This window comes from Lathyrus oleraceus, chromosome 1 (genome assembly GCF_024323335.1).
Source record: "Lathyrus oleraceus cultivar Zhongwan6 chromosome 1, CAAS_Psat_ZW6_1.0, whole genome shotgun sequence".
NCBI classification, from domain to species: Eukaryota; Viridiplantae; Streptophyta; class Magnoliopsida; order Fabales; family Fabaceae; genus Lathyrus; species Lathyrus oleraceus.
The window spans coordinates 72,905,181-72,977,269 of NC_066579.1; the positions used below are offsets into that span (position 1 = coordinate 72,905,181).

The following is a 72,089-nucleotide window of genomic DNA, read 5'->3' on the forward strand; positions in this document are numbered from 1 at the left end:
CAAATCCCTAATTTTTGCCTAGATTGCCCCAGAGTGAGGTACTCAATCTAGCGGGATGCAAATATTATTTTTTTTCAGTCTCTAATTTTTGCCTGGATTACCCTTGCGGGTTCTCCACCGAGACGCTCATTTTTGCCTAAGCCGCCCTTTCGGGTTTTCAACTTAGCGAGCTATTCTGTTTTTTTTCATTTGCATATACTTTTTTCTAGGCAAAGTATCTCTTGACTGCATCTGAATTCACAGGACGAGTGAAATCCTCCCCATCCATTGTTGTAAGCATTAAAGCACCGCCTGAAAAGGCTCTCTTAACAACATATGGACCCTCGTAGTTTGGAGTCCACTTGCCCCTGGAATCGGGCGCGAAAGACAAAACTTTCTTGAGCACAAGGTCACCTTCTCGGAATACACGAGGCTTGACCTTCTTGTCGAATGCTTTCTTCATTCTCTGTTGATATAACTGACCATGACACATGGCAGTTAATTGCTTTTCTTCGATCCAATTCAGTTGGTCGTAACGACTCTGAATCCATTCAGCATCAGTCAACTAGGGACTTGAGGGTATAATTTTTTTCTTTTTCCTTTTGGAAAATTCTTGAAAATTTTTTTTGATTTTTTTGATTTTTTCATCTTTTTTCACCCTCTTCTCTCTTTTTTTTGATTGATTTTTTTTGATTTTTTTTTTTTTTTTTTAATGTCCCAGTTTGACTGTTTTGCTGATTCTCATGATACAGCTGAATGAGCTTCTTTAGGTGTTCAAGAAGGCGGGTAATCTCGTCAGGAATCCCCTTCAACATCATCTTCCTCTGCCTCAGATACAAGGACTTCAAGATTGGGAGATGGCGTTAGATCATTATGTTCAATGGGTTTAGAAATCCCTGCATAATGATTCTGGATAATGAAAAGCTTTTGAATTCAAACAAGCAAATCATTTATGCAGATGAAAAGATGTTTTCTTGTTTTTCAGGGTTTTTTGTGATCACTGATTTCATGCAAAAAAGCAAAAAGTGAAAACAAATGGAAAAACAAATGTTTAACAATGCATTAATTGAATGAAAACATCATTGCATTAAAATGCTGCCAACAATGTCATCACTTCTCCTTTTGGCATGGGAGAAGGGTTTCAACAAAGTGAACAAATCACGCTGACTTATGAATGACCGTAGGAACATCCACAGCGACCCAATTGTGGCAGACACCACCAGGTATGATGAAATTGTTCAAATCTTCTGCGTCCTCTTCTAAGATAGCAGCAGCTTCTTCTTCAGGTTGATCAGCATGGATGAATCCTCCACTCGTGAACAAACCTTTCTCATTAAGTGCCCCAGAACAGTAGCCAATGCCAGCCCGGGATCGAATAACCAGGAATAAATCCATCAACAGTACGTAGTCAGGCAAATTCCTCCTTCCGAATTCACAATCCTCTTGCTCAGGATGATCCATCAATCTGGCAGAGTTGGTTCTGGTATAATACCGGCAAAATGCGTCTTCAAAATAAATGAAGATCGCAGGGTCAGACCATAGGACGGGAGACCGGAGCAAAACACCTGTTTATGCAAATGATGCATGAAGTGTTTATGCATATGCTTGTTTTTATTTCAAAGAAACCCGAGGGTTTTATTTGCAACCTTTGAAATCTTAAGCATTTTGATTATACATGAGAATATCTCATCAGATACATCAGGTGAAAGAAAAAAAAATCCGGGTTTTTTCATGTTTTGAAATTTTTTGCAAATAAACTCCTTTGAGTTCCTTGAAAATTTCCTTTTTTCTTCTGATGACATGGATGTAGATGAATGCGTGAATGCATGAATGCAACAATCACACTCAAGGATCAAGCAAAGCACGCCAAACAAAGGTCGTGGGAAAGCTCATTGTATCCCTAATATCAATCATCCATTTTGGTGGACTTAGGTTTTCACCTTATCAACACCCAAGTTCCATTGATATTAACGGTACATGAACCGGCTCTAACATTCTTAATATCAACCAGCCGCTTTGGTGGATTTAGGTTTTACCCCTGATCCGGGATCCATTGATATTAACAATGTTTGAACGACTCAACCACGAATCATGGGTTTGTTGAGAGTCACGAGCATGGAGTCTCAGTTAAGAACTGTAACACCCCAATTAAACTAAGCTAATTATTTAATTTAAATTAATATTTTATTTATTAATTTAATTGAATAATTTGAAGTTTGGATTATTATTATTTTATTATTATTTTGGAGTAATAATTATTGGGATAATTATTTATTGGAATAATATATAAGTTGGAATTTAGAAAAATCCCATTTTTGGTAAAAAGGTTAATTTCACGTGAAAAGGGAAAAGAGGCAGAAAGGGCAAAAAGCCAGAGAACGAAGGTTGAAGGAAGGAGAAGCTTGGAGCTCGGAAGCTGCCGGATTAACTCAGGTAAGGGGGGTTTATCATCGATTAACGGGTATTATGGGATGATATGTACTGGGTAGTAATAGACCATTGTTTTACCTCTGATTGGATGATATATGTTGAATTGTGAACTTTGGAGATGAACGAAAATTTGGATTATAATTGACGAAATTCGTAGGAATTAGAGGTAGAAAGGTTAGAAATTTGTGAAATCGAAAGTGTATGATTCGTGTTAGATGATATGAATGAATTGTGTGTGAAATTTGGACTGTAGAAGGTTGAATTGGATAGGTCTCGTAGCAGAGAAAGCCATTGCAGATCTGAGAGCTCTGGTCTCTGGTCATACGCGTATGGCACTAGGCAATACGCGTATGAGATGTTGGTACGCGTATGGGGGGAAGCCTTACGCGTATGGGTGGAAAAGATGGCATTTTGAACGTGAATTGGTCTCTGTTGGTACGCGTAATGGGAAGTTGTTACGCGTAGCGTACGCGTATGGGATAGGAGGTACGCGTATGAGTTGGGCGAGGAAATGCGCAATACGCGTAAGAGAGTAGGCATTACGCGTATGGAGTTGGCCAGGTTTGGGCAATACGCGTATGGCATGGACAGTACGCGTATGGGCAGAGTTGGGATTTTTCCTGAACTGTTGTTGTGCAGTTTTTGGTTGTTTAGGCTGAGTGATGTACTTAGCTGAGATATGATGTTGTAGGGGTCAATTCCCGTTGTTTGAGTGGTATAGGTATTAGTAGAGTGTGCTAATACTGTGTTTGATTATGTGGCATGATATGATATGCTTTTGTGATTAATTATGTTGATAATGTGTGATGGTATACATGATGATGTGAATGTATACATGTGTGAATAGACTGTATTATGGCTTAGAGTGTGAGCATGTGTCTATTCTTGATTATTGTTGATGTTGCATTGCTAGGTGATTAGCATGCATGTTGTGGCCCATTTGGGGTGGTAGCTAATTCCCATGGTGAGGAATTAGTGAGTAAATCATTTTGATTGTTGTTGTTGATGTTTGCATGCTAGGTGATTAGCGTGCATTTCATGGCCCATTTGGGGTGGTAGCTAATTCCCATGGTGAGGAATTAGTGAGTGAGTCACTATGTCTCAAATGAGTGGGACTAGTGAGCTTGGTAGCCGTGCCTGGATTTGGACGGTGAGGTTGAACTATATGTTCACAAATAGTCGGTACCGCATGCATAGAGTCTCATTGCATAATGAATGTATGGCATATGATATGAATGGATGTATTCCAGTATCATATGTGTGTTGTGTGTTGTGTTGTTAATGATTGAATATGATGGAGATTTGTACTGTTGAGTATGATGTTTGAATGGATATTACTGTTGCGGAATGCGTAGTCTAATTAGGGTGAATTAATGTGTTAATTACTTGGCATTACTTGTTGTTCTATAATGCTTATTATATTGATTGAGGAACTCACCCTTACGCCTATTTTTCAGGTAACGAGAAATGAGTTGAGTAGAAGCTAATGCTTGGAGTCTAGAGTAGTTCTTATGGGTCATGCTCTGATAGATGTAACATCGGGAGGGGATGTCTTAATTGATTTAATATTGGTTGTTGATGATTTACATGTATTGTGTTACATGTTTTACATTGAGTTGAATTTTATTCCGCTGCGAATTATGCAAAAGAATCTTATTTTGATTAAATAAATGAGCATGACAGGACATTTTGATAATTTTGTGAAATGATTGTGTGACACCCTTCGGGGCATAATTACTCTGATGAATATATTGTTATTTTAATTATAATAATTTGGGGTATTTAGAAGGGTGTTACATTAGTGGTATCAGAGCATCGTCGGTCGAGTCGAGTCGTAATTATTCTGTTCCCTGTACGGGATAGGTGTTGTGTAACCCTATCAGTACTTATTGTTTAGCTTGTTGGGTTTTCAGAATAGAGATGGCTGGAAGAGGTAGAGATGATGCTGCAATTGCTGAGGCTCTGGGTATGCTAGCTGGAGTACTTGGAGGAAATCCGAATGTTGTGGGAATGGGAGCTGCTCGTCAGCTGAGTGAGTTCCAGAAGAACAACCCTCCAATGTTCAAGGGAGCATACGATCCAGATGGTGCTCAGAAGTGGTTGAAGGAGATTGAGAGGATCTTCAGAGTAACTGAGTGTGCTGATAACCAGAAGGTCAGGTTCGGTACACATATGCTGTCAGAGGAAGCTGATGATTGGTGGGTTGCTACCCGCACTGAGTTGGAAACTGCTGGAGATGCTGAGATTTCTTGGGCTGTGTTCAGAGAGAGATTTCTGAGGAAGTATTTTCCCGAGGATGTCAGAGGAAAGAAGGAGATAGAGTTCTTGGAATTGAAGCAGGGTAACAGGTCCGTTACGGAGTATGCTGCTAAGTTCACAGAGCTGTCGAAGTATTATACTCCCTATGCTGAGGCTTCTGGGGAGTTTTCCAAATGTGTGAAGTTTGAGAACGGGTTGCGTCCCGAGATCAAGCAGGCGATTGGGTATCAAAGGATTAGAGTGTTTTCTGATTTGGTTGACTGTTGCAGGATTTTCGAACAGGATTCCAAGGCTAGAGCAGAGAGCTATCAGCAAAGGGTTGATAGGAAAGGCAAGAATCAGATTGATCGTGGAAAACCGTATGCAGCTGGCAAAGGTTTTCAGAGACAGAGTGGGATGAAGAGGCCTAGTGGGGGAGATTCTAGTGCTCCTGTTAAGTGTTACAGATGTGGTCAGGCTGGACATCGTATCCATGAGTGTACCAGTAATGAGAAGAAGTGTTTCAAGTGTGGAAAAGGTGGTCATTTAGCTGCAGATTGCCGGTTGAAGACTGTGACTTGTTTCAACTGTGGAGAGTTGGGTCATATCAGTCCACAGTGTCCTAAGCCGAAGAAAGAGAATCAGTCAGGAGGCAAGGTTTTTGCCTTATCGGGTTCTGAGACTTCTGCAGATGATCGTTTGATCCGAGGTACGTGTTATATTAATGGCTTTCCTCTTGTAGCTATTATTGACACCGGTGCTACTCATTCTTTTATATCTTTGGATTGTGCTGTGAAGCTTAAGTTAGAAATATCTGAGATGCATGGAAGTATGGTGATTGATACTCCTGCGAAGGGTTCAGTGACTACTACTTCAGTCTGCTTGAGTTGTCCTTTGAGTATTTTTGGTAGGGACTTTGGGATAGACCTTGTGTGTCTTCCGCTAGTGCAGATTGATGTTATTCTGGGTATGAACTGGTTGGTGTTTAACCGAGTCTATATCAACTGTTTTGATAAGACTGTGATATTCCCTGAGATTGAGGAAGGAAAGAGTTTGTTTCTCTCAGCGAGGCAGGTGAATGAGGAAGTAGCAGATGGAGCGGAGTTGTTTATGCTGTTAGCGACTTTGGAAGCTAGAGATAAACTGGTGATTGGCGATCTAGCTGTGGTGTGTGATTTCCCTGATGTGTTTCCGGAAGAAGTGAATGAATTACCGCCAGAGCGTGAAGTTGAGTTCTCGATTGATTTGGTACCTGGTACTAGACCGATATCGATGGCTCCTTATCGTATGTCTGCTGTTGAGCTAGCTGAATTGAAGAGTCAGTTGGAAGATTTGTTGGATAAGAAATTCATTCGTCCGAGTGTGTCACCGTGGGGTGCACCAGTGTTGTTGGTTAAGAAGAAAGAAGGTACTATGAGGTTGTGTGTGGACTACAGGCAACTGAATAAAGTGACGATCAAGAATCGGTATCCTTTACCGAGGATTGATGATTTGATGGATCAATTGGTTGGTGCTAGTGTGTTCAGCAAAATAGACTTGAGATCTGGGTATCATCAGATACGTGTGAAAACTGAGGATATTCAGAAGACTGCTTTCAGAACAAGGTATGGACATTATGAGTATTCTGTGATGCCTTTTGGTGTGACTAATGCGCCTGGTGTATTTATGGAGTATATGAATAGGATTTTCCATCCGTACCTAGATCAGTTTGTTGTGGTATTTATTGATGACATTTTGGTGTATTCGAAATCTGAAGAAGAGCATGTTGAGCATTTGAGAGTGGTTTTGGGAGTTCTACGAGAAAAGAAGCTATTTGCTAAACTATCCAAGTGTGAATTTTGGTTAGAAGAAGTTAGTTTTCTTGGTCATGTGATTTCAAGAGGTGGTGTGGCTGTTGATCCTTCTAAGATAGAAGCGGTATCTAGGTGGGAAGCTCCGAAGTCAGTTTCTGAGATAAAGAGTTTCCTTGGTTTGGCTGGTTATTATAGGAAGTTCATTGAGGGATTTTCTAAGTTGGCATTACCGCTGACGATGTTGACAAGAAAGGGGCAAGCGTTTGTTTGGGATTCGAAATGTGAAGAAGGTTTCCAAGAGTTAAAGAGAAGGTTGACTACTGCTCCTATCCTGATATTACCGAGTTCGTCGGAACTATTCGAGGTTTATTGTGATGCTTCATTGTTGGGTTTAGGTGGTGTGTTGATGCAGAATAAGCAGGTTATAGCTTATGCTTCGAGACAGCTAAGGGTTCATGAGAGGAACTATCCGACACATGATTTAGAGTTGGCAGCTGTGGTATTTGTTCTGAAGTTGTGGAGGCATTACTTGTACGGGTCAAGATTTGAAGTTTTCAGTGACCATAAGAGTTTAAAGTATTTGTTTGATCAGAAAGAGCTGAATATGAGACAGAGGAGATGGTTAGAGTTTCTGAAGGATTATGACTTTGGTTTGAATTACCATCCGGGTAAAGCAAATGTAGTAGCTGATGCATTGAGTCGGAAATCATTGCATATGTCTATGTTAATGGTTAAGGAATTGGATTTAATTGAGCAGTTTAGAGACTTGAGTTTGGTGTGTGAGAGTACTCACAATAGTGTTAAATTGGGAATGCTGAAGTTAACAAGTGGTATTCTGGATGAGATCAGAGAGGGTCAGAAATCCGATATGCTTTTGGTTGATAAGTTGACTTTAGTGAATCAAGGTCAAGGTGGTGAATTCAGAGTTGATGAGAATGGTGTTTTGAAATTTGGTAGTCGGGTGTGTATTCCGGATGTTACTGAGCTTAAGAAGAGTATTCTGGAGGAAGGACATCGTAGTGGCTTGAGTATTCATCCTGGGGCTACGAAGATGTATCATGATTTGAAAAAGTTATTTTGGTGGCCGGGAATGAAAAGAGAAATTGCGAGTTTTGTTTATTCCTGTTTGACTTGTCAGAAGTCAAAGATTGAGCATCAGAAGCCGTCTGGGCTAATGCAACCGTTGACTATTCCAGAGTGGAAGTGGGATAGTATCAGTATGGATTTTGTTTCTGGGTTACCGAGGACGAGTAAGAATTTTGAAGCCATTTGGGTGATTGTTGACAGATTGACGAAGTCGGCTCATTTCATTCCGATCAGAATGGATTATCCGTTAGAGAGATTAGCCGAGTTGTATATTGAGAAGATTGTAAGTTTGCATGGTATTCCGTCTAGTATTGTTTCGGACAGAGATCCTAGATTTACATCGAAGTTCTGGGAAGGTTTGCAGAGGGCTTTGGGAACTAAGCTGAGATTGAGTTCTGCATATCATCCGCAGACTGATGGTCAGACTGAGAGGACGATTCAGTCATTAGAGGATCTTTTGAGAGCTTGTGTTTTGGAAAAAAGAGGTGCTTGGGATTGTTATTTGCCTTTGATTGAGTTTACCTACAACAATAGTTTTCATTCGAGCATTGGTATGGCACCGTTTGAAGCTTTGTATGGTAGGAGATGTCGGACACCATTATGTTGGTATGAGTCCGGTGAGAGTGCTGTGGTTGGACCGGAGATTGTTCAACAAACTACAGAAAAGATTAAGATGATTCAGGAGAAGATGAGAATTGCTCAGAGTCGTCAGAAGAGTTATCATGATAAGAGGAGGAAGTCCCTTGAGTTCCAAGAGGGGGACCATGTGTTTCTTCGTGTTACTCCGATAACCGGTGTTGGTCGAGCTTTGAAGTCGAAGAAGTTGACACCTCGATTTATTGGTCCTTATCAGATTTTGGAGAAGATAGGAGAGGTAGCCTATCGCATCGCTTTACCGCCGTCGCTTGCGAATTTGCATGATGTTTTTCATGTGTCTCAGTTGAGGAGGTACATTCATGATCCGTCACATGTAGTCCAAGTAGATGATGTACAGGTGAGAGATAACCTGACTGTTGAAACATCACATATGAGGGTCGAGGATCGAGAGTTGAAGCAGTTGCGGGGTAAAGAGATTGCCTTGGTGAAGGTAGCTTGGGGAGGACCAGCAGGTGGCAATGTGACTTGGGAACTGGAGAGCCAGATGAAGGAGGCTTATCCGGAGTTGTTCGATTGAGGTATGTTTTCGAGGACGAAAACTCTTTTAGTGGGGGAGAGTTGTAACACCCCAATTAAACTAAGCTAATTATTTAATTTAAATTAATATTTTATTTATTAATTTAATTGAATAATTTGAAGTTTGGATTATTATTATTTTATTATTATTTTGGAGTAATAATTATTGGGATAATTATTTATTGGAATAATATATAAGTTGGAATTTAGAAAAATCCCATTTTTGGTAAAAAGGTTAATTTCACGTGAAAAGGGAAAAGAGGCAGAAAGGGCAAAAAGCCAGAGAACGAAGGTTGAAGGAAGGAGAAGCTTGGAGCTCGGAAGCTGCCGGATTAACTCAGGTAAGGGGGGTTTATCATCGATTAACGGGTATTATGGGATGATATGTACTGGGTAGTAATAGACCATTGTTTTACCTCTGATTGGATGATATATGTTGAATTGTGAACTTTGGAGATGAACAAAAATTTGGATTATAATTGACGAAATTTGTAGGAATTAGAGGTAGAAAGGTTAGAAATTTGTGAAATCGAAAGTGTATGATTCGTGTTAGATGATATGAATGAATTGTGTGTGAAATTTGGACTGTAGAAGGTTGAATTGGATAGGTCTCGTAGCAGAGAAAGCCATTGCAGATCTGAGAGCTCTGGTCTCTGGTCATACGCGTATGGCACTAGGCAATACGCGTATGAGATGTTGGTACGCGTATGGGGGGAAGCCTTACGCGTATGGGTGGAAAAGATGGCATTTTGAACGTGAATTGGTCTCTGTTGGTACGCGTAATGGGAAGTTGTTACGCGTAGCGTACGCGTATGGGATAGGAGGTACGCGTATGAGTTGGGCGAGGAAATGCGCAATACGCGTAAGAGAGTAGGCATTACGCGTATGGAGTTGGCCAGGTTTGGGCAATACGCGTATGGCATGGACAGTACGCGTATGGGCAGAGTTGGGATTTTTCCTGAACTGTTGTTGTGCAGTTTTTGGTTGTTTAGGCTGAGTGATGTACTTAGCTGAGATATGATGTTGTAGGGGTCAATTCCCGTTGTTTGAGTGGTATAGGTATTAGTAGAGTGTGCTAATACTGTGTTTGATTATGTGGCATGATATGATATGCTTTTGTGATTAATTATGTTGATAATGTGTGATGGTATACATGATGATGTGAATGTATACATGTGTGAATAGACTGTATTATGGCTTAGAGTGTGAGCATGTGTCTATTCTTGATTATTGTTGATGTTGCATTGCTAGGTGATTAGCATGCATGTTGTGGCCCATTTGGGGTGGTAGCTAATTCCCATGGTGAGGAATTAGTGAGTAAATCATTTTGATTGTTGTTGTTGATGTTTGCATGCTAGGTGATTAGCGTGCATTTCATGGCCCATTTGGGGTGGTAGCTAATTCCCATGGTGAGGAATTAGTGAGTGAGTCACTATGTCTCAAATGAGTGGGACTAGTGAGCTTGGTAGCCGTGCCTGGATTTGGACGGTGAGGTTGAACTATATGTTCACAAATAGTCGGTACCGCATGCATAGAGTCTCATTGCATAATGAATGTATGGCATATGATATGAATGGATGTATTCCAGTATCATATGTGTGTTGTGTGTTGTGTTGTTAATGATTGAATATGATGGAGATTTGTACTGTTGAGTATGATGTTTGAATGGATATTACTGTTGCGGAATGCGTAGTCTAATTAGGGTGAATTAATGTGTTAATTACTTGGCATTACTTGTTGTTCTATAATGCTTATTATATTGATTGAGGAACTCACCCTTACGCCTATTTTTCAGGTAACGAGAAATGAGTTGAGTAGAAGCTAATGCTTGGAGTCTAGAGTAGTTCTTATGGGTCATGCTCTGATAGATGTAACATCGGGAGGGGATGTCTTAATTGATTTAATATTGGTTGTTGATGATTTACATGTATTGTGTTACATGTTTTACATTGAGTTGAATTTTATTCCGCTGCGAATTATGCAAAAGAATCTTATTTTGATTAAATAAATGAGCATGACAGGACATTTTGATAATTTTGTGAAATGATTGTGTGACACCCTTCGGGGCATAATTACTCTGATGAATATATTGTTATTTTAATTATAATAATTTGGGGTATTTAGAAGGGTGTTACAAGAACCACCCAAAGGGAGTGTACTAGGGTTTAAACCTGCCAGACATGTTCTATCAGAGGTTCCCATAATCATCGTTCCATCTTTCGAATATTATCGGAGGAACGAATACTCGTATTCCAAGAATATTCTCAAGAGAAACTCTTATGAGTGTAGTATCGCGTAACAATCGTATCAGAACTGACATCTGAACGACCTCCGCACTACGGTCCTAAAAATAGGCCAAGATGGGTTTGGTAAACTAAGGTCCTTGGCTTCTGCGGAACATGATTGAAAGAATAATGCCTAACCACAAATAACTTGTGTGACATTATTAGTTCAACATGACCTCCACCAAGTGAATGGGCTCGCAAGTCAACTGGCTAAGGAATACTCCACACCAGTCAACAAGACTATGCCATTCTCCTATCCTAGAGTGCACTCGAGTTCGGGTACAGAACTCATCCCACAGATCACCAAAGCAAACAGCAATGTATATCAAGCAATTCACACATTACAATCCATACAGTTATCCCAAATTGTACAAAAATATGTCATATAACAGATAACAATATATCATACAACAATGGTGAAAAGTAGGCAATACCACCAAGGATTCTGGTGAGAGATGTTCCCCAGCAGAGTCGCCACTTTTCTGTAGCGGTGTATTCGTCGCTATATGATCTATCGATTAAATCATAAGCAAGAGATACATTGAAATTTCGAGTCGCCACCGCACTTTTATTTATCCAAAGGACTGGCTAAAAAGCGAACAAAAGCCTAAGAAGTTTTACACGTAGAAAACTAATAAAAAGATCAGAGAGTCTGGATAAGGGGTAAATTACGCAATGGGAAGGTGTTAGGCACCCATCACGTCCTAGGTACTCCTAGGGAGCCCTTTTCACACTTGTTGTAAAAGATTGTTATTTGTTATGACATATTTATTGTGCAAACATGATTGGGATGATGAGAAAAGAATATACATTTTTTATTGGGTTATTGGTTTTTGTGTTCGAACGGATGAACCCGCTGCCTACGTACCTTCCATCAAAGGTAAGGATCAAAACGCCGTAGTTCGGCTAAAAGATTTCCAAAAGTTGGTGGATTCAATTTTAAACACAAGCACTGAGGCTTTTCATTATCAATGGGAGAACACTCGACCAAAAACAACATCCACCATGCGAGGATAGCTTCGACGTACTAGAGGGGTTAGCCCTATTTTCAGTACGGAAGTCTTACTGTCGACTCACTAAGGATAGGCAAGATTTACATCAACCACAATGATAATTGAAACCTATGGCTAATGCATGAAAAGATTAATGGACAAAGCCAAAACAAGTGAATGAGTGAAGTTAATTGATTGTGATTATGAAAGTGAAGTCAGAGTATAATTAAGATCAATTCAAATAAGTATTATGAAATGAAGTTTGAAAAAAAGGTCAAGGACTTGAGTCCAGGTTTTTAATTTGAAAACATGAAGATGTTTGCACAACACTTATGTCAAATTTGAAAGATAAAGTGTGAAAAAGTCTAGGACATAATGAATGATGAATGGATGAGGATGGGATTGTAAAACTTCTTAGAAGGTTCACTTCTTGAAATCATATAACAGATGATTCAAGTGTGTCCTTTGGAATAGCAATGGATAATAATAAACAACAAAGCAAAGAAAGGCGGATACCGGATGCCAATCAATGGTCTTATACCAATCTCCTAAAACAAAACGGGATATCAGAGGCCACTCTATGGACTTACACTAATCTCCACAGGCAAAGAAATAAAAAGCGGATACCGGATACCAATAGATGGGCTTACACCAGTCTCCTAAAACAGAATAGGATATCAGAAGCCACTCAATGGTCTTATACTAATCTCCTCAGAAGAAAACAAAAATGAAACATGGAAATCAACTGCCAATCTATCTGGACTTAGGTTAACTCCACAGTATGGTCCTAGGAAATCCAATGCCACATTACAGGGACTTACAATGGATCCTCACATACAAGAACAAAAGCAACAATATGATCACAGGAATGCAAATGCCAACTTGCTGGGACTTACAGTTGCAACCTCACATAAACAGAGAAAGTAAAAACATGGATGTCAGATGCCAATCTGTCTGGGCTTACTCTAACATACACAGTATGATCCTAGGAAAACAAATGCCAACTTGCAGGGACTTACAGTTGTATCCTCACATACAAGTAAACAAAGGAACATGTGATCATAGGAAAGCAAATGCCAACTTGCAGGGACTTACAGTTGCTTCCTCACATACAATCAAATAAATGCATTAGGCAAAGATAAGATGAGTGGCCAAGGTGATGGTCTTATACTCACTTCCATATCATAGGAGCAATGGCCAATGGATGGTCTTACAATTGTCCTCAATGGGTAAACAACAAATGACAATATCACAAAGACAAATGAGATGATTGTGCATTAATGAGCAATTAATGATGATGAGTGCACAAAGCATGAAAGCAAACATGTGTATATGAAGCAATCAGTCAATCAATGAATATCAAAACAGCACACTCTATAGCCAAAACAAGGGGGCTCACACAAGAGGGTTTGACTATGAAAGTCCACTGTAATAGGTAAATGTCGCTCTTAACCTTGCCATTGAGAGGCTAAGGTGAAGCAGATGAAAAGGAGATGAGGGGTGTGCCTCATTGCTTCTATCCCTGATCAGGGAGAGCATATAAGAAAGTGTGGGAGCTCAGAAAGATGGAGCTCTTTCCACATTATTGACTCGATTGATCTTGGGTTTTTATCTCGATGCTTCAACCATGTAATGGGAGCAAGGAGAGGACTCACTGAATAGTAGGGGATAGGTTGCTTATCCCTTTGATCTACCAATTGCCTTACTTGAAGGACTTTTCCTGCTTGGGACAAATTTAAACACACACAGGCATTGCCTCTTAAGGAGGACTTCAGACAGTTTGCCCGGTCAAATAACAGACCGGGTCTCCAGACTACATGAAGAAGAAAGGTTTATACCTCAAAAGCAATTGCTAAATAGCAAAGCAAGCAACTAAAGCAACTAAAGTGTACCTGAAAAAGTCAAACTTATTAGTAAACAGTTCAACAGTTTAAAACAAAAGGAATGGATAAACAACAGTCAACCACAGAGGGACCAATGTGCAAAGCACAAGACTCAACTATATGAGTCACACCTACAAAACAAGGGTTAGCACATGATATATATAATCCAACTCAATCAAATTTGGATGATCATTGAGGCATTGGTGCTTAACCTGAAACATTAACTCAATTGTAAGCTCAAAAGACCACTAGGACTAGCCTAGGGTCAAAGATGAAAGAAAAGGTCAAAACAGCAAAGAAAAGTCAACCCAATTCATGTTAAAACATTTAAGAAGCTAGCACAATTGGTTTCACAATCAAATCATGCATCATTATCATTTCATAGGCCAAAGAAGTCAAACATGGCAAAATGAAGCATACAAAAGGTCAACAGCAAGACCAAGCTTAAAAGCAGTCATAACCAATTCTAAAAATTATGAAATAAATCATACTCAATCACAATCCATAACATAGCATGCATATTAAATTTCAGTTCAATTGGATCATGGGAAGATAGTCAAATAAAATCAAGAAGTCAACACAATTTCAATTGTGCACCAAGAAGGTCAACAAACATGTATCAACTTCAAAAATTCATAACAAATTGAAAACATATGAGAAATGGATGGGATTAACACCAATGCAAAGCTCAAGATGTCTAGCATGCACATATGAAATTTCATGATCATTCAATAAGATATGAGAATTTCACAAAGGATTTGGCAAGATGTGTCACACAAAGTCAACATTTGACTAGGCATGGAAGAAAATTCACAAACAAATTGGAAACAGCATGGTTAAATCCAAGAAAATTCATACACAAACTAGACATGTAAGAGATCATTCATGCAAAATTTGGGGTCATTTGGATGTCATGAAGCATATGAACAAAAATCATGAAAATGCACAACATTGGTGTGACACAAATTGTCACACCCTACTTCAGAAATTCATATCTAGCAAACCACAAATGATAAATGCACAATCTTTACATGGAAACAAAGATAAATGAGTCTAGTTTCACCACAAAAAATTTCAGGGGCAATGGATACATTCTCATCATTTCACAAAAGGAATGGCCAGAGGTATCAATTAGCATACATGTTGAGAAACTTAATACCATAAAAAATCCAGCCACACAAAAAATTATTAAAAATCATAATAAAATACTAGACATTCTTGTGAAAATGATGGAAAAAATCTCATGATTTTTGGAGTTAAAATGAAGGAGAAATGGATTTTACAAGTTGATGAACAAATTGTAGCAACATGAACAAAATGACATGGAATAGTGAGTCAAAGTGTGGTCAGCGTGGCAATTTTGTAATTCAGCGTGTCACTTATCAAAACTCTGTGTTTCAGGCCACGAAACGGAATGTTTTCATTGGTTGATGGCCAATGGAACAGTGCAGAGGGCCAATCGGGTTTTCACGTTTTCTGGGTTCAAAAACCCTTAGGGTTTATACAACAGCAGCTCATTTGTTCATCTTCATCAATCATCATGGCAAAACGAAACTCAAACAAAATCATGCAAACCACATGGTAACACAACCGTAATATTCATGCAACATAGAACAACAGCAGCCAACAAGAAAATCTGGGAAATGGCTCTAGGGTTTCAACAGCAACATGTATGTTCATCTTCATGTAATCATCCAAAATAAAATTCGACAGCATCAAGCATACAGCATGGCAATTGGCAGTTATGCAACATCAAACAACAGTAAGCCAAACATATATCATGTGAATTTCTGGAGAATCAATTAGGGTTCATCATAACAGCAGAGCATCATCATTACCATTCAATCATAAAAAATCAAAATGCTCAGAAATCCATGGCAGGCATATCAATAGCATCATCAAACATCAGGTAGCATAAATCCATCAAGCATTAGCACTAAATCGAGTTAACCAACCAGAAATCATGCAAAACAAAAATGTCCAACAAGCTTTAGACTCAGATTTCTCCTAGCATGGTTAATCATTTTCAATGATTTAAGGTTCAAAACAAACAGCACATCAAGGTCTACAGTAAGCATAGCATAGTTTAAGAAACGGAGTAAGTCGAAATCTTACCAAAACTGAAGCAAGGTGATGAAATGGCTGTTGTTCGACTATGAGATAATGAAACAGATGAAGTTTGTAGCTCCAAATGCTGAATGCTCGAGGACTTTGAGCTTAACCATGTCGATTCCAACTCAAAAACACATCTGCCATTGTTGGAGCTTGGAAATAACAGAGCTCGAAATGATGGTTACAGCTAGTACTCTTTCCTTGCAAAGGCCTCCAAATGCTTTGTATGTGAAGGAACAAACCAAAGATGCAAGGGTTCTTTTGAGTTTTTTAACAGAAAAATGCAAGTATGCAAAAATGGAAAAAATGAGAGAGTGAGGATTTCTGGTCGGCTGCTGTCATTCTCTAGGGTTCAAATGAGCAGAAAATCACTTTAAATATGACTGTTTAAGGTCTGTAATCCATGTGCTAAACTGGTTTTGTTTTAATGAAATGATTTGCATTTTTGCTAAGTTTTGCACAAGTGAATATGGAGGTGTAACTCTTGCACGAATTGGGCTTGATACAGGCTGTGAACAGACCTTCCAATTTGCTGTTTTTGGTCTGCTCAAGGATTGCTAACATTGCCTTGTTTTAATGAAGCCATTTGCAAAAATTTCAAGTTATGCACCTTATGCCAAAATGGTGATATGATGGTATCATGAGCATGAATTTGGACTTGGATCATGTTGCAAATACCATATGAAACAAATCCCAATTGGCCAAAGTGAGAAAAAACAATAAATCAAAAAGTCAACTATTGGTCAAACTTGATTTTTAAATGAAATAGGTCAAAAAATGCCATTTTGATTGGCAGGGTTTTGGAGGATGAAATTTATATTTTTGGAAAGAGGAGGAAAAATGTGGTTTGTAGGAAAAAACCCCACCAAATTTGGCCTTATGGTTCATGAGATATGGCTTGTTGAAGTTCACAAATTTTTGAAATTGAATTGATCATATCTTGACAACCACACATGGGATTTGGGTGTTCTTGGACTTTTTGAAAATGGGAGAACAAGATCTTCAACTTTCATGTTGGGCAAAAATTCATTTGAAGCTTGTATCATGATGTAAGTTGAGGATCAAGAAGTTTCCATTTTTGGCAGTTGAAATTACAGGTCCACTTTCTATTTTGGGAAATTTCTGATTTTACTTCAAATTCTTCCATGATGAGGTTTGGCATGATATATGAGGCTTATATGAGCATGAATGAACTTCTTCAAATCAATTCTATCCATCAAATCACTGATTAAATCCACAGTTGACCAAGTTTGACTTTTCTAGGGTTTTGGATGACTGAAGCATTTCTGATGAATTCCAAACCCTAATTCCTTGAGAACTTGATTCCAAATGATGTCCCAAGTTGCATGAACTCTTGATTATTGATCATGGTGCCCAAATTCTGCAAGAATGGCCACCATCCACTGCTTTGACTGACTTTTGACTGTCTTTGACCTAATTGCTGATGATTGCTTCAACTGCAAGCAACAAGGTTAGACTGACAATATTTTTGTACTTTTTGGTTAGTAAACATATGAAAGGCAAAGATATACAAATGCAAAGCATGCTTGGTGATCAAGAAACAACTCACAAGGCAACCTACCCACTAGGAGGGAAACCAGAGCATGCAGTGATCCTTGAGGCCATGATATGATATGATATGGGCCATGAGGGATCTTAGGGCCAAAATTGGGGTCTTACACATCTGCAAAATATGAAAGGAAACAACACACACCAAACAAACAGATTAGACAGCAAAGTCATTTTTCAAAAGACTGTCAGGCTCGCTGCTGCTTCGCCTAGCGAAGTGGCAGCGAACGCTCGCCCCAGGTTCGCCTAGCGAGTGCTAGCGAACCTTACGGGTTTTTGGGGTTTTCAGCATGTTCAAAGAATATTTCCCAAAACCTATACTCTAATGGTTCCAACATCAGAACCTAATGATTTATCAATTAAATAACTGTTCTATGCTATTTGGGATTACATATTTACATTCAAAACCTAAAATCCCCAATTCCAAAACCTAAAATCCCAATTTGCAAAACCGAAAATCCCACATGCAAACCCAAGGTTTCCCATACCACAACTCATCCTAATTGACATTCAAATTGGAAATATAAAGTTCAAACAAAAAGAAAATGTAGTAGGGCAAACCTTAGTTACAGTGATTTGATTGAAATGAAGTGAGCAGGGTTTGCAATGGACCGAATAGAGATGGAGTGTTAGTGAGAGTGATGCAAATGAGAGAGTGTGGAGAGCTCTGTAAAAAAATTTCTCAGCAGGGTTGCAAAACAGCAAAGTTGTGTTAGGGCAAAAATGAGTTCCCTGCTGAGATTTAAATAAGTGCTGTCATGCAGCGCTCGCTGCTGCCTCGCCTAGCGAGCAGCTAGCGAGTCTGCTCGCTACTGCCTCGCCTAGAGAGCAGCTAGCGAGTCTGACAGCAAATGCCTTTTCAAAGGCAGCAATTCATGTTCAGACAGCATGGTTAGCACTAGGAAACCCAACACAACACAACACAAAAAACAGTAAATACTTACAATGTTGGGGTGCCTCCCAACTAGCGCTTGTTTAACGTCGGCTAAGCTCGACGGTGCGATGCTCGCAGAGGAGCATCAAGCGGAATTGTGTAGCTTCCGCGCTCTACTTTGTTGTTTGAGCTCCCGGGATCCCTTTTGTTGAGCAACCTCCTCAAGGGCCTTGTCGTCTTCAAGAGGTTCTTGATGAACCTTTGATAAAATCTAATACCACCCTTTTTCGGAACTATTTGCACAACGCTCACCCATTCACCGTCGGCGATAGAACAATTCATCCCGGCCTCTACCAGTTTGACAACCTCTTTCTTCCTCAGCACCCGCATCAATTGATTCTCTTCGTTTGCGGACAAATTATTGCTAATGATCACGGGTTTAGCACAGTTATCATCAAGGTACACATATTTCAAATGTGGCTCCAGTTTTGGGTCCTCCACTATATTGGTCATATCCACACCTTCCCTTGTCTCTTTATGATAGACAAGTTCTCCGTAAGCCTCTAATTCATTCAACCATGCTTCCATCTTTTTTTCTTTAGTTTTGGTCGAAAGTTGGTAGACTCCGATAAGAGGTCTTTCGGAAGGATTAGAAATATGGACCTGGTTTGCCACCTCCACTAGCTTCTCCTCTGTGGCATCGATTCGGAAAGAATCATGTTTATCATTGAGATGCTTTTTGGCTTCAAACAGATGGAAGGCTACCTCTTCATTTTGGACCCTTACCTTCATCAAACTGTTATCTACGTCTATCATCATGCGCGCGGTTTTCATGAATGGTCGGCCCAAGATAAGCGGAGCATCATCATCTTCTTCCATATCAATAATAATAAAATCAACCGGGAAGAAGAATTTATCAACTTTTACTAACATGTCTTGAGCCACTCCATAAGGTGCAGTGGTAGATTTATCAGCAAGTTGCAAAGTCATCTTCGCAGGTTTGATATCAACATTTCCCAATCTTTTGATAATGGACAGTGGAATTAAATTGATGCTAGATCCCAAATCAATCAAGCCATTACCCATGTAGGTGTCTCCGATGGTTACAGGTAGAGCGACTCGTCCCGGATCGGATTCCTTCCTTGGGAGGGTTTTTTGAATGATGGCACTACATCGTGCATCAAGCAAGATTGTCTCAGGTTCCGTGTGCCTCCGTTTTTTTGTAAGTATGTCCTTCATGAATTTGGCATACTTGGGCATTTGCTCCAAGGCTTCGGCAAACGGAATGTTGATTTGCAATTGTTTAAAGATACCCATGAACCGGGCGTAATGTCGTTCATTCTCCCGTTTGGACGGGGCATGAGGATAAGGAAGGTTTTAGATTGGAGTAGCGCTCACTACCTCCTTTCCTTTAGCAATTCTAGAACTCCTCCATCTAGGTTTTTTTACTGGCTCCACCACTACTTCATCACTTGTATTTTTCTCAATCTCCACACTTTTTTTCTTTTCAACTTCACCATTCTTTTCGTTATTTTCAACTTCTTCCTCCTTACTCCACTCCCCCACTTCGCCATCAATATTTTCCTCAACTATTTCCTCCTCATTTTCTCTCTCAACTCTTTTTTTATTCTCACTCATCAATTCCCTCCCACTTCTCGTTGTGATCGCCTTACAATACTCCTTAGGATTTGTTTGCATGGTTGCCGAAAAGGAAGGACCGGTTTGTTGTTCCGCGAGTTGCTTAGCAAGTTGCCCAACTTGAGTCTCTAGATTTTTTATGGCCGCGTCATTGCTCTTTTGGTTAGCCATTGACATTTGCATGAATTGCGTCAATGTCTCTTCCAATTTAGAAGTTACAACCGGCGGTTGTTGAGATTGATAAGGATTTTGGGGAGGGTTTTGACGGCTAGAAGAACCACCTCCATAACCTTGGTTTTGGTAATAGTTACTTCTAGGTTGGAACCCTTGGTTCCCTTGGAAATGTTGTTGTTGATTTTGAGGGTTTGGTTGATAAGGTTGTTGTTGTTGTTGTTGTTTTTGTTGTCTCGGTTGATAGTCCCGTTGATTGGCCATGTAGTTTACTTCGTCAAAACCGGGAGGTGGACAAAATCCGGTGTCATGTTCACCTTTACAAAGTTCACAACAAGCTATTTGTTTAGCTTTTGACGGTTCTCTTAACTCTTTGATTTGTTGCGTTAAGAGTTCCACTTGTTGTGAGATGAGCTTGTTTTGGGCAAGGATGGCATCGTTCGTCCCTAGCTCAAGCACTCCCGACTTCTTCAAAGAGTTTCCTCGACTTTGACTCTGAAGATCATTTAAAGCCATTCGATTTATGATGTTTGTGGCTTCTTCGGCACTTTTTGACAATAAAGAACCACCCGAGGTCGCATCCAACAACGTCTTGCAGTTTGGTTGAAGTCCATTTTTGAAGATATGGATTTGAGTCAATTCATCAAATCCATGCCCTTTACATTTCCGAAGCATGGACTTGAATCTTTCCCACGCTTCATTTAATGATTCACTGGTTCCTTGTGAAAACACCGAGATGGCCGTCTTGGATTCCATGAATCGGTTATGGGAGAAAAATCTTTCGATGAATTTCTCTTCTAACACGTTCCAGTCTGTCATTACGGCTGGTGTTTGATCTAGGTACCAATCCTTTGCTTTACCGAGCAAAGCGTGGGGAAATAATCGTCTGAACAACGGAAGCTCCTGAGCCTGATCCACTCCGGCAGCCAATGCTATCTCATAAAATTTTGTGAGAAAAGCAAATGGGTCTTCATGGTCCATTCCGGTGAATGGACTTCCATATAATAAATTTAGAGTTCCCGTTTTCATCTCAGCTTGCCTTCCTGTGTGGTTGGCAAACTGAGCGGTGTTCCGTGGACTATTTATGCATGGAGTAGAAATAGGTGGTGGTGGTGGTGGCTGCTCCATGTTTGGTATGAATGGTTGTGGATTTGTGGTCGAAGAACTTTCTCCTTGCTCTTGGCGTTGTCTAGCCTGCTGCCTCCTACGTCTCGTTTTGCTATTGTTCCTCCTTGCGGTTCTTTCGATCTCAGGATCAAAAAGAAGTTCGTCCACAGGGATTTGCCCTCGCATAAAACGTAAGCTGCACACTAAACCAAACAAATTACAAGCACAAGTCAAAAATTCAAAAGCTAAAAATTAAGCAACCATTGCGATGCTCGCAATATCAATTTACAATCCCCGGCAACGGCGCCATTTTGTTAGTTGTAAATTTACGTGTCGGGTTTTTGTTATCGTATCCACAGGGATTGTAAGATATCACCGCCGTTCGATGGTTATATTAATTCTAACTCAATGTAACAATAGGGTTTTGGTTGGTTGTCACGTTATCTTGCATAAAAAGGTAATAAATTGCGGTAAAAGTTTTGGTTTGAATAAATGAGAAATATTGCCAAAGTTAGGGTTCGATGATCACTTTGCATGTATTTGTTCGGTCAACAATCTTATAAACTCCTTTAGATGATAAATCATTTCACAAAGTCCTCCCAATATGTTTCTCTCGAACACACATTGTGAGTTTTCCCATTTTGATCCATTGTTTCTCTCGAACACAATCTATCAAAATGACAACTTTTTGGTTCAACCTTATGGTGAACAAAATCATTCATTACTATCTCTAGCTAACAAATAAGATTGGATAAAAACCTAGGTCAAGTGTTGGTAAACATCTCTCGATCATAAACCAACACAAAGAGTTTTAAATAGAAACAAAGTTTTCATCATATATTCACCATTAAAGAGTTTACACATGAAGATCCTTACATTTACACACAAAGCTAGTAATCACCTACATCTAACCTTGACAAATGGATGACTTAGCTACTCATTTTCATGGTAGCTTGGTCGGCAAGTTTCGGAAGAAGGTTGATCAACATCCAAGTCGGATAATCAAGATTGGATGGGAATCCACCTTCTTTTTGTAGAAGATGGTTACAAGATGAAGAGAAATGAAATCTAGGGCATAAAATCTCCCAAGAACAATGCTGTAAAATATCTCTAAGAAAGTACAAAAGTGGAAAAATTAGGTAAAACTAAGTATGGCTCTCAAAAGTGGCACTTGCTACTTATAGAGCTGTACTGGGCTGTCATGCTCGCTAGGCGAGCAGAATGGCTCGCCTAGCGAGGGTCTAATTGAGGCACCAGAGGCCCCTGCGCCCAGAGAAACAGCCTACTCAGACTGTCATGTTCGCCTAGCGAACAGAACCTTCGCCTAGCGAAGGTCACGCTTCAACCCTCGCTCCAGCGAGGTTGAGAGGTTTGGCTACTGGAATGCTCGCTGGGAACTCGCTAGAGCCTCGCCTAGCGAGTGAGTGCTGGCTGCGCTTTTCACCAAAACTGAACGAACTCGCTACCACCTTCGCTAGCAGCTCGCCTAGCGAATTTATTGATATTTTACTGGAGCTTTTCGCTAGCAGCTCGCCTAGCGAGCAGGCTGATGAATGCTTGTTTTCTTTGGTTCCTTTGCCAACTTTCTTGTGTCTTCATTTTCAATTATTTCATGCCTTCTTCCTGCACAATAACACACAAATCAAAGGTACCAAGATCGTTTATCAATGTAATGCATTTCATGTAAAACAAAGGTGGTTTTGACAATTTAGCAAGGAAATAGAGTGAAAGATGCCACATATGATAGCTCAAATAAGCACTTTTGGGCATCTAACACTAATTAATTGTAAAACTTTGCCTTTAAATATGTGATCTTGGACCTCTCTTTGTTACCCTACGATTACGGTATTACGGTCTTGTCCCGCGAATATGGGGATACACTTAGCAAAGACCCTTCGGTTAAATCATCATAGTCCCTCGAATGTTGCCTTTGTCCCTCGATGACCCTTCGGTGTAGCCTACGGTTAAATGATGATTGTCCCTTTGAATGCTAAGGTATCCTCACAACTGTTGCCTTCAATGACCAATCGATGACCCTACGATGACCCTTTTACATCCAAAGGACAAAACTACTTACTTCTCAATAGTAAGGACAGTTTTACCCTCGTAAGGATAGGAAATGCCCATAAAGACCTTGGGTAGGTATAACTCTTAATTGCTTACTCACAACCTAAAATACCTTTCACACCTCACACCTTTCAAAACATCTTTCAGAAAATCACCACTTGGTATACATTCGTACTAGAATCATTGCCGGGTTATATTTTTCTAAACGACTTTCAAAACTAAACGAGATAACCACTTTGTATATATTCATTCAAGAATCATTACAAAGTTAGATTCTCCTTTTCAAAACATTTTCTAAACATTTCTCAAACACTTTTTCAAACAAGAAAAACATAAGTGATTAAGCAATTAAGAGCCCATGGATAACCATGGATACAAAGGGTGCTAACACCTTCCCTTTGTATAATGTACCTCCCGAACCCAAAAATATAAATTAAGGTCTTTCCTGTTCTTTTCCACCTTTCCTTATTGGATAAAAGAAAAGTCGGTGGCGACTCTTGCTAACCGCGACATTTGCTTTCCAAAGCAAAACACACAAAGTCAGTTCACCGTATGACAATGTGTATATGAACATGTAGTGTGATGGGTTTGTTGGAAGAAGGAGTGGGTGTTTGTTAGAAATGGATTAACAAAGGAAAAATAGTGTATGTGAAGTGAAGATGTGGAATTTTGAGAAGACCAATCGATTGGTCCCTACAACCAATCGATTGCACAACCCTTTGTTTTGAAGAAAAATGTAATTTTAGTAGGACCAATTGATTGACAGTGTATTACAATCGATTGCACAAACTTTCTATTTATGAACAGTGGAAAATTTTAGTGAGCCAATCGATTGACACTCAGGATCAATCGATTGATCCTCTGCAAACTTTGAAAAACAGAAATGTGAGAGGAACCAGTCGATTGACTTATGTTAAAAACTTAAAAATCCATTTCTTAAGTGTTTCTAAGTGCATTCTTCCAACCATTAATCAATTGTGATACTATGCTTGTGTTGAATACATGCTAATGGTGAAAATTACATGATGAATCTAGTAAGTTAAGCTAGGATTGGTATTAGGCCATGAGTTAGGTTTATAACTTAGATAACATTGGATGACGGTATTCATTCGTACGACGCTTATGTGGAGGTCGTGGATGAATTGTTGCCATGATTGATAATGAGACGCATTGTATGGAACATGCCATGTTATTGTTGTGTATTGTGGTGAATGAAGTCACCTGTGATTGATGGATCTTGTTACGGTTTGTGGAACCGATGGTTTTTGGAACCGATCATGTATTCAGAATGTGTGTTTTTATGTGATGGTGCACATCTCTATTTGTTATGCTTAGATGAGTAAGCATTGGGATGTGAGACTGATGATTCGAGCCTCAATTGGGTTTGAGTCCCAACCACGGCGGACATGGGGGAAAGGTGGACACCTAAGTGGGTTATATTCTCATACAGTGAAAGAGACCCTAAGTGGGTTAGATTCCCATACGGGTGACGGTCGCTTGAAATGGGGATTAAGCCTCATAGAGGACCCGATATCCACCGCAAAAGTCAAATCATACAAGCATGCAAGAACCAGACCTGACTTAGACGTAAGTCCGTTCGGGAATTGATGTTTCGTGATCTGAATAATGATCGTAGTTGAGTTATGAGAACTCAGGTGCATGTTGCCATACATTGCGATTTAGTTTCCCCATCGCTTAAGTCTCCGTTCCCTTGTTGACTTGAGTTGATTATTGATTAGAAAAAAACCTGTAGAGCCGAGTGGACCCATAAGATAGGGAACCCACTGAGATTATTATCTCACCCCATGTTGTTGATTGTTTTTTAGGTGGTTCTGAGCAAGTGAAGGGTAAGGGCAAGATAGAGTGACATCTTGCTTACCTGATGACTGGATGGCTTTTCCGCTGTGTAGATATTTTTGGGATCATTGTTTAATGATCTAGCTCTTAGTTTTTATTTTGGGCACTTTTGTGTACATTTTGTGCCATGTTATGTTTCTTTTGGACATGTATGTATATGTACACTATGCTGCTAAGCGCTTATGTATTTTAGTACCAATTTTACCCTATGTATAATATGTATTCTAGACATATATTATATGTGGGTGTTACAGTGGGTATCAGAGCAGGTCGTATCCTTGACCTAGCTATGAAATATTATAAGTATTTCTTTCTACCTCATATGTGGGTTGTCATCATTGTCCTTGGTGTTATATTCATAGTATTGAGCCTGATCAACTTAATCCTATTTGTATGACATTCAGGATCATGGCTGACAGACGCAGAGGTCGTGGTAGACCCGGAACCCAGAATTCAGACTTTGAACCGCCAAGTGGTAGTGAAGGTTTTCAAAGGCCTCAGTTCATGCAACAGATACAACAACAACAGAATCAATTCATGCAACAGATGATGCAACATTGGAATGGTGGTTTTCATCCTCAAGGGGTTCCACAAGAAGCTACAGGTGGTACTTCCCGAGAATTCTTCCGCATGAATCCTCCTGAATTCCATGGTGGGTTGAATCCTGTGAAGGCTCAGGAGTGGATAACCAGCATGGAAAGGATTTTTCAGATAGTGCATTGTAGTGAAGAGAATAAGGTTGTGTTTGCTTCTCACATGATGAGAGGTCCGACTGTGAGATGGTGGGAGAGTGCTTTGACTCTTATGACCAATCAAGGAGTACCTAGGGATTGGGAGCATTTTAAGACTATTTTCCTGAATAATTATTTTCCTAGTTCCTTGAGGACTCAGAAAGAGTTTGAGTTTCAACAGCTTTGACATGGTACTATGACAGTAGTTGCGTATGCTGAGAAGTTTGAAGATATGACTGCTTATTCTAGATAAGCCGCGTACGCACCGAATGAGAGGTGGAAGATTGATCAGTTTCTGTTTGGTTTAAGGGGTGAAATTTCTCATAGTGTTTCTCAAAGCGAATTCACTACTTATGATGAATTGTTAAGGAAATTCTATGTGACTGAGAACAGTTTGAAGAAAGTTCAAGAAGAAAGGGATCAATATAGTAGTGGACAGAGAAACCAAGGGAGGCCAGGAAGCCAGTCCAGGCCTAGATCTCAGGCTTTCAAAGGAAAACAGGTGCAACACGCAAGACCTAACCATCCACCTCAATGTCAAGTGTGTAAGAAGTCTCATTTTGGAAGATATGCTGGAAGTGGAGTTAGGTGTTTTACTAGTCAGAGGGAGGGACACATGTCTTGGGAATGTCCTCAGAATAAGAATTAGATGCAGGGGAGGAGCGTCAATCGAGTTTATACTTTGGATGCAAGGAAGGCTAAGAGCAACAATGCCTTAATTGCTGGTACGTGTCTCGTCAATGATCATCCTTGTTTTGTATTGTTTGATTGTGGGGTGACGCACTCTTTTGTATCAATTCAGTGCATGAAGCATCTTGGCTTGCAAGCAATTCCCTTGTCTCCTCCTATGGTGGTTACTACCACCATGGATGATGTGGTTGAGACACCGTTGATTTGTGAAAATTGTTCGCTCTCGGTGAATGGTAGAGTTTTCCAGATTGATCTTATTTGTCTACCACTTAAGAAGGTTGATGTGGTTTTGGGGATGGATTGGCTTTCCGCCAATTCGGTGATTATTGGATGCGAAGAGAAGTTGATTATCATTCCATCTAGTGAAGCTACTCCAAAGGATGTATTAACTATTATCTTGGAAGGTACGGTTGGCATGGTTAATTACTTATTTGAGAAGGAAAAGTCAGTTCTCTTGGTACTTACCAAGGAATCTAGCGATAATCTGAGTGTTACACAAATTCCTGTCGTTTGTGAATTTTCGTAAGTTTTCCCTGAGGATGTCACCTCTCTTCCTCCTGAAAGGGAAGTGGAATTCTCTATTGATCTGATACCTGAGACGACTCCAATCTCCGTTTCTCCGTATCGCATGGCGCCACTCGAGTTGAGAAAGTTGAAGAAACAATTGGAAGAGTTGTTAACTAAGCATTTCATCCTACCTAGTGTCTCACCATGGGGAGCTTCAGTGTTATTAGTAAAGAAGAAGGACGGTACTATGAGGTTGTGTATTGATTATCGCCAGTTGAACAAAGTTACCATTAAGAACAAGTACCCTCTGCCAAGGATAGATGATTTGTTAGATCAGTTGAAAGGAGCATGTATGTTCTCGAAGATTGATTTACGATCAGGTTATCATCAAATAAGAGTTAAGAGTTCGGATGTACCAAAGACCGCATTTAGGACCCGATATGGCCATTATGAGTTCCTTGTAATGTCGTTTGGTTGACGAATGCCCCTGCTGTTTTCATGGACTATATGAATCAGATATTTCAACCTTACTTGGACTAGTTCATGGTGATCTTTATTATGACATTCTTATTTATTCTCGTACTCCTCAAGAGCACGGAGAACACCTAAGGACTGTCCTATCAGTACTGCAAGAGAAGCAACTTTTTGCCAAGTTAAGTAAGTATGAATTTTGGATGAACGAAGTGAAGTTTCTTGGTCATGTAATATCACAAGGAGGAGTGTCAGTGGATACATCTAAAGTTGAAGCAGTTATTAATTGGGAAAGACCGAAGAATGCTTCCGAAGTCAGAAGTTTCTTGGGTTTGGCAGGTTACTATCAAAGGTTTATAGAAGGGTTTTCACAGATAGCTTTACCAATGACTAGACTTACCCGAAAGGAAATTTCTTTTAAGTGGGATTCGAAGTGTGAGCAGAGTTTCATGAGTTTGAAGGAGAAGCTAACGACTGCTCCTGTTTTAGTCATCCCCAACCCTAGTAAGTCTTATGAAGTATTTTGTGATGCCTCTAAGAAAGGATTAGGAGGGGTGTTAATGTAGAGTGGTCAGGTTGTAGCTTATGCCTCTCGTCAGCTGAAACCTCACGAAGAGAACTATCCAACTCATGATCTTGAACTAGCTGTTGTTGTTTTTGCATTGAAAGTGTGGCGACATTACTTGTATGGAGTGCATTTTGAGATGTTTAGTGATCACAAGAGTTTGAAATACTTATTTGACCAGAAAGAGTTAAACATGAGACATGGGCGATGGATGGAGTATTTGAAGGAATTTGATTTTGAGCTTAAGTATCACCCGGGTAAGGCGAATAAGGTTGCGGATGCCTTAAGTCGAAAAGAGATGCATAAAGCTGAGTTGATGATGTTAGAATACACATTGTTGGAAAAGTTCCGAGATCTTAATCTTCAGTTTAGTTGGACGCATGATGGTGTGATAATGGGAAATTTGAATGTTATTTATAACCTAAGGGAAGAGATCCGACAAGGAAAAATGATAGATGAGAAGCTGCAAGAGATGTCGACTCAACCAGGTTTCGCTCAGTCACCAGATGGAGTTATTATGTTTAATCAAAGGATTTGTGTTCCGAATGATGCCGAGCTGAAAAGAAAAGTTTTAGAGGAAGGCCACAAGGGGGCATTTACTATACATCCAGGTTCATCGAAGATGTATCAAGATGCGAAACATAAATTAATAAAACTGATGTCTACAAGCTTGATTTTGAAATTTTTTCGCCCGCTGCTTTGGCACACATTTGTCAATTAATTCAACCGGTCTGCCTGTAGATTCGAAAATTTATTTTGACCCATATTCTAATCACTATGCGATATGGAATGTATGTTATGATATGCAGAGATGTAAAAACTATGATGGATATGTTGAATCAGCAATTTAGGGTCAAAATTGGGGTGTGACACCTATGCACCGCTTTTATTCCCAGAGTCTTTGTCTCCCCAATGAGTCTTTGTCTCTCCGGATTCTTTTCCTTTGTGACAATATTTCCCCCACAAAGATTATTTTAACATTCATATCATATGCGTCATGAGGTCTCTTAGGGGACAAAATTTGTTTCTTGATGTTGTTATTTAAGTCCATTCTATTAAGTTGATTACGAAGATTTTAACCTTCACATCCTCAGCTAGAATGTCCTTAAATAGGGGTAGTTGTAAGACCCTAATTTTGACCCTAAGATCCCTCATGATATCTCATCATTTTACATTAGCCTTGGGATCACACCTTGGTATCCTCCTTACCCCTCGTTCATTGGGTTTGCATTTGGAGAGGTCACCAAGCATATTTGATTGTATCATGCTATATTTTCCTTTGTTTCCTAACCAAAATGAAAAAAATATGTCTATGTATAGCGTTGTTTCTTTTGTAGGTAGTGTGTGCATCCACCTGTGCCCTATCAAGATCACAACTAGGGTTTGAGACTCTCATGACAAGAGATCAATCAAGGAATGGTTCACAATAGTTCTAAACATCATATATGGATCCCCATGTTCATTATTTATCATTTTGATCAAGAATTCATCAAGAGTTTGAAGGTTGTTTGCCTTGGAAGCCCTAATTCATCTGGGTATCTTGTGTAACTTCCTCAAAAAGTTTCTTTAACAATTGGTCAAAGATTTCAAAGGATTCTTCATTATACATCCTCTTATACATATATGATCGTCCATGAGTCCCAAAGATAAAAATAACTTCAAGTTTGCAAGTTGGTTCATAGAGGCTGACTTCAATTTTTTCATATGAAAATGCTTCCAAGAGCAAAGTTACTCTTTATGACATTCCAAATAACTTTCATGTTGGCATCAAGATCTAGTTTTGCTTGGAAAGTCGTTTTTTTATGGTGAAACATTATAGGTCATTTTGTTTATACCCTAGTTAGAAGGTCAACTTCCAAGGACCATAACTTGCTAGATTTTTATAATATTAAGGTCATCCAAGTTTCATGATCAATTTCAAGATGTCTTATCCAACTTTTATTCTTTTAGAAATGTCAAATTCTACTTGCAAGGTCATGTTCCATAAGGAAACATTATATGTCGTTTTGGGCCATGACAATTTAACAAACAATTTTCCTCAACTTCTAAAATGCATAACTCCCTCATTACAAATCTAAATGGTGTCAAATTTGTGACCAAATTTAAAAGGATTTAAAGAGATACAACTTTGGTGAAAAAACCATTTTCATTTGGAGCTCATAGCAAAAGTTATTCAAGGTGGAAGAAGAGGCCATTTGACTTTGTACTTAGAAAATTTTCAACCATGTTTGATTTCTCCAACTCCCACCTCAAAATTAATCATGATCCAAGCTCCAAATGGAAAAGTGTTCAACATAAAAGTTGTTCCCCTTGATGTAAACTTTTGAAATCATCCAAGATCACTTCATTTAGACAAGAATTAAGGGACTTGCGCATGGATACTTTGCATGGCTTATTTTGGCAGCTTTTGAATTCATTTCCCAATTACCATTGCATGGCTTCATGATATGATCTCAGCATGGTTTGTGCATGATTTGGACTGAATGCAATCATCATTTTGGGCCTAATGCATGTCCATCCACCCATGCACATCACATTACTATTTTTGGATAAATTATGGAAAGGTGTGGAAATCAACTCTCATGCTATAAATACATTGCCTTGCTGCTCAGAAAAAGGATCCCTCTTGCCCAAGCTTTGCACCATTTCCTCTTTAACCTCCACTAAAGGATAAACTTGAAGATTTCACTTGAAATCGAGTTTCAATTCTCATTCTGTTTTGAGATTGAAACTCCAAGAATCCAAGCCTTTCATTGATCAATTTCACTTCTTGCAAGCTGTTAGAGTCGAGCCAAGGCAAATTGGAAGCAAGATCAAGCTCAATTGAAGCTACCCGAACGTGAATTTTCTCAAACTTCTCTTCTTTGATTATCCCTCATTTCTCAACTATTTTGATTGATTATTGGTTATCTGAAGACCTACCAATGTAGGCAACAAGATTGAGTTGCTTTGAGGTCAAATCGAAGCAACTCAGATCATGCACCTCAAACTTCAAGTCCACGTATCTTTCAATATACTTGAAATTGGGTGAAATTGAGGCCAGATTCGAGCTCCTGAGCATTTTTTCTTTAAAATAGTGTACTCACTTTTTATTTTAGTGGTGGTTGGTGGTGGACCAGTCCGGTGAGGTCCACCGAAGAAGATGACCGGAGCTAGGGCTCCGGTGATACGTTGGAACGTCCATCTAATCATGACACCACGTTCTAATCTCAACCCTCCTTTCTGATTACCACTTGTACATGTGCGTTGATTGTGGACTATGGTGGATGATATGCGCTTGGCCATCTGATCTGCCACCTCAATTAATGAGGGAGATCCGATGGCCCTTGTTTTTCCTAATTTCTTTTTAATTTCTGATTTTTCATTTAATCTCTTTATTTTCCTCTTTATTAATTTATTTTTCACCGAAAAAATGGGACTTTCACCGAAAACCTTTAAATATTTTCCTCTTTCATATTTTGAATTAAAATTATTTTTTGGATTAATTTTTATATTTTTCATGAATTAAATGTTTTTGTACATATTTTTAATTGTTTTAAAATACTTATGACTTTCCAAAAATCATGAATGTTTTTGTCTAAGGTCGTTTGACCTTGTTTGACCTAGGATAAATGCCTTGGCCATTTATTTGGTGTTTTGAAGGGATTTGAGGTTTTGTCCATTTTATAATGCATTTTAATTCACTTTTAATTTGATTTTTAATTGATTAAATGTTTAAAAATATTTTTGAACCATTTTTATGGTCTTGTGATGTTTGACTTTTTGTTTGGGCCTTGGTCATGGTTGATTTGACTTTTGTTTGGTCAATACCATTGGATTTAGGGGATTGATGAAATGTACATTTCATCTCCCAAAATGAATGGATGGTATTGATCAGATGAAATTCCTCTCATGATCAATTTGTGTTTCTATTTCCCCTTCCCTATTCATCTTCATCCCTATTCTTCCCCAATCCATCATTGACCAATGAAATCTCTTCATGTCTAATGCTAGTTGATTCATCAATGACCTTGTGTCAGATGAATCAACATGAGCCAGACTGAGATAGGTCCTCCCCCCATTTCTTTTAGTGTGTGGTATGTTTTAGGCGTTTGGTTACTTGTACCAAATCTCTAACATGCATTAGCACCTGTATTTTTATTGCCCGACCTCAGATAGTTGCGACTTCTACATAAGTCCAATTACGATTGCTTAACATAGAGCTAAGTTTGATCAAGACTACATAACATTCTAGTAAGTGAGATTGTAAATCTCCCATTCTTCATGGCATTGTTTGGAAACTTGACCTTTTTTCCTTTCATGAGAACTAGTGGCATACTTGTTGATTTATCCAAGTTGGAGCCCTTCTCACGGATGATGTCTTGGTTCAAGGATTCATACTTATGAGTGAATGGTTGAGTGTTCTCCAAAGAATAACTTAATAAATTAAAACTCATCACTAACATTTAACTAATTATTGACTAACTTCTTAATTAACATTCCTTTACTTTCAAGTCGTTTACTTTATGCAATTTAAATTTCAGTACCTTTATCATTCATTGCCATTTACATTTCATGTAACTTGTTTATGTTTCAAGTCCTTTTCACTTTGCTCATTTGAGCCACATCCTGTGATTGTATATATATTGTTTGCTTTGTTTTGGTTTTGCTTGTGGTCTTATGATCTTAAAACACCTAAAAACAACAAAAAAAAACTCTATAAAAATGTTGGTGGGCTGTTGGACTTGATCTGAACTTTTGGACTTAGAATTAGACAACATTCCCTGTGCTAAAGGACTTGGCCAATGCCAACATCTGAGTCTGGCCTATCTTTGACTATGCTTTCATCTGATGCAAGATCTTAGGTGTCTTTGACTCATCTACTACTTTGTCCTTGTGCTTAATTGTTATATTATTATTATTGCCTATGTCTGATGATTGTTCTGAGTTGATCAAGGAGTATTTCATCTTATACATTGAAAGACATTGAAGAATGATAGCTATTGGAAGGTTTGCTTGGATATTATGGTCATCTTTATTTGATGCCTTGATCTTCATATGATGCTTGGATATTGCTCATTGCTTATTGCTTATTGATTGCCAAAGTCCAAAGGAAAATGGATATCTATATGACATTCTTGTCTGTTTGATTACATCCCATTGGTCAAATTTTTTCAACTCTTAACTTTTAATTTTTGTCTAGGGTAGTCTCTTCATCTCCTCCGACTTCTTAAATTTTAAAATCTCTCCCTCTTTTCAAAAACTTTCTTTGCTTGTGATTTCAAACTTAGACATGTTTTAATGATTAGAAACTTTGGTCTTACGCCATTGAATTTTCAAGATTTTTCTTAAATCAAACTTGTAAATAAACTTAAACATATTGACTTAAATTTCAAAAGACAAAAATAACTAACAATCCCATTCAAATCTTTGGCCTTTTGTGCCTTTTCTTGTTAAACTTTTGTTAAAATCAATTCACTAACTTCTTTGAAATTTTTACCACAAACTACGGGGTTTTGATCCCTCATTTTTATGTTGGTATGTAGGCATAAGACTGAAGGTTTTGTCAAACACAAATATATAATTAATTAATTCTTTTCTCGTCTCCCCACTCTATATTTTATCAAACATCTTTTACACCATAAACATATGCACACAAAAAACGGCTCCCTAGGAGTACCTAGGACACTTCGGGTGTTAACACCTTCCCTCTGTGTAACCAACCCCCTTACCTGTAATCTATGGCATTTTATTAGTTTTGATTTGAAAACTTCTTATCTTTGGGTTTTTTTTCGTCCTTTTCCCTTTTCCTTTGGAAATAATAAAAGCGCGGTGGTGACTCTGATTTTACTGACGTCAAGTTTATCCATAGCTTGATGGTCACGAATTTACCGCTACATTAGCACTCCATATATCCATGAATTACAAAGAGGACACTCTGTCTAATGTTTTTGTGGATACTGGTTCATCATTGAATATGTTGCCCAAGTCAACTTTGGGAAGACTGTCTTATCAAGGTGCACCAATGAGGTACAATGGTATGGTGGTAAAAGCGTTTGGCGGTTCTCAAAAAACTGTCATTGGAGAAGTGGACCTTCCATTTAATATTGGTCCGATTGAATTTCAGATTACTTTCTAAGTAATGGACATTCATCCGGCCTACATCTGTTTACTGGGAAGACCATGGATTCATAAGGCTGGTGTCGTCACGTCGACGCTGCATCAGAAGCTGAAATTTGTTAAGGATGGCAAGCTCGTCGTTATTGGTGGAGAGAAAGCGCTTTTGGTGAGCCATCTATCATCCTTCACCTTTGTAGAAGCTTAAGAAAAGGTTGGAACGCCGTTCTAAGCTTTATCTATTGCTGGTGAAGTTCAGAAGACTAGGGCATCCATATCCTCTCTGAAAGATGCACACAAAATTGTTTAGGCTGGTGGCACCAACAAGTGGGGTTGTGTTGTGGAAATAATCAAGAAAAAGAATAGAGTTGGTCTGGGATTTAACTAAGGGCCGTTAAACGGAAATGTCAAGGCTATGCAACTAGTTTTCCATAGCGGAGGGTTCATTCATGAAGATGAACAATACTCAGCTGTAATTATTGAAGATGACAATGAAGACGAAGCTTGTGCCGCCTTTGTAACACATGGTCAGACTTGCAACAATTAGGTTGATGTAGACGTTCCTATTGTTATGCATCGTTCAAAGTAATTTGTTTTATTATTAAAAGAAAAATCCTTCTCATATTCCTAAGGGAGAAGTGAAACATTGTTGGGCATTTTCAATATTATCATCAATAAAAATACAATTTTATTCATCCACATCTATGATGTTTGTTTTTACTTTTTGCTTTTTCTGAAAATGGTAATCACAAAAAAAACATGAATAAATAATAATTGTTCTCACATCTGCATAATATTTGTTTTACTCCATTTCTCTAAAATCAAAATATCAAATCATTATGCCGGTTGGTTCTCAAACCCGTTGAACATAATGATCCTACTCCCTCTCCAAACTTTGATTTCCTTGTGTTTGAAGCTGAGTAAGAGAATGATGATCAAGAAGTGTATGATGAGCTATCATGTTTGCTTGAGCATGAGGAAAACACTATTTAGTCGTTTGAAGAGCAGATTGAATTAGTCAACTTGGGTTCCGAAGATGATATCAAGGAAGCCAAGATTGGGTCACAGCTTTTCCAGAGGTTAAGAAGGGGTTGCTTGATCTTCTCCAAAAATACTCTGATGTGTTTGCTTGGCCCTATCAAGATATGACATGTCTTGATACCGATGTTGTGGAGCATAAATTTCCGTTGAAGCCAGAATGCTCTCCGGTCAAGCATAAGTTGAGAAGAACTCATCCTGATATGGAAGTGAAGACTAAGGAGGAAGTGAAAAAGCAGATTGATGCTGGTTTCCTTGTTACTCCATTGTAATTCATCATAAGCCTATATTATCCTCCACGAGCCTCTAAGAGCAAAGGACCTTCAAGTTTGCAAGTTGGTTCAAGGAGGTTGACCAGAAGAGTCAACTGGTCAAATATGGGGTTCCCCATACCCTATCGCCTACAATTTTGTGATATGAAAATGATTCTAAGATGAAAGTTATTCCTTATTACATTCCAAACAACTTTCATGTTGGCATCAAGAGATAATTTTGTTTGGAAAGTCAATTTTTATGGTGAAAGATTATAGGTCATTTTGTCTGTGCCCTAGATAGAAGGTCAACTTCCAAGAACCATAACTTGCTCAATTTTTATAATATGAATATCATCCAAGTTTCATGATAAATTTCAAGATGTCTTATACAACTTTACTTTTTTACAAAGGTCAAATTCTAATTGCAAGGACATTTACTAAGAGGAAACATTATAGATCATTTTGGGCCATCATCATTGAACAAGCAATTTCCCTTAACTTCTAAAATCCATAACTCCATCATGATAGATCCAAATGGTGTCAAATTTGTGTCCAAATTTAATATAATTGAAAGAGGTACCACTTTGAAGAAGGAACCAAAGTCATTTTAAGCTCATAGCAAAAGTTATTCAAAGTAGAAAAAGGGGTCATTTGACTTTTAACTTAGAAATTTTCAACTATGTTTGATTCCTCCAACTTACACACCAAACTTCATCATGATCCAAGATCCGAATGGAAAATGTTTCAATATAAAATTTGTTCCCCTTCATGCTAGCTTTCCAAAGAGTCCAATGTCATGGCATTTGGATCAAAATTGAGGGGCTTGCACATGGTTCCTTTGCATGGCCCTATTTGGCATTTTCTGAACTCAATTTTCACACACCTTTGCATGGCTTCATGAAGTGATCTCAACATCAAATATGCATGAATTTTGACCTATTACAATCATCATTTGGGCCTTAATGCAAGCCCATGAAACCATGCACATGAGTTACTATTTTTGGATTCAATTTGATATGGTGTGAATATCACTTCGCCTTGCCTATATAATGAACTCATTGGCCTCAGAATTGAGGAGGAACCTTGCCCAAGTTTTGATCATCAATCCCAAACCTCCATTGAAAGAATACCTTGAAGGTTTCAATTGAAATCGAGTTTTAGTTCTCCTTCTGTTTTTGAGCTAAAACTCCAAAGATTAAAAGCCTTTTGTATCCCAATCATCTCCTGCAAGCAAGAGGAAGCAAAGTCATCATCATTTGCATTGAGATCTAGCTCAAAATTCACCACCCGAAGGTGAATTTTCAAAAACTTCAAGTCTTCGATTCTCTCTCAATTCTCCATGATTTTACTTGATTTGTGGTTGGCTAAATTCCTACCAATGTAGGTAACAAGATTGAGTTGCTTTGAGGTCAAATTGAAGCAACCCAGTTTGCAAACCTCATTTTTCAATTCCATGTATCTCTTTGTATAATAAGAATTGGAAGAAATGGAGGTCAGATTCATGTTCCTCGTGATTTTCTCTTTAAAACCATGTGTGGATCTTTCATTTTTGTGAAGCTTTTGGTTGGACCAGTCCGGTGAGGGTCACCGGAGAAGATGACCGGAGCTAGGGCTTCGGTGGTGCGCTGGAATGATCCAGGCCATCTAATTTGATCCATAGCTTCTAATCTTGACCCTTGGTTCTAACTACCTTGTTTGCTTCACATTGACTTTGGTCCACCATAGGCCTCATGCGCTGGCCATCAGATCTGCCATCTCAATTAATGAGGGAGATCTTATGGCCCTCCTTTTTTCTGATTTAACTGATTTTCATTTTAATATTTTAAATACCCCTTTCTTAATAAATTCTTAATAATTTCAATTTTAATCCAAAACATATGGGACTTTCACCAAAAATCTTTAAATAATTTCCTCTTCCATATTTGGAATTAAAATCATTCTTTTGGATTAGATTTGATATTTTTTGTGAATTTAATGTTTTTTGACTTATTTTTAATTAATTTTAAGTACTCCTGACTTTTCGAAAATTCCCACAAACTTTGTCTAAGGTCCTTTGACCTTGTTTGACCTAGGATAAATCCCTTGGCCATTTATTTGGTGATTTAAAGGGATTTGAGGTTTTTCCCCTTTTAAAATGCATTTTTATTCATTTTTAAATTGTTTGTATTTTATTAATTATTTAAAAATAATGTTGAGCAATTTGGTTGACCTTGTGCTATTTCATCTTCTATTTGGCCTTGATCATGGTTGATTTGAACTTTCATTTGATAAATACTATTGGATTTAGGGGGTTGATGAAGTGTGAACTTCATCCCTAAAAATGAATGGATAGTATTGATCAGATGAAATTTCTCCCTTGATCAATTTGGGATCTCATTTTCTACTTCACTTCACCTCTTCATCTTAATTCTTCTTCTTCCCCAACCCCTCATTGACCAATGAATTCTCAAACAATCAAAGGCTAGTTGATTCATCAATGACCTTGTGTCAGATGAATCAACATGAGCTTGATTGAGATAAGCTTATCCCATTTTATTTTTGTGTGAGGTATGCTTTAAGAGCTTGGTCCTTTGTACCATGTCTCTAGCATGCATTAACACCAATATTTTATTGCCCGACCTCAGATAGTTGTGACTTCTACATAAGTCCAATTACGATTGCTTAACATAGAGCTAAATTTTGTCCCAAAGGTATAACATTTTTGTAAGTGAGATTGTAAGTATCCCATTCCTCATGGTATTGTGTGAAGACTTAATCTTTTTTCCATTTGTGATAGCTAGTGGCATACTTGTTGATTAATCCAAGTTGGAGCCCTTCTCATAGATGATGTCTTGGTTCATGTCTTCATGCTTGTGAGGGAATGGTTGAGTATTCTCCAAAGAATGACTTAAGCAATTGTTTCATCCATTAACACTTGACTAACATCTCTTTTGTATTGCTTTACTTTCAATATCATTTACTTAATGCAATTTAAATTATAGTACCTTTATCAGTCATTTCCATTTACATTTCATGCAACTTGTTTATGTTTCAGTCATCTTCGCTTTGCTCACTTAAGCCATATCTTGTGCTTATATATATATATATATATATATATATATATATATATATATATATATATATATATATATATATATATATATATATATTATATATATATATATATATATATATATATATATATATATATATATATATATATATATATATATATATATATATATTGTGTGTGTGTGTGTGTGCGCTTGTGATTTTATTCTGTTTGTGGTGGTCTTAGGACCTTAAAATACCTAATAACAACAAAAACCCTAAAAAATATGTTGGTGGACTGTTGGACCTCTGCCCTTGACTTGATCTGAACTTTTTGACCTAAAGTAGGCAACATCCTTATGCTTTGAAGGACTTAGCCAATGCCATCATTTGAGACTGAGTTATCTTGGCCAATGCCATTCATCTGATACCAAGCCTTGAGAACTCTTTTGGTTCATATGTTATTTTGTCTATGTGCTTAAGCTGTTATCTTGATCTTATTGTTTATATCCGATGATTGTTTGTATGAGTTTGCCACAAGGATTATTTCATCTGATACATTCGAAGACATTGAAGACTGCTTACTTTTGGAGTGTTTTCTTGGATTTTGGCTATCTTTATTTGATACCTTTGATCTTATATTTAATTTTTTGGATGTTGCTTATGCTTGTGGCTTGCTCAATCGTCCAAAGAAAACGGGTTTCTATCTGACATTCTTGTCTTGCGGATTTTATCCCATTGGTTAGATATTTTCAACCCCAAACTTTTAAATCTTGTCTAGGATAGTCCCTTCATCTTCTCCTTTCTTTCTTAAAATTCAAAGTCTCTCCCTCATTTTAAAACCTTCTTTGTTTGTGTTTTCAATTAAGACTTGTTTTAATGAGTAGAAACTTTGGGCCTTATGCCATTGATCTTCAAAAAAAATTCTTAATCAAAATTGTGAATAAACTTAATCATATTGACTTAACTTTCAAAAAGACAAAAAGAACTAACAACCTCGTCTAAACCTTTTGGCTATCTTTTGCCTTTTTCTTTTAAACTTTTCAGAAGAGAGCATTTAGATTTGAGTTATCTTTTGTTGAGATATAATTCTCCCATTCCATGATATATTGATCAGAAGTCTTTCCATTTATTAGGGGTCAGTGGCATACTTATTGATTGAATCCAAGTTAGAGCATTCCCTCTCAAATGTTCTAAAGCACTCATTATTGGAGAGTGTTTGGTTGAGTATTCTCCCATTAATAATAAAAGGTCTTTAAGCTTTTGTTAAAACCAAGTCACTAATCTTTGAAATTTTTACCACGAACTACGGGGTTTTGATCCCTCATTTTTATGTTGGTACGTAGGCATAAGACCGAAGGTCTTGTCAAACACAAAATTTTAAATAATGAATTCTTTTCTCATCCACCCATTTAAATTTTTAGCAAACATCTTTTCCAACTAAAACACTTGTACACAAAAAGGGCTCCCTAGGAATACCTAGGACACTTTGGGTGCTAATACATTCCTTCCGTGTAACCAACCCCCTTACCTATAATCTCTGAAAGTTTATTAGTTTTGATTTGAAAACTTCTTATCTTTGGGTTTTATTAGTAATTTTACCTTTTCCTTTGGAAACAATAAAAAGTGCGGTGGCGACTCTGGTTTTTATCAATGTTGAGTTAACCAATAGCTCAATGGTCATGAATTTACCGTTATAACACCCATTCAAGCTTAGAACAATCAAAATGGTTCCCGTTGAATACAAAGGATGTAAGGGGTGCTAATACCTCCCCCTTGCATAACTGACTTCTTTACCCATTTTCTCTTCCTCTAGGTTTTATAGATGTTTCCCCTTTCCTTCGGGAATAAATAAAGTTCGATGGTGACTCTGTTATACCTTCGAGCGTGCGATGCGTTCGGGTATATTTCCTCTAGCTTCATAATGAAGGTTGTTTTACCCATTGAAGTTGAAATTCCCTCTCTAAGAGTCATCATGGAAACAGATCTCGACGAAGCGGAATGGGTGCAATCCAGATATGATCAGCTGAATTTCATTGAAGAGAAGCGTTGACGGCCATCTGCCACGGTCAGCTATACCAAAAGCGCCTCAAGAGAGCTTTTGATAAGAAGGTTCTCCCTCGCATGTACCAAGTAGGTGAACTCGTGCTCAAGAGATATTCTCATATTCACTCGGATCCTCGAGGAAAGTGGACTCCGAACTATGAAAGACCCTTCATTGTCAAAAATACCTTCTTAGGAGGAACTCTCATTTCCACCATAATGGAAGGGGATGACTTGCTGATGTCGGTGAATTCAGATACAGTAGAAAAATATTATGCCTAAAAAAATGATGAATGCAAAGTCAGCTAGATTGGCATCTACAAGAACTAATCTAGGAAAAATGGTTATCCCAATGGACCCAAAAAAATAAATTTCTATTCAAAAGTTAGGGATGAAACAAATAAAAAATATACAAGCCCGCTAAGTTGAAAACCCGAAAGGGCGACTTGAGAAAACATGGGTATCCCGGTGGATAAAAGAATAAAACTTCCACGCAAAAGTTAAGGATAAAGGAATTTGATTTTATCTCTTGAGCCTATCTTATCGCTAGCTTTACCTTAGACGTTATCAGATCAATGCAATCATCATCAACCAAAGCAAAGTATTGGAGCCCAATGCTACAATGAATAACAACCAATGTTATTATCAGTGGAAAGTCAAAACAAATTTCCCATTGCCATTTACTTTGTTTTTCAATTTCTTGCAAATTCCTCGTTAAGAATTTTTGCATCCTTGTACACACTTCATATGTACAAAATTTTCACAATCAATAAAACTTCAGCCGTTATTCAGTTGATTCTTTTATTTTTTTTCGCATTTTGTTTGCAAAAATAACTGCCAATCTTGATTGCATAATGCTATAAAACTTTGAGAATAATAAAAGCTAAATCAAGAGAAACACTTTATGTATTGCTTCGATTATTGGAAGCTCTTCAGTGGATAATCAGTAGCCTATAGTAAGCACTTGCCGCATGGATAACAGATTACTTGGTTAGATCAAACATTTTTCCTCCCTAAGCAGAGCCATGTGGCAGTCCTCAGCCAAATGGAATTTCTCCAACAATAACAACAATAAGAAGTTTTTCATTGTGAGTTCTCTGGTATTGGATACCGATGAGTCGAAGTCTACATTTCACCAAAAAAGCCTCACATTGCTACCAAATAATTCACATTGCATACAAATCATACACAAACAATCATACATTGCATACATCATGCGTATCAAGCATTCCTTTTTGCAGCTGACTTATCTCCCCAGCGGAATATTTCAGTCACACCCCAATAGATCAAACCAACAAGTTTATCTGTTACACCTTTCAACATAACTCCTTTTCAACAGGCAATTTTTTTTTTGGATACTTATGCATTTAATCCTCTTCTACCTTGAACACCCGAAAAGCTAACGCAATTTGCACCTACAGGTTTAAGATGATTAAATATGGGCAACTATCATACTCCAAAATTTGCCCTCTCTCTTCCTACTTTTATCTCAATTGCATTTGCAGACAAAGCATCATATCATGCATCATCATATCTCTAGCATGACCATTTCATTTGGTCATTGACCCATAAACATGGCCATATCCATGGTTTGATCTATGCATTAGGTCTTTTCACTTTGTTTCACTTATCAACTAACCCAAAACATCATAAGATATGGTACTTGTTTGTTCCTTTATTTATGTATTTGATCATGCCTTAATTCAAGAATAAACAATGGTCATTTTGGGCTAGGAGTGTACAAGCTTTGGTCAATTGATTCAAGGGTGGTTCATGTGTTTATTTCCATGCCATTTCACTCATTCTTCAAGCTATACTCAAGTTTATTCAAGTGTTAATCAATATATCTTCAAGGATTTCTCATTCCATCATTATTTTGGATTAGGGTGCAAGAAAACTTAAAGTTTTCAAGTAGGCACAAGTTTGGGTGACTTAATTTGCAAGACTAGTTCACTTTTGGCCCAAACCCCATAACTTTCTCAATATTAAACCAATTGGCAATATTCTTTAAGAAAACTGTCCCTAAGAAGTTCCTCTACAACTTTTGTTCAAGTTTCAAACATCAATTCAACCTCTGTGGACTTCAATTTTGGAAGGGGCTAAGTGGTTAAACTAGGGCAAAACCTCGTCATGACCTCCGCTTGGCAGACATGCCATTTTCAGATCAAGTACCCTTTTGATCACATTCTTTTTGCATATTTTTAAGCTTAAGTCAAATATCATTTGTCCCATGTTTGGCTCAAAATGCATGAGGGAATCAAAAGTTATGGTGTCATGAACTTGGGACCTCAAAATGCCCAAAAGATGCCCATGTTGTTTGACCAAATGCCTGACCTAGAAAACATGTCACGACCTCAACTTTCATCACTTGCCATTTTTACCTCAAGCCTCCTTTTGATCTTGTTCTTTTTTCATTCAATTCATTTCCATGAGATGAGAATTTAGCACGAATAAAATCACAAAACGCACGAGTGGATTCCATTTGGCCTAGCTTCAAACATGGCATGTTTAACTCTCCTTTTCCCGATGCCAAGAAGTTGCAATCATAAGTCATTTATCATTTTGGGACCACCTGCACATGTGTAAACCTTTTGTGACTCCAAAAGGCATGCAAACAAACACAAAATGACTGGTTTCAAGTGTCAATTGACATATTTCATGTCTCACTTCACACGGATTGCAAACACGAAATTTTCAACTCCATTCACACGAATTCAGATCCATTTCACATGTATTTGAATCCCAACACATTCCCAATAAATAGAGGAAGCTTTTTCCTTCATTGGAAAGGTTTGATAGCCAAAGAAACTCTAAAACCATTAGAGCCAAATACCTTAAAAACCCAGCTAACCATTTCTTCGATTCAAGCTCTTTCCATTTGAAATCTTCACCCAAAATCCTTCATCGACACCCTTTGAAGCTACTTGAAGCATTACTTTAGCTTGAAATTCCTTGGAACCAGATCTCTAGATCCACCATTGTTAACCTTCGAAGCTCCAACTGAGAAGGTAGTTACGAGTTAAATTCTTGAGTAAACGAGTTACCACACTCTTCACCTTACTCCACTGATCAAAAGCCCTCACTTGGAATTTATTTTCAGTATCCGTCATTTAATTTTACTTTGAAGAACTAGGGTTCTTCGAGTTTTTGAGCAAATTCTCCCTATTTAAACAAATCAATGGCTCTGATGCAGGGAAACATGAACGATGAAGTGTTACTAAGCTAATGCCATGCTTGGGTGTTGCTAAAAACACGAGTTCACGTGATATGAAAAATCAACTCAAGGTTGAAGACGAAGCTGCTTCATTCGTAATTCAAATCTCCCAGCCAATGGGGAAGCGCCAACGCGTTTTTTCAAATCATATAGTCATTGGCACCCTTTTCTTTTATTTATTTTTTATCTTTTTATTCCTTTTCTTCTCAATTTAATTTCTCACTCATTTTAATTCTTTTTAGTCCATTTTTTTACATAAAGTCTTTAAAAATATTTTGCATCGCATACATTTTTCTCATATTTTTTAAATCATTTTTTAATTTATTGTTATTTTTATTTCATTTTATTTTTAAGTTTATTTTTCAATTTATTTTTTAACCATTTTCAAACATTTTTGCATCAAACCTTTGAGATCTATTCATTCATAATATTTGAGACTTTGTGTAATTTTTGCAACGATTTTGATCATAGTTTGAGATTTTCCATTTAATTTCCATTTTTAATTAGTTTTAAATTCATTTTTGTTTGACTTTTGATACAATTTATGCTTTTAACCTGAGTTATTGACTTGGTTGATCAATACTTCTACATTTTAAGTCATCCATAGATGGACTTGAGCTTGATTCAATCTTATTTGTTTCAAACATGTTGATAAATGATCATTGAATCATTTTTGACACTTTAAATCAATGATAGGTTATCCCTCATTGAGCCATATGTTTGGGTCCCTTGACTTGTGTGATAGTAGATCCTAAGTCAAACATTTGAGTCATATCTAATTTTGACTTTGTTCATCTACTATTTTCTTCTCCTTTGACCATTATGTTACATGTTTTAGGAGATTAACTTGTGTTAGTTCTCTAACATGTCTAACACATAAATTGTTATTTACCGACCTCAGATAGGTATGGCTTCTACGTAGGCCTACTTACGATTGCTTAACATAATGCTAAATTGTCCTGACACAATCAATTGACTACTAACTCTCCCCATTAACCATTGACTTTAATTTTTTGTCATTTAATTCTTGCCATTTAAGTTCAAGTCATTTACTTTTATGCCTTTACTTTATGCAATTTACTTTTATGTATCATTCTACATCTTATTTCATACATTGCTCATATTACTTTGACTATCTTGTCTTACTCATTTGTTGCTTCTTGTATTATGTTTGATTTCCTTGACAAACTTTAATGAATCAAAACATAATAAAATGAATTGACCTAATAACTTAAGACACATGCTTGACATGGAGTGATGATACCCACACTTGGGACTCTGGACTTTAGACCTAGGCCTTAGACCATTTGCTTGACTTGGAGTAGTTATGGACTCATAGACCTTGTGGACACTTTGACTTTGACTTGGTCCCTCTATTAAACTGTTGAGCTTTTGGCTTTGTGACCTTGTTTTTGTTCTTTGGTTTTATGCCTCTGCTTATCACATTCATCTATTTAGGTTAGCACATATTAGCACAAACATGGCTTTCTCTTGGGCTACCTATCAATGAGACATAGGTTCAGTACAATTTACACCCACATGGATTTCTCTTGGTCCACCTAACAATGAGACCCTAAGATAGTCTATATCATGATCATGCATTGTATGTTCTATCCATTTCCCCCTCTGATTTAGCTTGATCAAATTCTATTTGATCAACTAGTTCCTTTGACTCTGCACATATTCCCTTTTTCTTTGTCAAGTGACCATAAGTATCTTGGTCACTTGATGAGGCTTGTCTCTACTACTTTGGAGCTTCAGCCTTTCAACAAGTACAAGACCTCAAGCATTAATCAGGCATATACCATCTTTCTCACCCCGATAGATCATCATCTTTGAGAAGTTGCTTCAATAACTTGTCAAACATTGACAAGGTTTGCATGCCATGAGCCTTAAGTAATATGGAAATGGTGAGAGGTAACATTCATATCCTCATTCTGAATATTTTGGGTACAGGGCAAATGACCAGGTTGCTCAGAGTATTCACCTTTGTTCATAGACTTTAATGCAATCCTCGTCAATTCATTTTCAAGTCTACAACTAGCCATGTGACTTCTCTCTTCAGATATTTTGGTTTAAACACCATTGTAATTCCTCTTTGGAACACACCTCTATGGTTAAGCCCCATCTTTCCTTGGTTTAAACACTACAATTTTCTTTTGACACCCTCAGTGGTTATACACCTCCCTTATTAGTTTAAACATCATTATCTTACCATATTAGTCTCGATGATTTGGTAAGATCCTTGTCATATCAGTCCATGTGCTTTGACAAGTTCTTGCTTTCTTTCTTTACCATATCAGTCTTCGGGCTTTGGTAAGTCATTTCTTAGTTTAAAAACCACTTCTAGGTTAACACCTTAATGGTTACTCTCTCTCTCTCTCTCTCTCTCTCTCTCTCTCTCTCTCTCTCTCTCTCCCTCTCTCTTCCTCTCTTGGTTTTGACACCCCTTTTATCCCATTTCTTGGCTTAAACACCACAATCTTTTTCCTTTGGGTTAAACACCACTTCAATTTTAGCTCTTTCCGGTTTAAACACCACCCCAATCATGTCTCTTTCTCAGTCTTTGTCCTCCGAACTACGGAGCTCTGACTTCCTTATTACACTATGAGGGTACGTATGCACAATGATGTGAATCCTTGGAGAGAGTTTTTCTTTCTTTCTCTGGTTCCACGAACTACGAGGCTATGACTTTCTCATTACATTATAAGAATATATAGGTATGAGGGGCCCAATCCTCCTCGAGCATTCTTTCTCTAACCCATTTTCTTTGTTGCAGGTACATGAAGATAACAACACCCATCCAAACAAAAGCAATTAAAACGGTTCACATGGAGTACCACGGATGTGAGAGGTTCTAATACCTCCCATTGCATTAACGACTTCCTTACCCATTTCTCTGTTCCCCTTGGATTTTATCGATATTTTCTCTTCCCTCTTTTGGGATAAATAAAGTTCGGTGGCGACTATGTTGTGTGTTTGATCATGCGATGCATTCGGGTACATTTTCGTCCAGTTTTATCAATTACTTGATTCAAATTGCACTAAAGTCTATGAACAAAGGCGAATACCTTGAGCAGCTGGGTCATTCTTCCCGTACCCAAAGATATTCTAGACAAGGATAAGAATGCTCCACTATCATCATTGTTCGTTACTTAAGGCTCATGGCATACAACTTGAATCATGATTGACAAGTTGCTGATATAAGATCCTGATTGTTGATCTTGATGATGTAGTGTTGCTTGTTGTAGGAGAAGACTTGACAATCATTTGATTCAAATTGTGCTAAAGTCTATGAATAAAGGTGAATACAATGAGCAAAAGAATCATTCATCATGTACCAAAAGATATTCAGAATGAGGATATGAATTCTCCACTCTCACTCCTTCTCTATTTCTTAAGGCTCGTGGCACACAACTTGAATCATGACTGACAAGTGTTGATACCTTTGTTGTGTTTGAACTATAGCCCATTATGTATGCAATATGAATTCCTTGTACTTGAAACTGTGAACTCTTGATCTTGAATATAAATCCAGAGATCTTGGGCTCCTAAGATCCAATACAGCTTGAACACAAGGGACTTGCCCTATTAAGTGATCAATGGTCTTTTGATTACTTGAATAGGTTTGGGGAATTTAACACATTGCAAAGGATTTGGTTGATCAAAATGAACTTTGATCAACACAACCAATATGAATGAAAATGGTCAGAATCAAGTATACGACATACCTAAAAAATATTAATCAGTTAATCAGAAGATTTACAAGTCCTAAGCTAGGGAAACATGCATTTCAAGATTTAAACCCTAAGTACTAAGGTTAATTGCATAATTGGGAATCAAAATCTAGTTAGAACTAAACAAACCTAATCATCTAATTATCACTATCATTTCTAATCAATTTTAAAATCCTAATTATCATTAATCTAATTAGAACTCTAAAAAATCTAATTATCTAAAAATTTAATTAGCCTAAAATTCAATCAAGCTCTAAAATCCTAATCAAATTCTAAAGATTCTAGAAGTCTAAAATTTCTAATGAACCCAATATTCTAATTAATACCTAATCAAATTCTAATTAACCTAAATCCTCTAATTTACATCTAAAACTCTAAATCAACCTAAAATTCTAATATCATAATATTCTAGTATCCTCTAATTAATCATTAGAAAATAACATGAATTTAATTAAGTAAATAAATTAAGAGAAAATGAGGGGGGTGCAGGCCCAATGCATGGGGTTAATGGTCAGAAGTGTTCGTTTGGGCCTTAGGCCCAAACATCCAAAGCCTGGAACAACACAAGGAACCGAGTCTTCCCTCTTTCACTTTCTTCATGTGAGCTGGAGCAGAAATACGGCAAATCACTTATCTAGAAAAGCCACAACATGAATAAAACACCAGCAAGCTGAACAAGAAAACGATTACGCCGAAACCACACCGAGCTGACCAACACCTATGCAACAAAACCGAGCAAGTTTCACGATCGCGTTCAACGTTCTCACAACTTTGCATTTTAAAGCTTCATCGATCAACATCAAGGTTCAGAATCATCGCGTTTTATACCTCACGGCGAAGCAGCAACGAAAGAACGCGGCGAATTCAAGATCTAAACGCGAGTTCAACCTCCAAACGCAAAATCATCCTCCAATCGTGACAATTCAAACACGCGTGGAGTCGAAACGAAAACGGAAAGAAAAATGATGAATACTCACCGAATCGAAACATGTACCGATTTCCTTGAATCGTTCTCTTTTCTTCTTCCTGTGTTACGAATGGATTTGTGAATTCTTGCGTGCGTTTTGCGCTTTCCTGTTGTGTGATGCTTCTTTGTTCTGAATTTCTCTGTTATGCTGCGAATGAAAATGGATTGATGAAAGACTCGATGAATGAAAAATGTGGACTCTGAAAGAGAAACGTTCAGTGAAAAGAAAAGTTGAATTCTCATTTGAAGCATGTGAGTGTGTATTTATAGGATTCAATTTCTGTTTTCAAATCCAAATGAAATTGAATTGTAATTCACAGTTGGTTAGCAATTGCAAAGTTAGTTGAAATCCAAATTTAAATGAAATGTAAAAAATGAAATTCAAGTGAAATGACCTTCTGTTAGTTAGTTAAGTGTAGTGAGAATGAGCTTGAAATGTAAAAATGAAATTCGTTTTGCTTTGAAATGCACTTTGTTCTATGGAATACACTTCTGTCAGTTAGGTGTGTAGTGAAAATTCAGTTATGAAATTAGAGTGAAGTTAGTGAAAATTCTGCATTGGAACGTGTTAGATGAAATTAAAATTTAAATGAAATGTTAATGAAATTCCTTCTGCTTCTTTATGAATGCACGTCATGTGTATTAATGTGTTAGTAAAAATTTCAGTTTGTAATGAAATGCTATTAATTCAGCTGGTGTGAATGTGTTAAGATGATTCTCTGTTAGTGTTGTTGCAGGTTACTCTTGGAGTGCTTGGTGAAATTGGATCATGGTCATGGGATTGTTCATGGAGTTCTTGGATTGGAATTTTGTTGTAATTGGTTTATGTTTTGAAATTGAAATTTGGTTGAAATGCAATGTGTATGTAATTGAATATAAAAGTTGAATTGAAATGCAATTATTAAGATGGAAATTGGGATTTGTTGTAATGGTGTGATGAAATGGGATCATAGAAATGAATGTAATTTTGGAATTTTGAATGGTTGATGTAAAATGTATTTGAATAAATTGGAAATGGTTTATGATGGTTGAAAGTTATGGAATTATGGAAGATGATAACTTTGTAATGAAATTAATTGAATTTTGTAAATGGATGTTGTATGGTTTGTTAAAAATGAATGTAATTGGAATTGGTTTGAATATGAAATTGTAATGGGAATGGTTATGTGATTTGTAGTGAAAAATGGTTTAAAAGAATGGTTTAACAAATTAAAAGAAGTGAAAAAACTAAAACGTGGCCAAAACCAAGTTGGTCCAATTGTTGGTCCAAAAGTAGGCTTGACCAGGTTTTGGACATGGTCACGGACCAAGTACCTTGGTCCAAAAGCTGGTCAGACCAGGAAACGCACCAAGTCCCAAAGCCATGCAAAACCAGTAAAACAATGATTTGGATGATGAACATGATATAATGCGTAGAAATAAATCTCATATGGTCAAGGATGATGAGTTGACTTTGGTCAACTGGTTGACCAAAAAGTCAATAGTTGACCAAAAATTAACTTATGCAAAAATGACAAAGTTTGCAACCTCTTTTTAATGCCACATGAAAAATGAATCAAATGAATGAAATATGAATAAGAATCATGAATGCAAGCACATTTTTAACCAACTATATAACACTAAGATTTAGGGTTCAGCTCTAGTCAAACCTCAAATCAAACAATAACCAAACCTTAAACCAAGTGAGCAACAAACATCAATGCCCTGATGTAGCACCTCAAATTTGCACCTATCATTGTACATACATTGTCATTATTAGGTCATAACATAACATGGTCCACTGCATAACATTGCATTGTCCCCTTTGCCCCAAGTGCAAGTCATCAGAAGAATTAGGTCAAACTGGTCAGGAGATCAGTCAGTCAAGCAAGCAAGTACAAATTCCATTGAGCCAAGGCCCTAGGGTTGGTCCAACATGTTCACATGACTTGGGGATCCATTTGAAGTGTTTTGGTCAAGGATTGGATGTTCAGAAGTCATCAGTCAATGCACAGTCAGTCAGAAACCCTAAAAAGTCAAACTTGGTCAACTGTGACTGATTTTTATGGTTTTGATGATGGAATTTGGTTTGAAAGGGCTCATTCATGTCCATATAGGCCTCATATAACATGTCAAAGACCATTATTGAAGAATTGGAAGCCAAATCAGAAATTTCCAAAAATAGAAACTGGACCTGTAACTGAAACTTGCCAAAAATGGAAACTTCTTGATCTCAAACTTACATCATGATACAAGCTTCAAATGAATTTTTGCCCAACATGAAAGTTGAAGATCTTGTTCTCCCATTTCCAAAAAGTCCAAGAACTCTCAATTCCCATGTATGGTTAGCAAGATATGATCAATTCATTTTTAAAAATTCTTGAACTTCAAAAGGCCATATCTCTCAAACCATTTGGCCAAATTTGGTGAGGTTTTTTCCAACAAGTCACATTTGACCTCCTCTTTCCAAAAATGTAACCCTCATGCACCAAAACCTCATGGATCAAAATGGCCTTTTTGAACTTGCTTGAATTAATTTCAAGTGAGGTTGAAAAATGAGTTTCAAAATTAACCACTTCCAACCAATTCTACCAATCAAATATGTTCAGAAATCATATTTTGGACATGTTCAAGGCCCATTTTCGTGCAGTACACACACCCATCACCAACTTGCTTGAAAATTGGCAAAAGGACACTTTTCACCAACTCCATTCCACTTTTTCATGAACCTTGATTAAGTACCATTGAACAGAGTATATATTCATCATTTTCTCTCTGAAGGAAACCCTAGCAGCCACCATTAGAAACAGAAAAATCCTCTCTCTCAAAAAACCTCATTTCTTGGCATTTTGATTTTTCTGCCAAAACCTCAAGAGAGCTCGAACTATCCATTGTTGCTTCACCATCTAAACAGCATTGTGAGCCCATTCTAACCATCATTCCACAACTGGAAAGCCATTTGCCCGACTGTCTTCTTCAAGCTCCATCAATGGCAAAGTTTGGTTAAAGCTATTTCAAGTGGTTTCAAGGCAAACCATCTTCATCATTCATCATCTGGAGGGTTATAGGTCACCTGTTTCGGCGAGGCATCACTAAACAACCACTATTTCTCAAATTTCTTCAAAAACAAGTAAGAACACGAATCTCTAATTTCTCCAAACCATGATATGCAATGTGTAGATCTTGTTACCCTGGTCATTATAAGCTTTGAGTTGAAGAAAATGGTTGATTATTTGTGAAGATATGCTGTTTTTAAGTTTGATGTTGCATATTGTTTTTTGCTCGATTCATGATTTGTAGTGTGTTTTAATGAAAATGAGTGTGAGATTTGTAATGTATGATGTTTGCTGATTCGATTGCCGTGCTCATTTCCCAAATCTGGAGATTTTGTTCTTCATGATGAAGAACACGTACTGTTCCATCAAAACCCTAGGAAGATGAAGCCCAGAACGTGTTGAATCCGTTAGAGTCGTGCCTTGCATGTTTTCTGTTGTTTTTTGGCCATGTAACGAATCAGCGTGTGACACGCAGGCTACCCGGAACGCAGCGTTCCATTTAAGTTCCAGAAAATTTCAAAAATGCCACTGCCGTGTTACAATTCCAATTAAATCATTTTTATTTCTTCAATTTTTATCTCATTTTGTGACCAATCTTCCAAAAATCATAAGTCACTCAATTTTAATCCAAAATTCATGGGGTTTTTGCATCATGTCCATCTTGATCTCTAGTTTTTTGTCATATATTTTCCAGAATTTTTGCATGGTCGAATTTTAAATGGTGCTAGGGTTTGTGACATGTGTTCCTTTTTTGTACCTTTTGCCAAATCATTTGTGAAATGATGATGCTTTATCCAATGGCTCCCAAATTTTTTGTGCTTAAACTAGACACATTCATGGTGATTTTGGTGTAGAGTTTGTGAATTTATCATTGCTGGTTTGTGAGATATGATTTTTTGAATTAGGGTGTGACAATTTGTGTCACACCATTGATGTGCAACTTCATGATTTTTGATACCATGCTTCTTGACCTCCAACTGATCTGAATTTTTGCATGAACCTACTCTTGGATGTCTAGTTTACATGTGAATTTTCTTGGAATTATTTGTGGCATTTCCTAATTGTTTGAGATTTTCTCCCCTGTTTAGTCATATGTTGACTTTTTGTGACACTTGTTCCCATTTGTTTTGTGAAATGCTCATACTTTATTAGATGGACATGAAATTTTACATGAGATAACTAGACATCTTAATCTTTGCCATGGTTTTAGTCCCATTCATTTATCATATGCCATCTCTGATTTATGAATTTTTGAAGTTGATACATGTTTGGTTGACTTCTTTGAGCATGTTCAAAATTGCCTTGCCTTTCTGATTTTCATTGACTATCTTCTACTTGTCCAAATGAGATGAAATTTTACATGCATACCATGCTATGGGTTGTGATTGACCATGATTTATTTGGTGATTTTTGGAAATGTTTAAGATTGCTTTTGAACTAAGTCTTGCTGTTGACTTCTATGAGCTTCCATATGCCATACCTTGACCTAACTTGTTCATGAAATGATGATAATGATTGATATGAATGTGAAACCAATTGGTTTTGTTTCTTAATTGTTTGAACATGATTTTGGATGCTTACCACTTGCTGTTTGAACTTTTTCATTCCTTTTTGACCCTAGGCTTGCCCTAGTGGTCCTGTTACTCACCTTTGAGCTCATGTTTTCAGGTTGACCAACAAATGACCAATGAGACCATTTCTTTTTGATTGAGCTTGCTTGAAAATCATTGATTAACTTGTTTGTTTTGTAGGTGGCTTGGCTCACATGCCTTGAGCTTTGTGCCTTGCACATTCACTTGCTTATGATTAACTGTTGATGTCTGTTTCCTTTTGCTTTGTTTTGAAGTTGCATACTAATGTCTGCTTGACTATTTCAGGTGCTTTTAGTTGCTCAGTTCCTTGTGAACTTTTGCTTTGCTTTGCTTATTAAGCAATTTGCATTGAGGTATATTCTTGATCTTCATGTAGTCTGGAAGACCTGGCCTGTTACTTGGCCAGGCAACTGTCTGAAGTCCTCCTTAAGAGGCAATGTTTGTGACTGTTTACATTTGTCCTTGTACAGAGTCAAAGACCTCCTAAGTGAAGAGGCAATTGGCAGAACCCAAGGGATATGCAATCCATCCCCTGCTATTCTGTGTGTCATCTGCTTTGCTCACACCACTGTGTTGACGCATTGCAGATACAAACCCAAGATCTTGTACAATTGTACAGTTGAGTCAGTTTCAAATGTGTAGGAGGGTTCCCACCTTCTGAACCCACACATTCTTGTCTTAAGCTCTCCCAGGCCAGGGATAAGAGCTGTGAAGTCTCATCTTCACTCACCTTTCATCTGCTTCACCTTAGCCCCTCAATGGCAAGGTTAAGAGCTAACACTACCCAGTTCCAGTGGTTTGTTTGTTGAGGTTGATATGACCCCTCGACTAAAACCTGACCTTGTTTGAGCCCCTTGCTCGTGTATAGTGTGTGCTGCCTGTACTTATGTGTTTGCTTTAGCTTGCTTCCTGTGCAAGTTAGGTTTAGTTTGACTTGCTTCCTGTGCAAGTTAGGTTTAGTTTGACTTGCTTCCTGTGCAAGTTGGGTGTGGCTTGCTTCCTGTGCAAGTCATGATTAGGATAGGCTTGCTTCCTGTGCAAGTTAGCTAGAAACCTTAACTTAGGGATGATTTTGCATGATAACATCTAGGCTCGAGTCGTAGTCTCCCTAGTTGTGTCTCCCTCTGTTATCTGGTTAGGCTAGTCCTTTATCCCTTCGTAGGGGAACTACGTCGCCCTGATCCTCATACCAGATGAGGTACGTAGGCAGGAGATGAGCTGATCTCTCCGGGCGCCCTTTTTCTTTTTAACCTTTGTGTCTCCACACTCTTTGTGTGTGTTTGGTTCGGATGCTGATGTAAGTCCAGTGATTGGCATTCAGGCTCCACGTTTGCCTTTGCCAGTGTTTGTTTGTGTGTGTGTCAGCCGAGCTACGAATGCTCTGATTCTTCTCTCGTCCGAGAAGATACGTATGCATAGGATGCGACATCCTAGCGAGCATGTGCCGTTTCCCAGTCCGAACTACTTCGACTCTGATGTCTATGCCTGATAGACTAAGTAGGCCCAGGATGCAATATCCTGCCGAGTCAGTCTCTTTTGTTTTCTTGTGTCTCTTTCAGCCAGTGCGTGTGTGTGTTTGAGCAGTGTTTTAGCAACCATTTTCCTTTCTATTGTGCGTGGATCCCGTCGAGTACGACGGATGCGTAGGGGTGCTAATACCTTCCCTTCGCATAACCGACTCCCGATCCCATTCTCTTTGGTCACGAGACCATGTCTTTTCCAGGTTTACTCTGAGCGTTTCCTTTCCCTCTTTTGGGATAAATAACGCACGGTGGCGGCTCTGTTGTTTCTTCTTTTCCCGCCGGTTTTTCGCGTGATGCGACAGCTGGCGACTCTGCTGGGGAATATAGAGAAGTTGACCTGTGCTGGTCCGTCTTCCCTAAGCGAGTCTCTCCTAGCGCTCTCTAGGATAGGGTTTGGTTGCTTTTGCTGTTATTTATTGCATTCATTTATTTATTGTTTGCATTCATGTTTGCACTTATGTTTGCATTCATTCACATTCATTATTCATCTGGCTGGTTGTCTGTTTCTCTCTGTTGGGGTGGGAGTTACATGAGGTAAAAGGCCCAATACCCAGGCCATGAGTGAAATCTAGGATACTTAGGAATAGAGTGATTCATGGGAAGCGGGTGGTATTGCGCCACTTAGCAGAACATTGATATCACGAGCAGTTCAGACCCTGGTGGGATATTATCGTTACATACTTCGGGTGTGTATATGATGATGTTCTGCGAAAGGTTATTTATGCTGCGTTTCTCTCGACCTTACCCTGGCCTAGATGACACCCGTGAGTGGGGAGGGAATGATCATTATTACAGGTACAGTTGGTGACTTGTTGGTGACTTGTTTGTGACTTGTGATCCTGTTGGTGACTATTGGTTCAGAAGTTTGGGGTCTCAGATGACTTTGGGTTTCAGATGAATTTGTGGTTCCGAGTTCAAGCCGAAGCTTTGATCCTGTGTTCCGAGAGACACAGCCAACCAGTCTTGTCTGCATCATTTGCATCATAACATGTTTATTTTCAAAAAAATACGCAATAAAAAAAAAAAAAAAAAAAAAAAAAAGAAAAAAAAAAAAAAAAAAAAAAACTAATCCCTGCATGCATATCATTTCTCAGGTACATTCCAGAGCTTGTTCACTGATAGAGATGGCAACAGTCCCAGAGTTGAAGCGGAAGACTTGTTCCTACAGCTTTCACCGTGAACCTTTGACGTCTCTGATTGAGTTGAGCAACCTTATGACCAGTGGTAACCAGAAGGGGTTTGTTGACCAGTATGGAGATATTCTGACACTGTTGAAGATGGTAGTCGATCCGGTGCCGTTGCAGACTCTTCTACAGTTCTACGACCCAGAGCTTCATTGTTTCACCTTTCAAGATTATCAGTTGGCGCCTACTCTCGAGGAGTACTCCATTTTGCTGAGTGTCCCGGTCCGGTATCAGGTTCCTTTCTTGGATGTGCCCAAGGAGGTTGATTTCAGAGTTGTTGCCAGAGCTCTCCATTTGGGTATCAAGGAAGTCAGCGATAGTTGGAAGTCCAGTGGGGATGTTGTAGGATTGCCTTTGAAGTTTCTGTTGAGGGTAGCTAGAGAAGAAGCAGAGAAGGGAAGTTGGGAAGCCTTTCATGCTCAGTTGGCCGTCATGATCTATGGGATCGTCCTGTTTCCGAGTATGCCCAATTTTGTTGACTATGCTGCAGTCAGTATTTTCATTGGAGGAAATCCAGTTCCTACTCTGTTGGCTGACACTTACTATGCTATTCACAGTAGGCATGGTAAGGGTGGGGCTATCAGGTGTTGTCTCCCGCTTTTGCTCAGATGGTTCTTGTCTCTCCTGCCAGTCAGTGGACCTTTTGTGGATGCTCAGAGCACGCATAAGTGGACTCAGAGGGTTATGTCTCTTACTTCCTATGATATCAGATGGCAATCTTACCGGATGGATGTGCGTAACGTCGTTATGAGCTGTGGAGGATTCCGTAATATGCCACTCATAGGGACTAGGGGTTGCATCAATTACAACCCGGTTCTTTCTCTCCGCCAGTTGGGGTTTGTGATGAAGGGAAGACCACTTGAGGCTGAGGTAGCAGAAAGTGTGTATTTTGAGAAGCAGAGTGACCCGGATAGATTGGAGCAGATAGGAAGAGCTTGGAAGTCTATTGGTATGAAGGATGGATCTGTCTTAGGGAAGAAGTTTGCCGTTGCTATGCCTGATTACACTGATTGGGTCAAGGAGAGAGTAGAAACTTTGTTGTTACCCTACGATAGGATGGAGCCGTTGCAGGAGCAACCACCTTTGATCCTTGCTGAGAGTGTGCCTGCGGAGCACTACAAGCAAGCCTTGATGGAGAATCGCCGTTTGAGAGAGAAGGAGCAAGATACCCAGATGGAGCTGTACAAAGCCAAGGCTGATAGGTTGAACTTGGCTCATCAACTCAGGGGAGTGCGAGAAGAAGATGCTAGCAGACTGAGAAGCAAGAAGAGATCCTACGAGGAGATGGAGAGCATGTTAGATGCAGAACACCGGGAGTGCTTGAGGCTGCAGAGGGTTGAGGCCAGCTATCAGAAGAAGATCAGAGACTTGGAGAAGCAACTCAGAGATAAAGACATCCAGTTGAAGAAGGAAGTAGACTTGAGACAGGCATCAGAGAACCACCTTGGAGGAGAAGTGGTAGAGCTTAGACGACAACTGAAGGAGAAGATCACTCTTTTGCCAGAATGTTCAGAATGTGACCTGTTGATAGACCAGTGTCAGTACTTGAAGACTCTCATTCCGGGAGGCCGTTTGTCTTAGCTTGTATCTTTGATGTGTATGTTGAGAATCACCTCCAGGCTTGTTGGATGGGATTCATTGTTGTACTCCGATTGTTTGGATTTTCTTTGTCGACTTTGTTGTATGATCCTGTTACTCATATAGATGAGGTTGTTGGTTTCACCTTGTACTCATCACTCTTGTGTATGTTGTTTCTGTGCTTCTATGTTGTTCTTGCTGCAGGTTGCCATCTTTTGAGGATGACTCAGGCTCTTTGAATGCCTGAGGAATGAACATATCATGTGCATCATACGCATCATTAGCACCATACTCATATCATTTTGCATAACAGGTGTTCTTGGTCGTGACTTCTCACTCTTGGTTCCTGTTCAGGCAGGATAGCTGATCAACGTCCGCACCGCTACTCAACAAGACTGAATCAACAGAGAGGTATGGATCAAGTTCAAGCTGAGTTGGCTGAGATGAAGGCTAACATGGCCCAGTTTATGAATATGATGCAAGGGGTTGCACAAGGTCAAGAAGAACTTCGAGCCATGGTTCAGAGACAAGAAGCTGCAATTCCACCGGTCAACCATGCTCCGCCAGAGGGAGGCCCGGTCAATGATAATAATGTTGTTGCTGCTGTACCCATCAACAACTATGCTGTAGGTGATGAGTTGGGGGGTATTCGAATCAACGGTCAACCTATTGCTCCAGATGCCGCTAATGCCAGAGCAGTCCGTGCCCCGGCCCGTAATCCTGCTCCGATTGTTGACAGACAAGAGGATATGTTCACTCTGCTCAGTGAAGACGAAGACGTTCTGGGAAGGGTTGATGAGAGGGATCGTAAAGTTGATGCCCTTGCTGAGAAAATTAGAGCTATGGAATGTCAGAATTCTCTCGGTTTTGATGTTACCAATATGGGGTTGGTGGAAGGTTTGAGAATCCCTTACAAGTTCAAAGCACCGTCCTTCGATAAATACAATGGTACTTCGTGCCCTCGCACCCATGTGCAGGCTTATTATCGAAAAATCTCTGCGTATACAGATGATGAAAAGATGTGGATGTATTTTTTCCAAGATAGTCTATCTGGGGCTTCTTTAGACTGGTACATGGATTTAAAGAGAGATTCAATCTGATGCTGGAGGGATCTGGGTGAGGCCTTCTTGAGGCAATATAAACATAACATGGACATGGCGCCTAGCCGGACTCAGCTGCAGAGTCTATGTCAGAAATCCGGAGAGAGCTTCAAGGAGTACGCCCAGAGGTGGCGTGAACTGGCTGCTAGAGTTCAACCCCCTATGCTGGAGAGGGAGTTGACAGATATGTTTATCGGCACTCTTCAGGGTGTGTTTATGGACCGGATGAGGAGCTGCCCATTCGGTAGTTTTTCTGATGTTGTCATTTGTGGAGAGAGGACTGAGAGCTTGATTAAAACTGGGAAGATCCAAGATGATGGTTCCTCCTCTTCTAAGAAGCCATTTGCTGGGGCACCTCGTCGAAGAGAGGGTGAAACTAATGCTGTTCAATACCACAGAGATCAGAACAGAAGTCAACGCTGTCAGGTTGCTGCAGTGACCATTCCGGCACCTCAACCTCGTCAACAACAACAACAAAGAGTTCAACAACCGCAACAACAACAACAGCAACGTCCGTATCAGCCCAGACAAAGGATGCCTGATCGACGTTTTGATTCGCTACCCATGTCGTACGCCGAACTGCTGCCCGAACTACTCAGGTTGGGGTTGGTTGAGTTGCGTACAATGGCTCCGCCTACAGTATTGCGTCCTGGGTACGACGCCAACGTCCGTTGTGACTTTCACTCTGGGGCACCAGGGCATCATACTGAGAAGTGTCGGGCTCTCCAGCACAAGGTCTAAGATTTGATCGATGCCAAGGCGATCAACTTCGCTCCGGTGCCTAACGTCGTAAACAACCCTATGCCTCAGCATGGTGGGCATAGAGTGAACAATATTGAGGGGAAAGAAGCTGAAGATCTGGTTGTTAATGTTGATGATGTTCAGACTTCTCTGCTAGTTGTAAAGGGCCGTCTGCTGAATGGGGGTATCTACTCGGGCTGTGATGAGGATTGTTTGGGCTGTGCCGAATCTGAGAATGGTTGCGACCAGTTAAGGGCCGGTATCTAGGGTATGATGGATGAGGGTTGTTTGCAATTCAGTAGGGCTGTAAAAGATCGTGGAACAGTGTCAACTATCACCATTTACTTTAAACCGTCTGAAGAACGTGGACAAAGGGTCGTTAGTGCACCTGCAACAAATGGTACCCCAGTTACCATTTCCGTGCCTGTAACCATCAGTGCTCCAACTACTATCGTTGCGTTTGGAAGAAGGGCTGTTGAGAATAGTAGAGCCATGCCGTGGAAGTATGATAATGCTTACCGCAGTAACAGAAGGGCTGAAAGTCAGACGAGACCAGTGAATCAAACTCCAGTGACAATTGGTTTACCGAATAGAGTTCCTGCAACTGTTGGTCCGGCTGTGGATAATGTAGGGGGTCCAGGAGGTTTTACCAGAAGCGGTCGTCTGTTCGCACCGCAGCCTTTGAGGGACAATAACGCTGAGGCTCTCGCCAAAGCAAAGGGTAAGCAAGCTGTGGTTGAGGAAGAGCCTGTCCAGAAGGAAGCGCCCGAGGGGTCATTTGAGAAAGACGTGGAGGAGTTTATGAAGATAATCAAGAAGAGTGACTACAAGATTGTAGATCAGTTGAATCAAACTCCGTCCAAGATTTCTATACTTTCACTGTTGTTGTGCTCTGAGGCACACCGTAATGCCTTGCTGAAGATGTTAAATCTGGCTTACGTGCCTCAGGAGATTTCTGTCAATCAACTGGAGGGTGTGATGGCCAATGTGAGCACCAGGCATGGTGTAGGATTCACCAACCTGGACTTACCGCCTGAAGGGCGGAACCATAACAAAGCCTTGCACATCACCATGGAGTGCAAGGGGGCAGTGTTGTCTCACGTATTGGTAGACACCGGGTCGTCGCTGAATGTGTTGCCTAAGCAGATTCTGAAGAAGATTGATGTGGAAGGGTTTGTGCTTACTCCCAGTGACCTGATCGTTCGTGCTTTCGACGGCTCCAAACGTTCTGTGTGTGGGGAAGTTACCTTGCCTGTGAAGATAGGTCCTGAGGTATTCGATACCATCTTCTATGTTATGGACATCCAGCCCGCCTATAGTTGTTTATTGGGGCGTCCATGGATTCATGCAGCAGGGGCAGTCTCGTCGACTCTCCATCAAAAGCTCAAGTATGTCTGGAACGGTCAGATTGTGACCGTGTGCGGTGAAGAAGAGATTCTGGTGAGTCATCTATCCTCGTTCAAATATGTTGAGGTGGATGGCGAGATCCACGAAACCTTATGCCAGGCGTTTGAGACTGTGGCTCTTGAGAAAGTGGCGTACGCTGAGCAGAGGAAGCCAGGTGCTTCAATTACTTCTTACAAGCAGGCTAAGGAGGTTGTTGATTCTGGCAAAGCTGAAGGCTGGGGCAAGATGGTGGATTTGCCTGTCAAAGAAGACAAATTTGGCGTTGGTTATGAGCCTCTCCAAGCAGAGCAGAATGGTCAAGCGGGTCCGAGTACCTTTACCAGCGCTGGGCTGATGAATCATGGCGACGTCTCTGCAACCGGTAGTGAAGACTGTGACAGTGATTGTGATCTGGACAACTGGGTTCGCCCGTGTGCATCAGGGGGGTCTGTCAACAACTGGACGGCTGAAGAAGTGGTTCAAGTTACTCTTCTGACAGAGTAATTTTCTGTTGTTTTTTCATTGTGCATGAAAATCCTACGATCTGCCCAAGGCGTAGTGATTCATTGTAGGGCCTCATCATGTTTTAATGATTATCATTAATGAAGGACATTTTTTGCAATCAAACTTTGTGATCCCTGTCTTTCTGTTTTTTTTGTTTTCATCCTTTTTCAAAAACAATAAAAATGGCAATGTTTTTGTTCTTTGTGACTTTATTGAACTCTTTTTCTAAAACAAAGCATTAAACATGCAGAAGCGATCTTATGGCATTCACTATGAACAGTTCTGTTATGGCTCAGTATGATTTTGACAATCCCATCTACCAAGCTGAAGAGGAGAGTGAGGAAGACTGTGAACTTCCTGCAGAATTGGTCAGATTGCTGAAGCAGGAGGAAAGGGTCATCCAACCTCATCAGGAGGAGTTGGAGGTTGTTAATTTGGGTACTGAGGACGCCAAAAGAGAAATCAAGATTGGGGCTACTTTAGAAGACTCTGTCAAGAGGAGGCTGATTGAGATGCTGAGAGAATATGTGGAGATATTCGCCTGGTCATATCAAGATATGCCTGGGTTAGATACAGACATTGTGGTGCATCAATTACCTCTTAGAGAAGGATGTCCTTCGGTCAAGCAGAAGCTTCGTAGAACGAGTCCTGATATGGCAACTAAGATCAAGGAAGAGGTTCAGAAGCAGTGGGATGCGGGTTTTTTGGCTGTTACAAGTTATCCCCCATGGGTGGCCAACATCGTTCCTGTGCCGAAGAAGGATGGCAAAGTCAGAATGTGTGTCGATTACCGGGATTTGAATAGAGCGAGTCCGAAAGATGATTTCCCATTACCTCACATTGATGTATTGGTTGATAATACGGCTCAATCCTCGGTATTCTCTTTCATGGATGGTTTCTCTGGATATAATCAGATCAAGATGGCGCCAGAGGACATGGAAAAGACGACATTCATTACACCTTGGGGCACGTTCTGCTATAAGGTGATGCCATTTGGACTAAAGAATGCTGGTGCTACCTATCAGAGGGCAATGACGACTCTTTTTCACGACATGATGCACAAAGAAATTGAAGTGTACGTAGATGATATGATTGCGAAGTCGCAGACAGAAGAGGAGCACCTGGTTAATTTGCAGAAGCTGTTTGACCGGTTGAGAAAGTTCAAGCTGAGGTTGAATCCGAACAAGTGTACGTTTGGGGTGAGATCAGGGAAGCTTTTAGGCTTCATTGTCAGTGAGAAAGGGATTGATGTTGATCCAGCGAAAGTCAAAGCTATTCAAGAGATGCCTGAACCGAAAACGGAGAAGCAAGTCCGTGGGTTTTTAGGGAGATTGAACTACATTGCAAGGTTCATATCTCACCTAACTGCCACGTGTGAACCAATTTTCAAACTGCTCAGAAAGAATCAAGCAATCAAGTGGAATGATGATTGTCAGAGAGCTTTTGACAAGATTAAAGAGTATTTATAGAAACCTCCAATCCTTATACCTCCAGTTCCAGGGAGACCTCTGATAATGTATCTGTCAGTGACTGAGAACTCGATGGGGTGTGTATTGGGACAGCATGACGAGTCTGGTCGAAAAGAGCATGCCATATACTACCTTAGCAAAAAGTTTACCGACTGTGAAACAAGATATTCACTGCTCGAGAAAACTTGCTGTGCTTTGGCCTGGGCTGCTCGCCGACTGAGGCAGTATATGTTGAACCATACTACCTTATTGATTTCTAAGATGGATCCAGTGAAGTACATCTTTGAGAAACCGGCTCTCACCGGACGCGTTGCTCGTTGGCAGATGATTCTAACAGAATATGATATTCAGTACACGTCACAAAAGGCCATCAAAGGTAGTGTTCTGTCAGACTACCTCGCCGAGCAACCGATTGAAGATTATCAGCCTATGATGTTTGAATTCCCTGATGAAGACATCATGTATCTTAAGATGAAAGATTGCGAAGAGCCTCTTGTCGAGGAAGGACCGGATCCAGATGACAAATGGACACTGATGTTTGATGGGGCTGTGAATATGAACGGTAACGGTGTTGGGGCAGTATTGATCAATCCTAAAGGTGCTCATATACCTTTTTCTGCCAGATTGACGTTTGACGTCACCAACAACGAAGCTGAGTATGAGGCTTGTATCATGGGGATAGAAGAAGCCATTGATCTGAGGATCAAAACTCTTGATATATTTGGAGATTCAGCTCTAGTGGTCAATCAAGTCAATGGAGATTGGAATACGAATCAGCCGCATTTGATTCCGTATAAAGATTACACCAGAAGAATACTGACGTTCTTCAAGAAGGTGAAGTTGTATCATGTCCCCCGGGATGAGAATCAAATGGCTGATGCTTTGGCAACTTTGTCTTCTATGATCAAAGTTCATTGGTGGAATCATGTGCCACATGTTGCGGTGAATCGACTCGAGAGGCCTGCGTATGTGTTTGCAGCCGAGTCTGTTGTGATTGATGAGAAGCCGTGGTATTATGACATCAAGAACTTCCCCAAGACTCAGGAGTATCCTGAAGGTGCGTCGAAGAATGACAAGAAAACCCTGAGAAGGCTAGCTGGAAGCTTCTATTTGAATCAGGATGATGTGCTGTATAAGAGAAACTTTGACATGGTCTTGCTCAGATGCGTGGACAGACCCGAGGCAGACATGTTAATGCAGGAAGTTCATGAAGGTTCCTTCGGTACTCATGCCGGCGGACATGCAAAGGCTAAGAAATTGTTGAGAGCGGGTTATTACTGGATGACTATGGAATCCGATTGTTTCAAGTATGCTCAGAAGTGCCATAAGTGTCAAATTTATGCTGATAAGGTGCATGTACCACCAAACCCTCTGAATGTCATGAATTCGCCTTGGCCGTTTGCCATGTGGGGCATTGATATGATTGGAAAGATTGAGCCTACTGCTTCGAATGGACATCGCTTCATCTTGGTTGCGATTGACTATTTCACCAAATGGGTGGAAGCAGCTTCCTATGCTAACGTTACCAAACAAGTGGTTACCCGGTTCATCAAGAAAGAAATCATATGTCGTTATGGAGTTCCTGAGAGAATCATCACTGACAATGGTTCGAATCTCAACAACAAGATGATGAAAGAGCTTTGTAAAGATTTCAAGATTGAACATCACAATTCTTCTCCTTACAGACCGAAGATGAATGGTGCTGTAGAAGCGGCGAACAAGAATATCAAGAAGATTGTGCAGAAGATGGTCGTTACGTACAAGGATTGGCATGAGATGCTGCCTTTCGCTTTGCATGGGTACCGTACCTCAGTACGTACGTCGACCGGGGCAACCCCTTACTCCCTTGTGTATGGTATGGAAGCTGTCCTACCTGTTGAAGTGGAGATTCCTTCTCTGAGAGTTTTATTGGATGTCAAGCTGGACGAAGCCGAGTGGATTCGAACAAGGTTTAACGAGTTGAGCCTTATCGAAGAGAGACGGCTAGCAGCTGTATGCCATGGACAGTTGTATCAGCGAAGGATGAAACGAGCCTTTGATCAGAAAGTGCGTCCTCGAAGCTATCAGATCGGTGATCTAGTTTTGAAGAGGATCCTCCCTCCCGGTGCAGATAACAGGGGCAAGTGGACTCCTAATTATAAGGGTCCATATGTTGTGAAAAAGGTATTCTCCGGTGGAGCCTTGATGCTTACAACTATGGATGGTGAAGATTTTCCGTCTCCTGTTAACTCAGATGTAGTCAAAAAATACTTCGCATAAATTGACCCGCTGGACAAAAAGAATAAAAGAGTCCAGGCAAAAAATGGGCATCCCGGCGGACCAAAAAAACAGAAAGGAAAGGTTCGGGCAAAAATTAGGGATAAAATGAAAAGAATCTGTACACCCGGTAAGTCGAAAACCCGCAAGGGCGGCTTAGGCAAAAATGGGTATCCCGGTGGATTGAAAACCCGAAAGGGCGATCCAGCCAAAAGAGGGATTAAGGCGAAGACTACAGTCTGAGTTGTCTGTACTTCATTAAGCTTTGTCGTCTGCCATCTCGAAAGATGTGATCCGTCCAGTCATTCTTCTCAGAAAGCAAGGAGTTGGGAGGAAAACTGATGATCTGTGAGTTATAACAGAATTGGGAAATAGTGGATGCCGTGTTCACATTGCCATTAAGATAGATCTTTCCTTTTGTGTGCAATTACCTCTTTCTAGGAATTGCCTCCCAATGTATTTGCCTTTTCAGGCGCATTTTCAATCAATAAAAGTCGTTATTCAGATAAATGGCTCTTTTGTTTTTATTTTTACTGTTTTGTTTGCAAAAATGTCCGAATTTTTGATAAGCATTGCATATAAGAACATGAAGGCTACACAATAACGTGCAAAAAGACAAAACATTTGAAAATCATTTTGAATGTTGAGGACACTTGAGCGTATCTTGTCCATGTATCCCCTGGGGGCATTTTGTTGTGCTGTTTTTCAGGTTGGCATCTGTGAGGACGTTTCCTCAGCAGCATATTTTCCCCAAGCAAGTTTGGAAGCTATCAGAGTTATGTTCCCCTGCGGAGACGTCTGTGGATAGTGCCTTCTATTCCCCAACAGATCTAAGGATTGCCTATCCCCAGCAGGCCTGTATTTGCCGATTTCCTCCCCGAGTGAGGCAGGTTCATTGAAATTTATCTCCAGCATTTATCCTATCTGTGGACTGAAGGATATCCCCAACGGAGTTTACCTTCTCCCCAGCAGCAGTGCTATTCTTCAACATGAGTGAGAAGTCGTTGCTCTCCCTGCAGAGTCTCCCCGCAGAGTTGGAGTACCCGATCAGTTTTGGCTCCCCAGCCGGAGTTTTTCATCATTTTTGCATTTTTGCATTTTAGTGATCATTGCATCCTCAAACTGCGTAGCATTCCTATTCGATATGGAGCATTACGCCATAGAAAAATTCAAACATATGCATTCATGTGTTAACCCAATCAGACAATATCCCCGGCAGAGGCGGATCATTTTGTTCAACATCGTTGCAACACGCCTGCTACAGTGGCTCCTGACAGCACTCAGGATTGATATCCCCAGAGAGGTTTATTACCTCACCCGTTGGCGACAGAAAGTTTGTTTCTCCCCAGTGAGACCCCCAGCAAGTGGTCAACCTTGCCTTGACATATCTAAGATGTTGTTCTTGTGATACCGGTAAGTGTCATGCCAGCGCCCGCGTGTGTTTCTTTGTTTGGTGTCGGTAAACACCATTGTATCGGTGTCTGTAAACATCGGGTATTCTCCCCAGTCATCAGTAAATGTCTGGTCATCATTTTTGGTGTCGGTAACACCATTGTTTCGGTGTCTGTAAACATTGGGTTTTCTCCCCAGTCATCAGTAAATGTCTGGTCATCATTTTTGGTGTCGGTAAACACCATTGTTTCGGTGTCTGTAAACATCGGGTTTTCTCCCCAGTCATCGGTAAATGTCTGGTCATTTTTTGATGTCGGTAAACATCATCTTTCGATGTCGGTAAACATCGAGTCTTTTCTGCAGTCATCGATAAATGTCTGATAATCCCCAGCTAGAGATCCCCAGTAGAGTCATCGGTAAATGTCCTATCTGGTTTCTAGTTGCAAATATTTGTTTTTTCCCTTAGTGAAGTGTTCCCCAGTCATCGGTAAATGTCTGGTCGTTTTTGGATGTCGGTAAACATCATCTTTCGATGTCGGTAAACGTCGAGTCTCATCCCAGTCATCGGTAAATGTCTGGTCATGCTTTGTTTCCTTGTTGATAAAATCAAGATCCCCAGAATTCGTCGGTAAACGTCTTGTCTGATTACACCACAAAGATTTTGTTCCTCCCCAAGTGGAGACGCCATCGGTAAATGGCCTCGTATGCTTCGATATCGGTAAATATTGAATGCCCAGTTTTATCCGCCATCGGTAAATGGCCCCGTTTTCTTCGATATCGGTAAATATCAAGTTTTCTTTGAAGCCGCCATCGGTAAATGGTTTTGCTTCCTTTCACATCAGAAGTTGTTTCCCAGCAGCCATCGGTAAATGGTCTTGCTGAAGTTGATATCAGTAAATACCAAGTTACCAGTTTCTAACCATCGGTAAATGGTTTCGCCTTTCTGAAGTTGTCAATTGCAGGCGTCATCGGTAAATGACGTGGTCCTTCTTGTATCATATCCGGCAGAGTGCAAATTTCTACGGTTCTTGGTATTCAATCCCTGTTTACCCTGGAAGTCTGACAGCCGTTGCTATCATCCGTTCGGGTTCCCAGCTGATTGAATAGGGGCAGCTGTAGCACCTCAAATTTGCACCTATCATTGTACATACATTGTCATTATTAGGTCATAACATAACATGGTCCACTGCATAACATTGCATTGTCCCCTTTGCCCCAAGTGCAAGTCATCAGAAGAATTAGGTCAAACTGGTCAGGAGATCAGTCAGTCAAGCAAGCAAGTACAAATTCCATTGAGCCAAGGCCCTAGGGTTGGTCCAACATGTTCACATGACTTGGGGATCCATTTGAAGTGTTTTGGTCAAGGATTGGATGTTCAGAAGTCATCAGTCAATGCACAGTCAGTCAGAAACCCTAAAAAGTCAAACTTGGTCAACTGTGACTGATTTTTATGGTTTTGATGATGGAATTTGGTTTGAAAGGGCTCATTCATGTCCATATAGGCCTCATATAACATGTCAAAGACCATTATTGAAGAATTGGAAGCCAAATCAGAAATTACCAAAAATAGAAACTGGACCTGTAACTGAAACTTGCCAAAAATGGAAACTTCTTGATCTCAAACTTACATCATGATACAAGCTTCAAATGAATTTTTGCCCAACATGAAAGTTGAAGATCTTGTTCTCCCATTTCCAAAAAGTCCAAGAACTCTCAATTCCCATGTATGGTTAGCAAGATATGATCAATTCATTTTCAAAAATTCTTGAACTTCAAAAGGCCATATCTCTCAAACCATTTGGCCAAATTTGGTGAGGTTTTTTCCAACAAGTCACATTTGACCTCCTCTTTCCAAAAATGTAACCCTCATGCACCAAAACCTCATGGATCAAAATGGCCTTTTTGAACTTGCTTGAATTAATTTCAAGTGAGGTTGAAAAATGAGTTTCAAAATTAACCACTTCCAACCAATTCTACCAATCAAATATGTTCAGAAATCATATTTTGGACATGTTCAAGGCCCATTTTCGTGCAGTACACACACCCATCACCAACTTGCTTGAAAATTGGCAAAAGGACACTTTTCACCAACTCCATTCCACTTTTTCATGAACCTTGATTAAGTACCATTGAACAGAGTATATATTCATCATTTTCTCTCTGAAGGAAACCCTAGCAGCCACCATTAGAAACAGAAAAATCCTCTCTCTCAAAAAACCTCATTTCTTGGCATTTTGATTTTTCTGCCAAAACCTCAAGAGAGCTCGAACTATCCATTGTTGCTTCACCATCTAAACAGCATTGTGAGCCCATTCTAACCATCATTCCACAACTGGAAAGCCATTTGCCCGACTGTCTTCTTCAAGCTCCATCAATGGCAAAGTTTGGTTAAAGCTATTTCAAGTGGTTTCAAGGCAAACCATCTTCATCATTCATCATCTGGAGGGTTATAGGTCACCTGTTTCGGCGAGGCATCACTAAACAACCACTATTTCTCAAATTTCTTCAAAAACAAGTAAGAACACGAATCTCTAATTTCTCCAAACCATGATATGCAATGTGTAGATCTTGTTACCCTGGTCATTATAAGCTTTGAGTTGAAGAAAATGGTTGATTATTTGTGAAGATATGCTGTTTTTAAGTTTGATGTTGCATATTGTTTTTTGCTCGATTCATGATTTGTAGTGTGTTTTAATGAAAATGAGTGTGAGATTTGTAATGTATGATGTTTGCTGATTCGATTGCCGTGCTCATTTCCCAAATCTGGAGATTTTGTTCTTCATGATGAAGAACACGTACTGTTCCATCAAAACCCTAGGAAGATGAAGCCCAGAACGTGTTGAATCCGTTAGAGCCGTGCCTTGCATGTTTTCTGTTGTTTTTTGGCCATGTAACGAATCAGCGTGTGACACGCAGGCTACCCGGAACGCAGCGTTCCATTTAAGTTCCAGAAAATTTCAAAAATGCCACTGCCGTGTTACAATTCCAATTAAATCATTTTTATTTCTTCAATTTTTATCTCATTTTGTGACCAATCTTCCAAAAATCATAAGTCACTCAATTTTAATCCAAAATTCATGGGGTTTTTTGCATCATGTCCATCTTGATCTCTAGTTTTTTGTCATATATTTTCCAGAATTTTTGCATGGTCGAATTTTAAATGGTGCTAGGGTTTGTGACATGTGTTCCTTTTTTGTACCTTTTGCCAAATCATTTGTGAAATGATGATGCTTTATCCAATGGCTCCCAAATTTTTTGTGCTTAAACTAGACACATTCATGGTGATTTTGGTGTAGAGTTTGTGAATTTATCATTGCTGGTTTGTGAGATATGATTTTTTGAATTAGGGTGTGACAATTTGTGTCACACCATTGATATGCAACTTCATGATTTTTGATACCATGCTTCTTGACCTCCAACTGATCTGAATTTTTGCATGAACCTACTCTTGGATGTCTAGTTTACATGTGAATTTTCTTGGAATTATTTGTGGCATTTCCTAATTGTTTGAGATTTTCTCCCCTGTTTAGTCATATGTTGACTTTTTGTGACACTTGTTCCCATTTGTTTTGTGAAATGCTCATACTTTATTAGATGGACATGAAATTTTACATGAGATAACTAGACATCTTAATCTTTGCCATGGTTTTAGTCCCATTCATTTATCATATGCCATCTCTGATTTATGAATTTTTGAAGTTGATACATGTTTGGTTGACTTCTTTGAGCATGTTCAAAATTGCCTTGCCTTTCTGATTTTCATTGACTATCTTCTACTTGTCCAAATGAGATGAAATTTTACATGCATACCATGCTATGGGTTGTGATTGACCATGATTTATTTGGTGATTTTTGGAAATGTTTAAGATTGCTTTTGAACTAAGTCTTGCTGTTGACTTCTATGAGCTTCCATATGCCATACCTTGACCTAACTTGTTCATGAAATGATGATAATGATTGATATGAATGTGAAACCAATTGGTTTTGTTTCTTAATTGTTTGAACATGATTTTGGATGCTTACCACTTGCTGTTTGAACTTTTTCATTCCTTTTTGACCCTAGGCTTGCCCTAGTGGTCCTGTTACTCACCTTTGAGCTCATGTTTTCAGGTTGACCAACAAATGACCAATGAGACCATTTCTTTTTGATTGAGCTTGCTTGAAAATCATTGATTAACTTGTTTGTTTTGTAGGTGGCTTGGCTCACATGCCTTGAGCTTTGTGCCTTGCACATTCACTTGCTTATGATTAACTGTTGATGTCTGTTTCCTTTTGCTTTGTTTTGAAGTTGCATACTAATGTCTGCTTGACTATTTCAGGTGCTTTTAGTTGCTCAGTTCCTTGTGAACTTTTGCTTTGCTTTGCTTATTAAGCAATTTGCATTGAGGTATATTCTTGATCTTCATGTAGTCTGGAAGACCTGGCCTGTTACTTGGCCAGGCAACTGTCTGAAGTCCTCCTTAAGAGGCAATGTTTGTGACTGTTTACATTTGTCCTTGTACAGAGTCAAAGACCTCCTAAGTGAAGAGGCAATTGGCAGAACCCAAGGGATATGCAATCCATCCCCTGCTATTCTGTGTGTCATCTGCTTTGCTCACACCACTGTGTTGACGCATTGCAGATACAAACCCAAGATCTTGTACAATTGTACAGTTGAGTCAGTTTCAAATGTGTAGGAGGGTTCCCACCTTCTGAACCCACACATTCTTGTCTTAAGCTCTCCCAGGCCAGGGATAAGAGCTGTGAAGTCTCATCTTCACTCACCTTTCATCTGCTTCACCTTAGCCCCTCAATGGCAAGGTTAAGAGCTAACACTACCCAGTTCCAGTGGTTTGTTTGTTGAGGTTGATATGACCCCTCGACTAAAACCTGACCTTGTTTGAGCCCCTTGCTCGTGTATAGTGTGTGCTGCCTGTACTTGTGTGTTTGCTTTAGCTTGCTTCCTGTGCAAGTTAGGTTTAGTTTGACTTGCTTCCTGTGCAAGTTAGGTTTAGTTTGACTTGCTTCCTGTGCAAGTTGGGTGTGGCTTGCTTCCTGTGCAAGTCATGATTAGGATAGGCTTGCTTCCTGTGCAAGTTAGCTAGAAACCTTAACTTAGGGATGATTTTGCATGATAACATCTAGGCTCGAGTCGTAGTCTCCCTAGTTGTGTCTCCCTCTGTTATCTGGTTAGGCTAGTCCTTTATCCCTTCGTAGGGGAACTACGTCGCCCTGATCCTCATACCAGATGAGGTACGTAGGCAGGAGATGAGCTGATCTCTCCGGGCGCCCTTTTTCTTTTTAACCTTTGTGTCTCCACACTCTTTGTGTGTGTTTGGTTCGGATGCTGATGTAAGTCCAGTGATTGGCATTCAGGCTCCACGTTTGCCTTTGCCAGTGTTTGTTTGTGTGTGTGTCAGCCGAGCTACGAATGCTCTGATTCTTCTCTCGTCCGAGAAGATACGTATGCATAGGATGCGACATCCTAGCGAGCATGTGCCGTTTCCCAGTCCGAACTACTTCGACTCTGATGTCTATGCCTGATAGACTAAGTAGGCCCAGGATGCAATATCCTGCCGAGTCAGTCTCTTTTGTTTTCTTGTGTCTCTTTCAGCCAGTGCGTGTGTGTGTTTGAGCAGTGTTTTAGCAACCATTTTCCTTTCTATTGTGCGTGGATCCCGTCGAGTACGACGGATGCGTAAGGGTGCTAATACCTTCCCTTCGCATAACCGACTCCCGATCCCATTCTCTTT

The 72,089-nt window shown here is 39.3% G+C and overlaps 1 protein-coding gene and 1 long non-coding RNA gene across 3 annotated transcripts; both read left to right on the forward strand.

The window, feature by feature from the left end:
* Window positions 1-5,445: 5,445 nt before the first annotated feature.
* On the forward strand, window positions 5,446-26,634 carry LOC127092070 (uncharacterized). Its single transcript, XM_051030854.1, has 3 exons — window positions 5,446-6,620; window positions 25,659-26,036; window positions 26,313-26,634. Exons 1-3 carry the CDS (start codon window positions 5,467-5,469, stop codon window positions 26,632-26,634), a joined length of 1,854 nt encoding a protein of 617 aa, XP_050886811.1. The 5' UTR covers window positions 5,446-5,466.
* A 21,570-nt stretch (window positions 26,635-48,204) lies between these two features.
* On the forward strand, window positions 48,205-49,648 carry LOC127116216 (uncharacterized). Of its 2 annotated transcripts, none has more exons than XR_007801192.1 (2): window positions 48,205-48,849; window positions 49,324-49,648. It is a non-coding gene; the product is annotated as an uncharacterized LOC127116216 (long non-coding RNA). The 2 variants fall into 2 exon arrangements; XR_007801198.1 differs by having other exon boundaries at window positions 49,335-49,648.
* Window positions 49,649-72,089: the final 22,441 nt, after the last annotated feature.

What these genes read in the sequence shown, in the direction of transcription:
- LOC127092070 (XM_051030854.1), top strand. Translation starts at nt 5,467, where the DNA reads ATGCATGGAAGTATGGTGATTGATACTCCTGCGAAGGGTTCAGTGACT. An exon ending in ATAAAGAGTTTCCTTGGTTT is followed by an intron (nt 6,621 to 25,658) that starts GGCTGGTTATTA and finishes TATGACATTCAG; the next exon opens with GATCATGGCTGACAGACGCA. An exon ending in AGAGGTCCGACTGTGAGATG is followed by an intron (nt 26,037 to 26,312) that starts GTGGGAGAGTGC and finishes AATTTCTCATAG; the next exon opens with TGTTTCTCAAAGCGAATTCA.